At 41.2% G+C, this 72,089-nt stretch overlaps 2 protein-coding genes across 4 annotated transcripts in view; one reads left to right on the top strand and one right to left on the bottom strand.

The window, feature by feature from the left end:
- Positions 1-10,211, bottom strand: part of xk (X-linked Kx blood group (McLeod syndrome)) — a 10,391-nt gene extending 180 nt beyond the window's left edge. The window contains exons 1-3 of one of the 3 annotated variants that reach the window (XM_059968229.1): positions 9,846-10,211; positions 7,118-7,380; positions 1-2,799 (exon numbers count right to left, since the gene is read on the bottom strand). The exon at positions 1-2,799 is cut by the window's left edge and continues 180 nt beyond it. In XM_059968229.1, coding sequence (XP_059824212.1) covers positions 2,006-2,799; positions 7,118-7,380; positions 9,846-10,090 — 1,302 coding nt within the window. In that variant the 5' untranslated portion in view covers positions 10,091-10,211 and the 3' untranslated portion in view covers positions 1-2,005. Of the gene's footprint in view, positions 6,219-7,117; positions 7,381-9,845 lie in introns of all 3 variants that reach the window. The other 2 variants (XM_059968231.1, XM_059968230.1) reach the window with 2 other exon arrangements.
- Positions 10,212-27,453: 17,242 nt separating this feature from the next.
- Positions 27,454-70,806, top strand: LOC132393232 (gamma-aminobutyric acid receptor subunit rho-1-like). Its single transcript, XM_059968228.1, has 10 exons — positions 27,454-27,704; positions 29,837-29,943; positions 41,034-41,101; positions 41,361-41,584; positions 43,693-43,775; positions 49,113-49,253; positions 51,900-52,052; positions 60,158-60,354; positions 61,258-61,376; positions 70,511-70,806. The coding sequence occupies exons 1-10, from the start codon at positions 27,583-27,585 to the stop codon at positions 70,584-70,586; spliced, it is 1,290 nt and encodes a 429-aa protein (XP_059824211.1). The 5' UTR covers positions 27,454-27,582; the 3' UTR covers positions 70,587-70,806.
- The last annotated feature ends 1,283 nt before the right edge of the window (positions 70,807-72,089 follow it).

The raw sequence follows: 72,089 nt of genomic DNA, 5'->3' as shown, positions 1-72,089 counted from the left end.
TTTTCACAGATGTGTTGAAACCTTGCACTTCTGTACCTTAAGGTTGAAGTATTTAAGTTTGAATTTATTTCAAGTAATTTAGAATTATTTTTAAGGTAATATGTAATGAAGATAATGTGAAAATATTTTCAACCTTTTTTCTCATAATATTGATTCTGTTGTTTTACTCTAACTTGTTAATGCATTGGTTTTCATTGGTTTTCCCTTGTACTGGTGATATGTCAGGTCACTGCCCACTTGTCTGACTTGTGCAGCCCATTTCTGTAAACACAATCTAATGATATCTGGTATGTTCAACCCAACAAGATGTGAAGATCTGTTGAAACATAATCTGCTAGGCAATTAGTTTGGCACACTGATGCTGCTATCATGTCAGATGTTTTACATGTGTGCAGGTCATGGAGAGCCATCAAGTAACAGTCATATAACACACACACACAGTTCTTCCTGCACCATGTCTATGCCGACTATTAAGTATGTAGTCTGCAGTCTTCCAGGAGCTGGCCATTCAAGTGCTTGCTTAAACAGTTCTTAAAGGTGTTCCAGACTTCAAACATCTTTTGGGTGAAAAAGATCTTCCTCAGATCCCCTCTAACCCTCTTACCTCTTGCCTTAAACTAACACCCATCAATTTTGGGTATCTCTATTCTAGGAACTGTTTCTGTCTATTTAGCGGATCTACACTCATAATTTCCTCCACCAGGTCCTTCCTCAGCCTGCTTTGTTCTATGGAAACCTTGCCCAGTTTCTTAGTCATACCCATAACTGAAACACTTCTTCCTATGTAACATCCTAATGAATCTCCGGCGAACTGCTCCAATACAATCACATATGTAGGTGCTACTATTCACTGTATAGGCCTTAAGAGTCTTTCCGAACTGCATCACCTCACACACATCAGGATTAATTTCCAACTGCTTTCGCTCTGCCCAACAGATCGATATCATTCTGTAGTCTTGGACTATCCTTCTCAGTATGAATACTACAGACTTCCATGTCATCTGCAAACTTACAGATTATATGACCTATATATCCAAACTGGAATAGATATATGTATTCAAGTGAGAGTGTTGACTCAAATCAGATTTAGCTCTCATACACAAACTCATACACAGAGACAACAAACAGTTTTGATGTTACATTCTGAAGTTTGATTGCACTTTGATACAATTAATTACTTTTTGAAAATAAAATATAATAATTTACATATTATTGAATGCACTTATTGTTCTACTGGAAAGCATATACTGTAATTACAAAACCTCCCTTATTACTTAGGATTTATTTGAATATTCCTTGAAGAACTTTGGCATGGGGTCTCACATTTTAATGAGAACCTTAAACAACAGTCCAGAATAAAACTACTTTCTTCTACTTATTATTTTAACTAAGTAAAATAAAGGCTAAGAATTGTGTTGAAGATAGCAGAAAGACAATTATCAGAGGATATATAATTTTAAAGAGAATGTTTTCCAGAAATCAAGAAATATGTACTCAATACAATTGTCATAAATACTGTACACAATTAAAAGTCAGCATTTTCTAATACTGATACAAAGAGCAGAGAAATATTTTCTCATCTATTACTTTTGTCATTAGCAGTAGTTCCCTTTTTGTGAGCATCTTTAAAATGAAAGATTGATGTGGCATTATAAATATTTTGGCCTGCAGGATAGCACCAGAAGAACAAGTTATGGAAACCGAGGACACATTACAGGCAATTTCTACCTGTTCTACCAAATACGTCTGGGTGTAATAGACCCCAAGTAGGGCTTCAGGCTGGAAAGCTGGTTTTGAAAAGTTTTCCTTAATGTCTCACTGAAATGTATTTGCAGTTGAAACGTGGCAAAATGCTCACCTTTTACGGGAATTATAAAAAACAGATTCTGTCTCAGGCACATCTGTTATTTATATGTTTACTACGTCAAAACAAAATGGATACATATATATATATATATATATATACTAAAGAAATGGTCATCTCTTTTGCAGCTCAAGGTTTCATCTAACTCTGAGATTCACTAATAGGTTCGGGGCCCTGTTCATGATCATTGGCATTATTTGGCTCCAAGCCGGCCTTTTCTGTGGATCCAGAAGATTTGCAGCAGTCACTTCTCAAACAAGTAAAGTGAATACAAGCCAGTAATACTTTGGAAATACTGGAGGCAAAAAGTTTTTTACATGGGTGGCAGAATTGGTAAAATACAAGCATAAAAAATATTGCAATGCAGTAGCCTACTAACAACTGCATGACCAACAGAGGGGCACATATGTAGCTATAAATATCAGTTCTGTATATATACCACAGGAGAAGAAGAACAGAATTTTCAATGAATCGAAACATATAGTAGACAGCTTGTCCATACCAGTTCTGTGACTTATTGATTAAGTCTGCATCACTTAACTTGAGTTGAACTGCAGACCAACAAAACATATTAATGCCAGCATAAAGAAATGTAAGGCAACACAATACTATAGTTGTACCCACTCTGGTAAAAGTTTTTTCTATGTTCTCGGGGAAAGGGGACTTGCTCCTCCAGAACAATATCCACGGATAGAGGAAAAATGTGAAAAGGTTGAGGAGAACCACAGGAAGGATCCAGATCTGTAGGACAGAGCTGAAAAGTACCAAAACAACAACTCTGGTAGCAATCTCAAAGCTTCTCCACAAGAATATGCAAACATAGGCTGCAGGCTTCATATGCACCTCATATTCATCATACTTGATTTTGATAGCAAGGATATTGCACCGCAAGGCTCCATACACAATGGTGAGCAGAGAAATAACCATTAATACTCCTAAAAGTGAAAGAGGACACACAACATTGACATCATGCTAGCAGGCAGAGCACCAATTTACAAGGATTACAAGAATCAATTTTCAGGTAAATGTACGAAAGTCTTATCTGTCAAATTTCATAGAGTTCTTGAGGTAACAACAGTGTGCATTGATGCAAGAAATACAATGAATAATCTACATTTAAAAAAAAAAGGCACCAGATTAAAAAGGCATTCAGAGGTAAAATCGCATATTTTTTTTTCCACTGGAACGTTAGGCCTAACCATACTCAGTTTATTTCTGAGAATTTTGCACTGCATCTGTAGCTCTGATGGACAGTCATAAGAATCATCACAGAATTTCACCCACCAAAGAATTAAAACGTACAAGGAATAGACATAGGAGACGAGGAGTAGAATGATGACCCAATTTGTAACTTACCTTTGTTTGATTTGCTGGTTACACTTTAATTAGAACATGGAACAGTATGCACTGGACAGGCAATTTGGCCCACAGTGTTGTGCCGAACTTTTAACCTGCTCCAAGATCAATCTAATAACTAAATTTCAAAATAGCAGAACAAAATCATCATTAAGAATTCAAAGTTCTGCTTTAATATATATTTTTTAGTTTCTTCAAAGTGGCCCACAAAAGAACTGCTCCCAATAAAGGAGGCTACTAGGATCACGAATATAGAATTGTATGAGCCTTGAAGCACTACAGAGGAAACTATTTGTTCCAGCAAGGCTACATCATCCCTCTGCCAGACCAATCCAGTCAGTCCCATTCCCCAGCTCAGTCCCTATAACCTTCTTCTCCATTAAGTATTAATCAATTCTTTTCTGTGTCCATCGTCTGTTCAGGCAGTGAGTTCCAGATCATAGAGTCATACAGTCAGCACAGTAACAGGTCCTTTGTTCTGACTGCTCCATAGAGTCATACAGTCACAGAGTCATGTGGCGCAGCAGTCGGTCCTGACTGGTCCATGCTAATCAAGATTCACATCTAAGCTTGTTCTATTTGCCTGTTGTTTGGCCAAAATCCCTCTAAACATTTCCTCTCCACATATCTGTCCAAATATCTTTTAAATGCTGTTAATGCCTGTCTCATCCACATACAGACCACCCTCTGGGTGGAAACACCGCCTCTCAGGTTCCGATTAAATAAATTCCTTCTCACCTTAAACTGACAGCTTCTATTGTTTTGATTCTCCAAGCCTAAATAAAAGACTATGTGCATTCACTAAGCTCCTCATAGTTTTACTGTATGCACCTCTATGCGATCACCCTCATTCTCAAACACCCCAATGAAAAACGTCCCAACTTGCTCAACCTCTCTCTGTAATTCAGTTCATCAAGTTCAAACAACATCCTCATACATGTAAATCTCCTCAGCACTCTTGCCAGCTTAATGATATCTTTCCTGTAACATGGCAGCGAAAACTGAACACAGTATTCCAAATGTGGTCTCGCCAGCGTCTTGAACAACAGCAAAATATCATCTCAACAACTATAATGTATCATCCCACTATTTCATGACTCCCTGCAATGGGATAAAGCCTTCCCTCAAACCACCATGACTTTTTTTTTGTTAATTCTCTATTTCTGCCAATGAGAACATTTATATTTTTGTTCTATTTATTAGGAGTTTTCATGATTTTGAACACCACTATAAAATCACGTCACTATTTTTGTATACCTAGGAGAACAATCCCAGCCTCTCCACTATGAGCACGTGACTTACAGTATCATTCTTGGGACTATTCCACTGAACATTTTCTGTATCCTCTCCAGAGCCACTACTTCCTTCCTACTGCACAATGACCAGAACTGGCCAAATAAAACTCATGAAAAGCTGTTTACAATACCACTTTTTTCATTGCAACAATCCATTTGTTCTTGCTTTTCAAAAGCAATGTATTAATTTTGTTAAAAATGCAGCCTATTTTTAAGTGTCATGTTCCTGTCCTGGCTTCTCCTTATAATAAAATCATAATTTGCTCAGTGTCCATTTCTCAGTTCACTTACATCATCAATAATAGGTTGCCTGGCCCAGCAGGTCCTACCTGGCAAGTGTTGCTACCTGGCAAGCACCTTTTTCCATTGGGGAATATTACTACATCCCTATTGTGGTAGAATTCAGTTATTAGCATCTTCAATGATGGATTTTTCTCTGGGTTTCACTTCAGCATTCAGACTCAGGGCTGAAAGTACAAAGCATAGAGCATCCAGGGTGAAGACTACCATAAATTTGATGTGATTTACATACCTGAAGCAAGCTGCTGATGGGTGTGTGGGCCCTGTCAATCTATAAGTAATTGAAATTCAATAAACTACAGATGCTGGAAACCTGAAATAAAAACAGAAAATGCTGGAAGCAGTAAACAGGTCAGGAGAATCTGTGGAAAGAGAAACAGAGTTAACATTTGAGGTCAAAAATCCTTCATCAGAATTTGCTTTGATATTTCATGGAGTTCTGGTTTTTTGAGTTCCTGGTCCAGCTCAAATTACCCTACAGTAGAGGCTGAAACTCTGTCCAAACCTAACGGGACCCAGCTGCATATGCTGGCTTCAGGTTGGGCCCCATTGTGTATCCAAAAAAGTTCATTCTTAGAGCTTTCTTGGGTTGGGCTGGGTTATAATTTCAAGCCTAAACAGACCTCTATGCTGCAGGTTTTAATGACACAACAGGCTTCTGAAAGGACACATGCTTTGTGACTACTGCAGTTGTTGAGAGTAGCCTAAATAGTGAGACCGTGCAGGGATCCCAACTCTGAGCTACTCTGTAAAATTTGTCCGGTTTCAGTGTCTGAGCAGGTGGCTTGGAAAGTTAAATGAAAAAATGGCATGTCTTCATTCTCTGTCCTTGTTACCAGCTATATCAATTTAATGTCAATCATCTAAACATGCAATTGGTCATCTTGCTTTAGCTAATGCTTCTGAGACCGGAAAGTAAGAGTCACATATTATCTTCATAAGATACTTCGGAGTAACTATGTGAGTTGCATACTCTGTCCTTTACCTCCTCTCTTCGAACTGTCCTGGTGAAACCAGAATTCACTTACTCTTCTTCCAGTTTAGCATTTGCTGCTCACAATGTGGTCTCATCTCCAATGGGGAAGCCAAACGCTGACTGAGTGACAGATTAGTAACAAGAGGTCTTTGACCTCAAAAACTGACCCTGCTTCTCCCTCCATAGACCTAATGAATGGTTTGAGCATTTTCTGTTGCAGATTGGGTGACTTGTTTTTGTGCAATTTCTCTCATCTCCAACTTCTTCCCGTTCTGATGAAGTAACAAACCTGAAAAATAAACCCTGTTTCTTTCTCTGCAGATGCTCTTTCCTCAGCCGAGTAGATCCCGCATCTTCTGTTTTAATTTCAGATTTCCAGCATCTAAAATAATTTGCTTTTCCTGAAGTTATTGTTGCCTGTATTATCCTGGAGGAAATTAAAAGCAATCATTAGTAAAACATGGTCCAGACCAGAAGACCCAAAATGTGATTGTCTAAGACACAGGGTGGTCACAAAGTGTCATAATAATGGGTGCAATTGATATCTGTCTGTTATGTCCTTGTTATTGGGACATTGCACACTATTGAATAGGCCTCATATCATTAAAGGGCTTTCCTTCTCATAACCCATTACTGTGAGGCACCCAAAGGAACTGACACAAGTCTGGGTCTGGGTCATGTTGCAGGATTTATGAGGGGAGAGGGGGCAGGGAGTTGGAGTTGTTGGGTGTAGTATCAGTTGAGGATGGGATCAGGTAGAAGGTTTTGGCCTTATAACCAGGATAGGTGGAGCAGATAGGCTGGCTGTGTTGACTGGTAAGGCTTGGTGAGAGTTGGGTATGGAGATTGGGACAAAGGTTAGGCTGAGAAGTCAGTGGAAAAGGGTGAGGTCAGGCAGCTGGCCTGTGATCAGGGCAAGTCTACAGCAAGTTAATGATTAGGAGTTGGAACTTTGGGATTTGTGTCCCCAGGAAATTGGAGAGTCGCTGTATTTTTTTTTAAAAACATGTACATATTATTCCTTAAAGTTACAATGACTAAGAAAACCTATTTGAGGCAAGTTGACAGCCTTAGACTGAAACCTGCTCGTTGACACGTTATGAATACCTGTTTCTACCGGCAAAATTTGCAGCTTGACTAATTTCCAGTAGCTATGTTTAGTTTAGTGCTGAAACAGCTAATAGATGTTCGTTGTCTGTATTTGCATACCTTACCATGGAGCTCCCAACCCCACGCTTAATGATAGTAGTCCACAGCATTAAAAAGTTTGGTAACTCCCACCCTACCAAATAAAGTAATCTTTCAACTGGCCCAAATGATACCCACCTCTCCCAGGAGTTACTATCTGTTGCTTTATGCTAACATACAGCTGAAGAGTAAGTTGAGGTGCAGAGCCTATGAAAGCCTGTATCACTGATGTCCGGTTAAAGGCAGCTCTGTGTGTGAACAGTCTGCCTTCAGCTTGGCCCACTTCTTTCTCGATTTCTTCAGGAGAGCCATTTTTCTTCATCTGTTTCTTTTTGGTAATACTGACGTAAGATTCTTCGACTTTACCGACATTTAGGTAGATGCAAAAAGCTTCAAGACATCTGAAAAATATTAAACAGAAAGTACATTAGAACTTCATCAATTTTGAAAAACCTTAGAAAATCAAAGCCTGCTCTGTTTTCCACTGTCAGTGAAAGACCTCATGCAGCACAGCTGTTGAATAATTACTGTAATACCCTGTGTGGACTTAATTAGATGCTGACTAAATGATGCCAAAAGTGCAGATTCTCCAGTGGACTGTCACAGACCTGCCAATCATGCTGTTTTGTTAATGATCCAGAAATTTTAACAGCATTTAGCATCCTCCCATCTTCACAAATATTTCCCTCTAAAATATGTCTTACTTAATACTTATTTCTGCTACATCATAGTTGGTTTTTATCAGCTTATTCTATTCATATGTGCCATCTGTAAGCAGTGGAAGTTTAATACTATCAAAGTATTTTTCTTGCCTGTGAGATAAGAGATACTTCAGGTCAGATACAGATCTCTATACACCAGCCTCCGATTTGCTGGCTTATTGCAAATGCATTTCATCTGATGAGTGTGGGTGCATAGATTCACTCTATTATTATTATTTGTAGAAGACCTTTCCATTTTGGTGTGCTTCAATTACAATGAATCATTAGAATAATTTAAAATAGGAATATTGCTGACATGGTCCAAGTGACACTGATCGCGGCGTGATTGTTGGTGCCAGGTAGTGTGGTCTGAGTATCACACAAACTGCTGATCTCCTGGGCACTTTCACACACAGCTGTCTCTAAGGTTTACAGAATGTGGCGCAACCCCCCCCCCCAAATAAAACGTGAGTGGCAGTTATCTGGGCAAAGACGCCTTGTTAATGAGGGGTCAGAGGAGAATGGCCAGACTGGTTCAAGCTGACATGAAGGCCCTGTTTTACATCACTGGTATGCAAAGGAGCATCTCTCAATGAATGAGGAACCTTAAAATGGACCGGCTACAGCAGCAGAAGACCATGCTGGCTTCCACCCCTGTACCTAATAATATGCCTACTGTACATGTAATAATAGGTTTATTAACAGGCAATATGACCTATACATTTTCTGGTATTTTCGTGTTTAACCATTTTTTTCTGGTGAAGATGTGAACAAATGCCCCTTTATAATTAATATTTGTTTTTTTTTCTCTCAGAGCGGGAGGATAGGGTTTATAATTCTACAACGATCCACTTTTTCACCACTACTGTTACGGACAAATCCCACAATTTGCTCATTATTACTCGTACCCCGATTCAATGCCAGGCATTGAGGATAATGAAATATTGGAAAAGAACAATGTCAGTTTAACCCATTCCGCCAGAATTAAGCCAACACTGGCAGCTGAGGGCGAAGGAAATTGCTTGTCGGAACGCGCCGTGATGGCTGCCAACACAACGTGCGCATCTTGCGGACTGACACACAACAAAGACCAACTGTGGACGGCACAGAAATGATCAGTCATTTTGCATTACTGCCTAATATTGGCGCCAATCCCTTCATTATATTATATTTTCAGTGATCTGTTATAGAAACATATTTTTCTATTTAATAGTAGGCTTTCTTAAAAAAACATTCGGAATAAGGTTCTTTGTGTTGATAATGGTTGAACTGGATAATGGTTAATGGTCAGTTCTGAAAAGGATAAAGACATTGGTGTTGAAAAGTACGAGAACACCGTGACAAGTCTCTTAGCAGGCGGAAGAACGGAATTAATTCAGAATTTTAGCGGTAATGTTTTTAAAAAAAATCAAAGAAAATGCCGAATGTAATGTGTCGGTAAATGGTACGACAGTTTGAAACACCCTGCATGATAGATCACTGTTCTGCCTGCTGTGTGCCGTTCATTACTCGGGTTTAAATCGCTAGAATGAACAATAGCAAATGATTTAGTACATGGGCACTTCGTACTTCTGCTGTTAGTAATTTTTAACGCAACTTTTAATACACGCATTTAAAAATCTAGTTGTTAACCTTCCCCAATTTGTCTAAAGGTCGCTGAAATTTAAAGGGATTGAAGGCAGGGGCGACTCCAGAGCGTTCGATGACCCATCTCCCGCTCCCGCATCACCCCACCCCCGTAAAACAATTGCCATTCGTCCTGTTAGTTTTAAAAACAAGATTCAGGTGACCACTCTTTCCCATTGATGACCCTCCCCTGCGGTTTGCATGTGCTGCTGTTATGACGCGACGGAGGCAAATGCGTGGATTTGGTTAGTGAAGCCTAATCTCGTCACACAGTTTCGGATTAAACGCTAATTGCCCACCTATTCAGACATTTTCGGTCGATGATGTGAATTCTCTTCCCAATTAATTAACATTGATATTTATTAACATTGACACGGAGACGCTGGAATACAAGAAACTGGAACACTTGCCGGTCCCATAATGACACGGCATCCCGGCCCATCCCCAGTCACATCGCTGATACTGAGAGAGGCTACCGTCCCCGACAGCTGGCCAACGTCCGTAAATAAAACTGATAGCCAGCTGGTTGGAAGGCCTACCTGACGAAAGGTCCCAGTTGTAGCAGGTGAAGAAAGAGCACCAGCGGTCGATCCCTACTCACATCCCGATGGACGAAGGTTAGCGTGAACTGGACCAGGATCGATGGCACCAGGGCGAAGATAAGAGTGAGCCCCTGCCATATTCTGTCCCCGGCCGATCTGTAGGTGCTGCTCAGATACAAGGCTGCGACCATCTCAGCAGCGAAGAGAAACACCGACACGAAAATTCCGCCCGGGGGGTTCATCCTCAGAGCGTTCGTTCGAAAGAAATGGGGATCAAGGAAATGGTTTTAACCGCGGAAGAAGCAGAATGTCTCCATTGTCTCCAGTGCTGTTTGCCGCTGAACTGCTGCAGACAGAAGGTGATTCGACAACCTCATATTGATTGTGATGTTCCACTAGAGGGAGCTATGGAGCCTTCAGACTGTATTGGACTTGACTTCGCTATGCATTTCATTGTTATCAGTTAATAGATTAGCGATGACAATGATAAAGACCCGAAGATAATTATATATAAGAATATTTTAGTAAATCTAGAGTGCTGGCGAAAGACCAGTCTTGTTTATATTGTGCAAATTTCAATGCATTGCCTATGGGATTTGCAAGTCGTGCGTTACTCATATGTGAAAATATTCGGCATTTAACTATGACAGGAGTCGGCAGAATTTTTCTTTCTTGTGCAGTTACTTAAGGATATAAAGAATGGAACTCAAAGTATATGCACGTACTGCGTGCCATCTGGATTTGTATATTTCAGAGAGTCTGGTTTTCTAATGAAAGATAAAAACTCTTTGTTTTGCCTAATATAGCAATTTCCACAAATAACAAAAGCAGCCAAACAGTTTGGGTGTTCACTTCCACAATCTTACCTCCAGCATTCCTCGGTGACGTTTTTGGACCTACATTTTCATTTTATTTATTTCATCACAGTTACATCTTCCAAAGACAAAAAGACACTTGGATGCACTGCATGCTGCTGATTGATGTCATCCCTTTATACAGGGCTAGTACTGTGCTGGCGGCTCGTTTGCCAGGCATCTACAACCATAGGCCACGGTCGTCTCCAATTCAAGTTCAAGGCAATTAAAGCTAATTTTTTCAGTGTCAACTTTAATTTTTTGTTGTCATACCCTGCAAGCCTCTTTGCACCTACTAAGTTACACTAAATAAGATTGTAAAACAGGATGTTAACCCAGCACTGAGATTCAATGGCATATATGGTTCATGACCAAAACTGCCTTTAATTTTTGAAGCTATCATTTCTTTCTTTTTCCATTCTGATTTCAGCAATCACTGCTGAGGAAAAAAAAGTTCTGCTAAGTTGATAGGAGATTCTTATGGCACCTATTTAATGAATGAAAATTGGGATCACAAATCAACAATTTTAAGAATTCTACCTTTCCTTTCAAAGATATCTGAAAACTATTCAAAGCTATAATCGTGGTCAAATTAACTCAGCTGGCCACCTTTATGAAAAATCGGGCCTTTTTTGTGTTAACAAGGATGCTCAGAGGACGATGCACGAACAGAGGGTCAGCTCTGCTCATGCTTCCCGCAATGAACATTGCGGTGCAGGTGAAATCCACCCCTCCCCCTCCAGCTTCCATGGAGCTCAGAAGTGCAGGTAGTTCCCCCTTTACCTCCCTCAATCCACTTCATATCATTCCTGGGAGCTACGCTAAACCTTTTTCTACCTTCTCTCCCAAGTTACCTGAGGGCTCTTTCCAATGAGACAAGGAATTTTTCTACCTAAAATATGCATGATGCTGCTCAGGGTATCTTAGCTAGCTTCAACTCAAGGCACTTACTGAAATAACTCACAAATTCCAACTGCTCCTGCTTTATGTCCCACCAAAACTTTGGGCAATAAATGCTAGATTTGCCAGAAATGCCAAGCTTCCAAAAAAATGCATTAAGGACATCCACTTGTCAGGAATTTCAATTCCCACTTTCTACTCTTTGCTTGCTTACAGAACTGCATCAGTTCCCTAGTTACCCAAACAGTGAATATATCCTTATAATCCAGCACATGCTGTTTTTCCCAAGTCCGTGGTGCTTGCCACTAAATTAAATATTATTCTTCACAGGTAGGAGCCCACTGGACTTTGGTCAGTTGACTAGCTGGGCCGTGAGGTTACAGCCTTATGCTGCAGTTTAATGAGAATATTAAGCAATATGTAAACTGTGGATTGTTATTTAAAATTGCCTGAATATTTTCACATATGAGTAATGCCTGATGGAAAAAATGAAAGGAATCATCCTTTGCCAATGTTATATAGGAGATCCCCCCCCTTTACAAAGGTAGAGGGTTCCTGTGAAACCTTCTTAAGCTGAAATGGCGTAAAGAGAAGAACCATTAAGTTATATGGGAAAATTTATTGTAAAAGCAAAAATCCTCTTTGTAATGAGAAAACAGGTTACTAATATAGGTCTTTTGTAAAAGCGAAGTGGCGTAAAGCAAACATTGGTAAAGCATGTGAAACCTGTACATGGAAATAGGTTACTTCAGTAAAAGGTCAGAAGTGTTTTCTTGGTATTTTTTATATCCAGGGATATTAGAATATTTTTCCTACTTTATTTGTTGTTATAAACAAAAAACAACGTTGCTTCCATGCAATAAAATGTTGAAATTACTCAAATCTCTATTTCAAACAGTAATATTCAATACTTTAAACAAAATATCCAGAGACCAGATGCAAACAGAACTGTTATAAATATCTTGGAACCAGAAAATAGCAAAGAAAGCTGACCAGCAGTTATGAAATGCCACACATTGCTTGGGTGATTGACTGTGCTCAATGCACAGTATGGCTCTGTTTCAGTGAGGCTGCTATAAGGTTGACACTAGACTGCTAGTCTCCAGCACCTCAGTGAATTTCAAGTTCCCCCAGAGAGGCAACTAGACCATTCGTAGGTTTAAAGCTGCTTAAGTCTTCATAATATAATTTTGCTGATTGTTACTTTTGTTTCAGGTTCCATAAGATGCAGCATTGGTCCCTGTGTCTCGCTGTGCAAGTTATATCACTGGAGGGTCAGCAGAACCATTGAACGATTTTGTTTATTTTGTAGCACAATGCCCCTTGGTGAGTGAATATCAGTGGAATGTTACCTGAACATCTTTGGAACCTCAGGCCTTTTGCTGAGTGCTCTTCACCAGTCCTTTCCTTCCTCTCCTTCAGCTTTCCCTGCTCACCATCTTCCTTCCCATTCCCAAACATGCTGCATCCTAAGGCCAATAGTAACAAAAATTTCCCATGTCCAAGAGCTAAAGGCTGTGGCTGGGCAAAATTCTTGCTTCTGTCATGCTTTATTAACTTCAAAAGTGGCTGTAGGCTGCTGTGACAAACCTTTACCTTTACTTTTCAGTATTATCTCTTACCATTTATCATAATTTCATCTTGTAGGAACTAAATAAAAACAAATGGGGACAAATGAGATTATGACAAATAGAGATACAATTGGAAAATAAACGTCAAGGTAATTTTAAGGAAATCAAAGGAAAAAGTGAATAATATTGAAAAAATGAAGTATCAGTATAAAATAATTTGTTCAATATCAGGTAAAATTTTTAAGAGGAGAGTAATATCTGTTGGAGATAAATGGAAAATCCATATTGAAATCTGCATGTGAGAAGGTCATTGCAGAGGTTGGAAACACATGCAGTTCTGGGCATGGGCAGGGCTGGTGGGGGGAGAAGGACAGGAAGTTACAGAGTATTCATGTTCCATAGAATTTTACAGTAAAGAAGCAGGCTATTTGGTCTAAAATGAAAATAAAATTGCTGGAAGTGCTTAGCCATTTTGTCAGAATCGGTGAAGGCAGACATACCTAACCTGTCAGGTTAATAACTTCTCTTCAGAGCTCCAGCATCTATAACATTTTGCTTTTATTGGAAGGCTGGTTTACCTTACAACATTCATCAGCTGCACTGATTATCTTCATAAGGTTTGAAGAAGCAGATGAACTTTGAAATACTCACATTTAGAATGTGGTGGGGCTCTCTCCAGTCTTTTTTCTGCATAGAAATATACTAACTGAACAGCATTCCAGTAAAAAGCTTCAATAATATATTTGATGTTATATATTCAGCAACCTAACCAATGTGACAATATATTGCTGCCTGGGTGTATCCATTGTAAAGAACTTCCAGCTAGTTGGTGTGAAATGATGCAAACCATTCTGGATTCCTGTGAAACATGACAACTTCCGGTGTGAATACTTTTTATAGTCACTGTATTCTCTATTATTCATCTATAGCAGTATGTCAAAGTTTTAGATGACATGTTGAATTTATACAATTACGCAAACTTCTAAGGAAGTTTGTCTGATCTCCAAATGTAGTAAAATTTTCCTGGAACAACCCCATGTTCCATCATTCCCACAATATCCAAAACTCAATCACTCTTCTTCTTGAACAGAAAATGTACCTTTGTGTCTTTCTCAGGTAGAGGACTTCACAGATTCACTATTCTCCGAATGATGAAATGCCGTTTTTAGTTCCGTTCTGAATGGTGGATCTCTGTGGGTGAGTCTGTGAGCTCTGATTTCAGATAACCAGTCAGGTCCCTGAATCTACTCAGTCAACCTATTGGAATTCCACGGTGTCAAAGAGGATTGCCTCTCATTTAAATTGAAGATAATGTAAGGCCAGTCTGCTTACTCTAATCTGATAGGACAACACCTCATCCCATCCAATCATCCCCCGGTGCTTTTGGTGCGCCCCTTCTGTTCAAAATATATTCTTCCTTGGGTTCACCTTGGCTGAGAAGTTCCAATTATATTTCCAAATATGCTGATGATACCAAACTAGTTGACTATGGAACAGGATGCAAAGGGGATTCAAGGGGATATGGATAAGCTTAATGATTGCCCAGAGCACAGGAGATGAAACATAATGGAATGTGATTCTTAGATATTGAGAAAGTCAAGTGATATGAAGTTGGTGCAGGAAAATAAGAATGATCCATGATTTTATTGAATGATGAGGCAGGTATGCAAAGCCAAATTGTGGCTTGGCAGTCACTCTTCACAGAAGAACTGAGCTCATGCAGCTGCTCTCCTTAAATTCTGACAGAGGGATGTTTTTAATATTCTGAGAATTATGTGATTTATTTTGGACTTTATATTGGTGTCCTTCAGTTTTTGGCGTTTTCTTTCTCGTTGCCAGCTGGTGGGTGGGCGATATGTTACTTTTTGTGGAGTTGGGGTTTGATGTTCTAGTTAGCGTTTTCCAGTGTGGTTGATATGTTAGTTTTCTGTATGTGTGAGAAGGATTGGGGGTTCGATGTTATTGTTGCTTTTTCTGTGAGGGACAGAGTTGGGGGTTTTTGATGATATTGAATTAGATTTTGAAATATGCTTTGCAAATAATGTGCTGTTGTCTGTTTCCAACATTTTCTATTTTATGAGCCAGATTACTATGGTGTTTGGTGGACATATTAATAATGCAATACTTTATGTAACGAATGTTCTTGATTTCAATCTTCAAGGATAAGAACACGTCTACAAAGACTGTGCTCTTGGCCCCTCAGCTGCAGTGAGACACAGAAAGCATTGCAAGACATTTAAAAAGGACATAAAGAGGAAATCATGAAACCTTAGGTGTAAGGAATTGTAGAGGAGGTTTGGTCCAAATGCAAAGCAGTGGATACGATTTAGCGGTGAGCGGTAACCTTACTACTAAACTGTGAAATAACAAGATATGAGGGGGCACAAAACAAGAGAGAACAGATACCTAACACAACAAGGCAACAAGGTAGCTGAAGGCTGGGAACAAATGGTTGAGGCTGGCTGGTTTTTATGGGTGAACAAAGGTCTGTGGATGAGAGCTGGGTTTAAATAGGCTGCAGGTGATGTGTCGGAAGCGAGTTGCAGGTAACTCCTGTTACCTAGGTGGAGGCTGGGAGGTGCAGGCCGGTGCATGTCTGACAGGAACCTGCCCTCTCCCCCACAAATGGCACCCGACAGCCCTGGAGAATCTGGATGAGTCCGGCTGAACTCTTCGATGAGCGAAGGATCCGAGATGGAATGGAATAGCAACTAAGACTTCTCCTCTGGGCTGGACCCTTCCCAGTTGACCAGGTAATGCACACCCCACCCATGACAAAGTGAATCCACAACTGGCAAACCCTGCACACTGGACCACCTTCCACCATCCTTGGCTCTGGAGGTAACAGGTTCAGGTGTGTTGAGGGTCCATGGACAATGTGTAGGACGTGGAGGGTAGGTATGATCCTGAGGGATGGTGGCGGCTGGAGACGGTAAGTAACTGGGTTGATGCAATGGGTAACCTTAAAGGGACTAGTGAACTGGGGTAAGAGTTTGTGAGAGTTGGTGTGGAGTGGCAGAACTCAGTGAGTTCAGCCTGACAAGGTCCCCAGGCTGAAATTGTCTGGCTGGGTGCTAACAACCATTAGCCTGGTGCCAGTAGGTACAGTTGGCAGGTAGGATGGCCCTCCATGCCCTCTTTCAAGCATCCTGGCATAGGCAAACCAGAGGTCTGGTGGATGGGGCCTCCACCATTGACTTCTCCATGGGGTACCATGGGGTTCGGTAGCCATGAAGAACTTTAAAGGGTGATATATCCATGGCCGAGGAGGTGTGTAAACTGTGGGACAGCTCAGCTCAGAGCAGATACTTATTCCAAGGACTCGAGGTGGCGAAGCATTCAGAAGCTTCTCCATTTGCTGATTGGCTCTTTCTGATTGACCATTGGTATGCAGATGATAGCCAGAGGACAAACTCACTGAGGTGCGGAGGAGGGAGCAAAAGGCTCGCCAGAAGTTGGAGCTGAATTGTGGGCTTTGGTCTGACCCAATGTCCTGAGGGAAACCGTGGAGATGAATGACATGTTGACGTGTTTGACAATGTTAAACACTGTTAGGGGATGCCAATGAAGTAGGCCACCTTGGAGAACTGGTCTACCACTGTCATGATCACTGTGGCCCCATCTGAAAGTGGAAAACACTTGATGAAATCCATAGTGATGTGGAACCATGAGGCCTTGAGCGACTTGTAGGGGCTGCAGGAGCCCAGAGGGATGCTAGTTCGAGGAATTCGACTGGACACATTGAGGACAGGCAGCAACAAACTGATGTACATCTGCAATCGTGGTGGGCCAGCAGAACCAGCATTGCAGAAATTCCAGAGTCTACCGTGCATCTAGATGGCTGGAGAAAGGTGAGAATATGTTCACACAGTTATCAGACATGTTGGTTTTGAAATTCTTTAATACAATAAAATATGGGTTGAAGGGTGACTTCCTGTTTCCTGGAAATTAGTAGTTGTTGTCCCTATATTGAAACCTCCGAAGAATCAATCAGATCCTTCCAGTTATAAATCTAGTTCACTCACTGCACACATACGTATATAAGAATGGAATGAATGGTTATAGCAAGGCTTTCTTATTTTGTGGAAAGTCATAGAAAATTAGCTATACACTAATATGGACTTTGTAAAGAGAGAATGACCATGGATTTAGTGTTAAATTTGGAATCCGATATCTGTGAACCCGAAGTTAATCAAGATTCAGTGATACCAATATTCTTTGATGTAGAAAAAGCTTATGATATGTTATGGACACAGGGATTGATGTTTAAGCTTGAAAAGATGGGATTAGTTGGTAGAATGTTCAATGTGATTCAAGATTTTTTATGTGATAGAAAAATAGAAGTTAGGGGGGGGAACAGCATTCCCTAAGGAGTATGAGATAGATAACGGGAATCCTTAGGCGAGTCTGTGTAGCCCACTCCTTTTTAATATTATGATAAACGATATCATTTTCTTAAACGTTGGCATAGACATTTCCAAATCATTATATACGGATAATGGTGCAGTGTGGACGAGAGGCAGGAATATAAATGATATCGTTAGGAAAGTGCAGACAGCTATTAATGAAGTAGAGGAACAGGGATGTCGGTGGGGGGTTAAATTTTCAGTTGCAAGGACTTAAGTTATTTGTTTTTCTGAAAGAAAATCCATCCACAATTGATCTCAAGTTATATGGTACTGGTAAAGTTTCTAGATATGTGGATAGACACAAGGTCAACATGGAAGGTATATGTGAATAAAATTCTAGATAAGTCTATAACAGCCCTTAATGTGGTCAGGTATTTAGTTGGGTGTGATTGGGGTGCAGATACAATTGATTCTTACATATCTACACAGATAGATCAGTGACAGGTTGTACAAGTGTTTCTGTTTATGTTCCAAAGTTTCAGGTGACTATAAAGAAAAGATTATCAAAATATCAGTATTCACATCTGAAAAGTTTGCTATTATTTTAACCTTGGAATGGGTTGAAGAAGTATGCCCTGGTTTTGTACTTTGGTGCTCTCATTCGTTCTCAGTCTTAACATCTATTAAAACAGGTACTTCAAATCCCAGCCAAGAAATTATTTGAAATTACAGATATAAACATAGTGGTGCCTTTGCATAAAGAGGAGATGAAAACCATAATTACAAAGTGAATTCAATCATTTTGGCAACAAAGTTGGGATAAAGAAAGGATGGCATTTATATAAAATTCAGAGGATGGTAGGTATTGAACTGGGAGATGGGGATAAAAAAAGAAGTTATATTACACTTTTACATATTGGACATACCAGGCTAACTCCTTGTTCAGAATTACAATATGCACGATACTGGCATCTGCAGGGAGTGCACTTCTCAAGAAATGGTGCAGCATATATTTTGTTTGAAAGCCATTCCTATGAGGTGCAAAGGAAACATCTGATTGCTAAATTGAAATCTTTGGGACAAACACAGTTTAACACAGAAAGTTCGTTAGGATATCACTGCCATCGTAATGTACATAAGTGCGTATTTGACTATGAAAAGCACTGATGTTAGTCGAGTGTTTGTAGGTGTGTGGGTATTTAGTGGGCATAGTTCCTGCCTCTTTGCTCCACACTCCAACTCAGTAGGTGACAGTAAGTGCACCTTATGTTGGTCTGCCAACGGCCATTAAACATTGCAGGAAGGAGCTTGATAACTAGACAAAAAAGAAATCTCTTTTTCCTCAGGTTGGCAGACCATGACCAGTTGGGTACTGCAGTGAGGGGCACAATCTATGCAGCTGGTTGAAGTGGCCAAATACTGATGAATCAAAATTGGGAATTGGGTGGGATTGTGAGCAGGGAGGAGATTGTGAATATACTTCAAATGAGTTGGAGAGATTATGACAGATGGAAAGTCATGCCATTAATGCATAAAAAAGACAAAAGAGTGTTTAGGAACCCAAAGTTTAAAATGAGCAAGCGATTAGGAAGATGGTCCTTATTATGAGTTCTAAAATAAAGATGCTGTACTCTAATTATTTAGGGCCCTGGTGGGTTCAGCTTTTGTCTCCTTACTTGAAGAAAGGATGTACTCACATGGACCGGGTGCAAGAAAGATTTACTAGATACATTCCTGCAATAGTGGGTTTGGTGCAAAAGGAGAGATTCAGAGGTTTAGATGTGTACTGTCTTGAATTTAGACAGCGGGGAAGCTGCAAAAAGTGTCATCACATTAAAATTGATAGGGCAGGTGGAGGGAGGATGATTCTCCTGGACGTAGAACCTAGAAACAAAGCATAGCTTCAGAATAATATCTAACCCATTTAGAACCGAAATAAGGACAAATTACCCCAAAGGTGGTGAATCTCTGGAATTCTCTACCTCTAACGGTCTGTGATGCTCATTCAAAACCGAGGTTGATGGATTTCTGGATATTAAAGAAATCAAAGGATATTGCATCAGTGCAGAGAAGTGGAAGTACGATAATTTCTTTAAGAATGTCTTCAGATTCTGAATCTGAATTGTTTATTATCACTGACATGTTGTGAAATATGTTGTTTTGCAACAACAGTACAGTGCAATACATAAAAATTACAATAGGTTACAAAAAGAAATTGAAAATAAATAGTGCAAAAAGGAAGCAAAACAGTGAGGTAATGTTCATTGTTTCATGGACTGTTCAGAAATCTGATGGCAGATGGGATCTCCCTCAGTGTCACAAAAACAAAGGAGGAATGGAGACAGGCGCACCCCTATAGACATCAGTGGATCTGGGGTTGAGAGGGTGAACAGCTCTAAGTTCCTCGTATGCACATCACCAAGGATCTCATGTGGTCTGTACATACCGGCTGTGTGGTGAAAAAGGCATAACAGCGCCTTTTTCATCTCAGACGGGTGAAGAAGTTTGGCATCACCCCTCAAATTCTAAGAACTTTATAGGGGAACAATTGAGAGCATTCTGACTGGCTATACACTGCCTGGTATGGGATCTGTACCTCCCTTAATCGCAGGACTCTGCCGAGAGTGGTGTGGATGGCTCAACACATCGGCAGATGTGAACTTCCCACTATTCAGGGCATTTACGAAGACAGGTGTGTAAAACGGGCCTGAAGGATCATTGGAGACCTGAGTCACCCCAACCACAAACTGTTCCAGCTGCTACCATCCAGGAAACGGTACCACAGCATAAACATCAGGACCAACAGGCTCTGGGACAACTTCCACCAGGCCATCAGACTGATTAATTCATGTTGATATAATTGTATTTCAATGTTATATTGATTGTCCTATTGTACATTCTATTTATTATAAGTTACCATAAATTGCACAGTGCTCATTTAGATGGAGATGCAACCTAAAGATTTTTACTCCTGATGTGTATGAAGGATGTAAGTAATAAACTCAACCTAAGAAGCTGTTCCTAAAATGGTGACTTTACTTCTCCAGACTCTCTTACCTCCACCCTGAAGGCTGCACATCCTAAATGGTCAGGGTCCTTAATGATGGACACTTCCTTCTTAAGGCATCACTCTTTGAAGCTGTTCCCGGTGTGGTGAACTACATATACCTGTCTGGACACGCCCCCTGCTGACTGCTCCTGTGGCTCCTCCCACAGACCCCGGTATAAAGGCGATTGAGGCCTGAGCCCGGCCCCTCTGTCTCCAGGATGTAGTATGGTGGTCAACCACTGCTTGGTCCTTCTTCCAGTCAATAAAAGCCGATATCTCGCCTTTACGTCTCAGAGAGAGTTATTGATGGTGCATCACCTGGTGGTGAGGAGCCTAGTTCCCATGCTGGAGTTGGCTGAGTCTATAACCCTTTGCAGTATTTACCGATTCTGTGCACTGGAGCCCCCCATACCAGGCGGTGATGCAACCAATCAAAAGGCTCTTTACAGTATATCTGTAGAAATCTGCTAGTCTTTGGTGACTTATCAAATCTCCTCAAACAAATAATGTTAGAGTAGGTTCCAAAGGCTAGATTCTGATTTATTATGATGTTGGATGGTGAAGATGATCAGCTGAACCAGTCATCCTCCAAAAGCTACTTCATGTGCAACTTTGCACATGTGCATTTACTTCTCATGATGTCATATTAAATGTTCAGATTTGAAGATGCTGCAAGCATGCAGGTTTGTGGGCTACATAAATGTGTTAACACAAAGGTCTATTGTTTTTACACTTAGAGGTTATTCTGATAGTTCAAAATAGTTCTGAAGAGGACTCAGCCTGAATGATGTAAGTACGATTGTTTAAATATGGTTTGTGAAATTTACATTAATGCTGACATTTTAATCATTTGTATATGGGAAATTACAAAGCTCAGGTAGTTATGTTTGTAAATAAATGCCTGTGAAGCATTTAAAATGTCAACTATATTATGCCAAGGTACATACAAATCATTTCTCATCAAAGACATACCGGTATTTTATCACTGCTTATTTTTTTAAATGAATTCATGCCTTTTAAGAGATGTTTGGATAGGTACATGGAGCTTAGAAAAATAGAGGGCTATGGGTAAGCCTAGTAATTTCTAAGGTAGGGACATGTTCGGCACAACTTTGTGGGCCAAAGGGCCTGTATTGTGCTGTAGGTTTTCTATGTTTCTATATCAGAGAGATTACAAATGAACAGCACCCTGAATGAACCTGCTGTAAACCTCCTTCCAGGAAAAGTTTTAATTCACAGATGAGTGAATGCTCTGTAGATCTGGAAAATGTCAGGCTATCTACAGAGCCACTAATAAGGCTTAGGTGGGTAAATATGAGATTGTTAATATTTTTAATCCACATTTTAATTACTACTTACCAACATGGAAACAGCAAGCGTTATGAGTAACAGTGTGTGTTCCATCAGAAAATTAAAGGAGGACATACAATGGTGTGCTTAGATTTCAAGTGAAATCAGATTATATGGAAGCAGAAATCACAAGTAATTCTGTATAATGACCCAGCAAAACCTACACTAAATAGCTGTGCCCATGAAGGAATTCTTATTGATTGAGCCTTCTACAAAAACCTATGATATTCTAATTTGCTGAGAAGGAATTTTTGATGCATTGAAGAAAGGTCCTGAGTAATACCCTAAGTGATGTGCAGCTTGCAACTTAACAATTTGAAATTACTTGAAATAGAAAAGGTGCATAGAAAGTTAATTAATGCACCAAATTTGTTTAAAAACTGCATTCATGTCTATTATCAGGCACTTGCCTTTAACATGAAAGACAAATATTGGCTTTGCTGGAAAAAATAGGTAATTCTGGAAATAACTGAACTGAAATGTTAACCTGTTTCTCTTTTCATAATGGGTGCCCAAGATGCTGACATTTTACATTCCTGTTAAAATATAAACTCATATGATTCCATCGCATAAAGTCATACAGCATTTTAGGAGGCATCTTGTTCTAGATGCCTATTCCCAGTTCTTTGGCAAAACTATTCACTCTCCTTCTACCACTGCTGCCTTACAGACCTACATTTCTTTTTATTTAAAACACATCTGGATTTGTTTTTTAAATCTCCTTGGAATCAGATCACAAATCGTATAAACTCCTGTGCATACATCGCCCACTTATTACAACAAAAAGGAGGCCACTTGATCCATCGGGGCTTGCAGCAGAGCCTCATTTCCCTCCTTACGAAGATGCTACACAGAATTCTATTCTTTTTCATTTGCACCCATTAATTCCCCTGTGATTCCTTAGTCATTTACTTCACTCTAGATGGAATTTACAATGACCATTTCACTCATTAGTACACCTTTGAGGTGTAAGAACCACCTCGAATACCTGGTAATACCTCCAGTGACATGGAGAAGATGAAACAAAGGAAATTCTGGAGATGTTCGAAATACTGAGTGACACACACAAAATGCTGTTAGAATTCAGCAGGTCAGGCAGCATCTATGGAAAGGAATAGACAGTTGTTTCAGGCTGAGACCCTTCATCAGGACTGAAAAGGAAGGGGGAGGTACCAGAATAAGAAGATAGGGGGAGGGGAAGGAGTACAAGCTAAAAAGGTGATAGGTGAAGCCAGGTGGATGGGAGAGGAAGGAATGAAGTGAGGAACTGGGAGATATAGGTGGAAAGGGTAAAAAAAGAAGGGATCTGATAGGAGGGGAGAGTAGACCATGAGGGAAAGGAAAGGAATTGGGGCACGAGGGGTGGATGATAGACAGGAGAGGAGAAGAGTAGTGATAAGGAAGGAACAATAGTGAGAACTGGAAGAAGGGGAAGAGAGAGGGGGAAAATCAGAATCAGAACCAGGTTTATTGTCACTGGCATGTACCGTGAGATTTGTTAGCTTAGCAGCAGCAGTTCAATGCAATACTTAATATAGAAGGAAAATAAATATATACATAAATAAACAAATCACAGTATATGTATATTGAATAGATTAAAATCGTGCAAAAACAGATATAATATATATAAAAACAGTGAGGTAGTGTTCAAGGGCTCAATGTCCATTTAGGAATCAAATGGCAGAAGGGAAAAAGCTGTTCCTGAATCGCTGAGTGTGTGCCTTCAGGCTTCTGTACCTCCTACCTGATGGTAACAGTGAGAAAAGGGCATGCCCTGGGTGCTGGGGGACCTTAATAATGGATGCTGCCTTTCTGAGACACCGCTCCCTGAAGCTAGTATCCAAGATGGAGCCAACCAAATTTATGACCCTCTGCAGGCTCTTTTAGTCCTGTGCAGTAGCCCCGCCCCCATACCAGACAGTGATGCAGCCTGTAGTTTTTGAGTGTTTTTGTTGACATACCATATCTCTTCAAACTCCTAATGAAGTATAGCCACTGTCTTGCCTTCGTTATAGCTGCATTGATATATTGTGACCAGGTTAGATCCTCAGAGATCTTGACACCCAGGAACATGAAACTGCTCACTCTCTCCACTTCTGATCCCTCTTAAGAGGATTGGTATGAGTTCCTTCGTCTTACCCTTTCTGATGTCCACAATGAGCTCTTTCACCTTACTGACATTGAGTGTCAGCTTGTTGCTGCGACATCACTGTACTGGTTGGTATATCTTGCTCCTGTACGCCCTCTCGTCTCCATCTGAGATTCTACCAACAATGGTTGTATCATCAGCAAATTTATAGATGGTATTTGAGCTATGCTTAGCCACACAGTCATGGGTATAGAGAGAGAAGACCAGTGGGTTAAGCACACACCCCTGAGGTGCATCAGTGTTGATCATCAGCGAGGAGTAGATATTGGTCTTCTGGTTAGGAAGTTGAGGATCCAATTGCAGAGGGATGTACAGAGGCCCAGGTTGTGTAACTTGGGAATGATGGTGTTAAATGCTGAGCTATGGTCAATGAACAACATCCTGACTTTACCGGACTCTGAAATCACCAGACTTTAGAAATATCAATATTCATGCTATCAGGTTGGAGGCTACCCAGACGGAATGCCTTTTGGATTCTTCTGACTTCTCCAACAGGCACCTGCATAGGCCCCAGCTATGCCTGCATTTTCCTTGGCTACATGGACCAGTCCATGTTCCAAGCCTTCACTGGTTCACTGGTAATGCTCTTCATCTCTTTCTGTGTTACATTGATGACTGCATTGGTGCTGCTTTATGCACTCATGCTGAGCTTGTCAATTTCATCAACTTGTCTTCCAACTTCCACCTTACCCTTATGTTTACTTGGTCCATTTCTGACACCTCTCTTCTTTTTCTTGATCTCTCTGTCTCTATCTCTAGGGACAAACTGTTCATTGATATCTTTTGTAAAACTACTGACTCTCACAGCTGTCTATATGTGTGTTCCTCTTCCTACCATGTCACCTGTAAAAATGCCTTTCTCTTTTTTAACTTCCTTCATCTCCACCTCAGCTGTTGTCAAGATGAGTGTTTCCTTTCCAGGACATCAGAGATGTCCTCTTTCTTCAAAGAATAGGGGTTCTCTTCCTCCACCAATGATGTTGCCCTCACTGGCATCTCCTCCATTTCCCAGGCATCTACCCTCACCCCATCTTCCCGCTGCCTTAACAAGGATAGAGTTCCTCTTGTCCTTACCTACCACTGCATCCAGCACATCATTCTCTGAAACTTACACCATCATCAAAGGAATCATACCAGCAAAATCATTTTCACTCCCCCCACTCTCTGCTTTCCACAGGGCTTGCTCTCTCCACGATTCCCTTGTCAATTTATCTCTTGCCACTAATCTCACACCTGGTGCTTATCCCTGCAAGTGTAAGAAGTGCTACAACTGCCCATTCACTTCCTCTGCTCCTTCATTCAGGGCCTTAAATAGTCCTTCCAGGAAATCTGGTGGAGTCATCCACTGGACCTGGTGCTCCTGATGCGGTCCCCAGTGTAAAGGAATCTGATAGATTGGGCACCGGCTTTGTCGAGCACCTTCGCTCCATCTTCAGCAAGTAGAACTTCCCAGTGGCCATCCATTCTAATTCCAATTCCCACTCCCATTCCGACATGTTGCTTCATGGCCTCCTTTACTGCCAAGATGAGGCCAGTCTCAAATTGGAGCAGCAAAACCTCATATTCCATCTGGATAGCCCCCAACCTTATGGCATGAACATCAACTTCACTACCTTTTAGTAATTTTCCCCCTCTTCCTTCTCTCTTCTTCCACTCCCCACACTGGCTACTCTCTTAACCTCCTCTCCTCACCTGCCCCTAGTTCCCTTCTTCCCTTTCTCCCAAGGTCCATTCATCTCTCCTATCAGATTCCTTCTTCTTCAGCCCTTTAAATTTTCTACCTATCATCTCCCAGCTTCTCACTTCCAATCCCCTCCTCCACCCACCAGACTTCTAGCTTCTCCTCATTCCCCTGCCTCCACCTACTCATTTTGGCTTCTTCCCTTTTCCTTTCCGTCCTGATGGCAGGCCTTAGCCCGGACTGTTCATTGCTTATTTCTTTCCATAGATTCTGCCTGAGCTGTTGGGTGCCTCCAGCATTTTGCATATGTTACTCTGGATTTCCAGCATCTGCAGAATCTCTTGTGTGTACGAGGAAGACTATACAGTACTTCAAAGCACTTTGGAACACCAATGCACAAAAGGCGACATTTAATATTCCATCCTTTCTTTGAATAAATAATCCTATTTCTTTTTTTTATTTGCTTCCCTCTACTCCCACACAGCTGAGCATTAAAAATCTACTTCTGTCCAGCATTTATATTTTATTTTATTCAATGCATCTCTCACAGATCCCTTGCTGGTGTAGTCTTTTACCTCACCTTTTCATCTTACTGCTACCCTCTTGCTGTTCCACAAAGCTTGCCCCCTCTGACTCGGTTTTTATTCGGAGCAGTTTGTTCAGAACCTCCCTGTTTTCGAAAGTTTAAATGTGCTGAGCACTCCAGTGGGTGATTTTGTGGACAGAAGTGTTTACCCACAATAGTCAAGTGCGACTGCAGGATTCCACTTCCAATGAGCACTTATTCTGGACTGAGGAATATTTCCTCCTCACCAAGCCACTGCGTGATAAGCTGATTATTAATTCTCATTTTCAAAGGATTGGGAAGATCTGCAGAATTAAATCAGTTTGTCCCAATTCCCTGTCGCATGGTGAAAGTTCACCTTTAGATAATGATGCCAGGCTTCTAGTTAACACCCTCCCAATCATCATGAGTAAATAAATTTTCCCAATTCTGAAGATTTCAAGGTCTTCTACATCCATGATTATTAGGAGCAATTGCCTCATTCCAGTTTTAGTCTCAGAGATTAGTACTGCCATAAATTTATTTACGGATCAATGTCAACATGACGTTATTATGGACATAATAACACAATTTATATTGTTACATTTATAATTTTTTTCTGATAACAACACAAGAATATTTGATAAGATATATAAATACACTTGTCCAGTAAATATTAAAATGAACTCTTCCCAATGAAATACTTGACGGAATAGTGGTTTTCTAAATGGGGAGGATCCATTTGATGGTTCTAATCATATTTGCAAGATCTTTCGTGTCCAAATTTTCCCAGCTAGGAGCACAGTGAGCTTTTCTAGCGACTCCTCTTCAGCTTCATCAGATTTCACTGTTACTGGACTCTTTTCGGCATCGTATTTGGATGGCGATAAAGAGGATTAAAATGAATTAAGGTCATTCCACTCATTTTCTGAAATGCATTTTGCATGCATTCATTTTCAGGAATAGCAACAGAGTCGGATTTTAAAATGACTATCGTCAAACAAATATGGTAAGCCTGAATCGTAAAAAAGACTGATTCCAGCTGGGCATCAGAACAGGTTAATTCTACAAGGGTAATTGATTTATCTTGTATTTTAAGAATAAATTTCCCTGCCGGACTAAAAGCAGATTCAGAATTGAAGAATAGAAAGCAAGAAGGGGAAATGTGCCCCATATTAAGACCGACTGATACACTTCTGATGGATCTGTTGTGCAGTCTGTTTACATTGACATGACGCCTTGAGCTACCTTGGTTGTCTCTGAACAGAAACCTGTGCAGTAAAAGCTATGCTTATCTTTTGTGAGCTTATATTTTTCACTCTGCTGCCAGTTGCAATGGAGATTGGAAATGCCCGTCACACCAAGGAACAGCACCAGCAGCACACAGCTCAGGCAGTCGAGCGAGAAAGGTAAGTAGCCTCTTGTGAAAAGGAAATGTAGAAGTATTTGATTTCCCATTTTGGCTTTTTTTTTTAACATTAAAAAGGTTGTTATTCTTGGTTGCAATTATTTATTCAGTTTTGCCATTTGTTTTAGCAGAATGATTTGATTTTGTTTATTTTTGTCACAGTTGGTCTGCATATTCAGTTCTATGAAGACTGTCTTATGTAAACTGTTTACCTAGAAGCTCATTTCATTTACTTGGAATAGCAATTGAGGATAGCTTTCTGATGGGGTTGTTTTATTTTCTCTTATATAACTGTCTTCATCATTCTGAACAAATATCTTGAAGGATGCCTCTCCAGCATGGCACTGTACTACCTAACTCTGAACAATACGTGTCCATCATTAACTCTGAATCTTACCAATCTGGTCTCCATCCTGTTCACTGAAGTGTACCCCAGCTGAATTGCAGTGCTTTAGATCATCAATCTCATTGACCTTCAACTTGACTCAATGCCCACATATTCCATCGTTCATTCATGAGACAACTCTAAGGTAAATCTTCCAAAATAAAGATGGAAGAAACGTGTGCACAGTTTTCTTCAAGAACAGTCAACTCCATGGACTAGAAATAATGGAAAGACCATCAGTCCTTTATTTTATTACCTGTCATTAATACAATTGGCTCAGTCACTTCAGATCAAATGTAGAATTATTTTGCCAGAGTGGCTTAACCAGATATTCTAAACCACCCTCAGGTCCATGAGAGACAAGGGCATTGAAAAGCACAGAACGGCATAGTGTTGCATTAACTATGCAATAGATAACTACTAAACTTGAGTTTTGCCAAAGGGGTCTTATGGGAGCCTACAAAAATGTATGTCTTAATTACTTCATTGCAAGCTTCATGTTGAACACATATAGAACAGTACAGCACAGTACAGGCCCCTCAGCCTATAATGTTGTGCTGACCTACTATAAGATCAACTTAACTCTTCTCTCGCACATAACTCTCTCTAAAACTTCCAAATTCTTCCTATAATGAGCTGACCCAAACTGAACACAATACTTCAGGTGTAGTCTAACTTGAATTTTATAGAGCCGCAAAATTACCTCATGGCTCCTGACTAATGAAGCCCAACACTCCATACTTCTTCTCAACCACGCTTTCAACTTGCACAACAACTTTGAGGGATCAATGAATATGGACCCCAAGATCCTTCTGTTCCCCCTTACTATTAAGAATTGTACCATTAACCTTGTACTCTTCCTTTAACTTTGCCCTTCCAAAATGCATCACATCACACTTTTCTGGATTGAACTCCATCTGTTTATTCTCAACCCAGCTCTGCATCCTACAAAAACCTATGACAACCTTTCACACTATCCACGACACCATCAACCTCTATGTCACCTGCAATACCCTCAGATTTTAAATATAAATGGATAATTAAAAAGGTAAAACATAGAAACGCTTCTTTTTTTTGTCTCTTAACCCTTTTAATCAAATCTTTCTTTCTCCCAATTTCACATGTTTAACAATTCTGATTCACTTTCTGGTTTAGACTGGTATTTATTTGTCTCCTTAAAGATACCACAGTTGCTTGCTCTTTTCATTCAGGTCAGAGAATCACAGAGTTATATAACACATATGTAGACATTTTGCCCAACCTGTTGAATCTGACTAAGGTACGTCACTGAGTTAGCACTTACCTCTCATCTCCTTAACCTTCCTTATCCATGTACCTGTGTCAAATGCTAATATCATGTGAATGTTTCATTAAGTTCCATGAGTGACCCTTTCATAATGATATTTTGCTCCTCGGAGAGCTATCAGTGAGAAATGTTTGCATAAACAAACTGCCTTTGCTTCTGCATGTATGATAAGCTGAAGGAAAAGTCAGCAAGGGATCTCAGCAGATTAAAGGTTTCATTTTCACTTGTTTCATCCTATCCTGTCAGTCTCAGTTGTTAATATCACTTGCACACCCTGCAATCTTGCCCTTGTATTTGCAAGGATTATTTAAAATATTGGTGCTTTCTAATTATTTAAAAATCCATTTCTTTTATTATAATAACTGACATCCGATGCTTCTGAATAGAGTTTGTTTTATATTTTATTCATAACATTGTAAAAACTTGTTTCACTTTCCTTCAGTCGACCAGAAAGCAAGAGATCAGATTCAACCAAAAGTCACTTAACGAAATCTGAGCAACTCCTACGAATAGACGATCATGATTTTGCAATGAGACCCGGATTTGGAGGTAGGTTTATAAAAAAATAAATGAGACGAGGAAGTCTACAGATGCTGGAAATCCAAAGCAACAGATGCAAAGTGCTGGAGGAACTCAGCCAAACCAGGCAGCATCCACGGAAAAGAGAAAACAGCCAATGTTTTGATCCGGATGAAGAGTCTCGGCCCAAAATGTCAACTGCTCGCTCTTTTCCATAGATGCTGCCTGGCCTGCTGAGTTCCTCTGACATTTTGTGTGTGTTACTTGTAAACATGGTTTACAGAATGTCAGGAGTGGCCGATGTAAATGGTAATTGTGAACTTCCCAGACATGAGATGAAAATGACTGGATTTGGGAAAAATGGTTTATCATTAGAATACAATTTACTGAGCATTTGAAGGGTGGTTTAAACAAAAGAAACCTTTCGGTATTTGGACCCATTTGAGTCAGGTAGTTTTAAGTTCAAGTTCATTAAGACAATGGGAAAACATAAATCCAGGCCAAGTTCATTAAGACAATGGGAAAACATAAATCCAGGCCTTCCTTTCAGTCTGTTACAAAAGTGGCTATAAGCACGGGGAACTGTATTGCCTCCCTTCTTGTCTACCCTATATACCTCAGAATTTAGATACAGCACTGAGTCATGTCATCTGCAGAAATTCTCTGATGACTCAGCAATAGTTGGATGTATTAGGGGAAGATGGGAAGATGAATACAGGGCCCTGGTGGAGGACTCTGTCAAATGGTGCAAGCTGAATTACCTGCAGCTCAAGACAAAGGAGATGGTGTTGGGCTTTAGGAAGACTAGGCCTGCACAGCTCCCTGTTACAATTGATGGTGAGGACTTGGGTGTAGTGAGGTCCTACAAGTACCTGGGGGTGAATGTGGATGATAGACTTGAGTGAATCACCAGCACAAGAAGGGCCAAGGTCACCTCTACTTCCTGAGGAGACTGATGTCCTTTGGAATATTTAGGCCCCTCCTTTACATGTTCTACTAGTCTGTTGCCACCAGTACAATCTTCTATATGGTGGTGTGATGCAATGGCATCAACACAGGTGAAGCCAACAGGCTCAATAAACATATTAGAGAAGTTGTCTCTGTTATAGGAGTCAAACAGGACACACCAGAGGCTGTGGTAGAACAAAGGACCTTACGGAAAATCCTGGCAATTCTGGATGTTTCTCACCCTCTGCATGCCACCTTTGCTAAACAGAGGAGCACTTTCAGTACTAGACTAAGATAGACAATAGACAATAGGTGCAGAAGTAGACCATTCGGCCCTTCGAGCCTGCACCGCCATTCTGAGATCATGGCTGATCATCTACTATCAATACCCGGTTTCTGCCTTGTCCCCATATCCCTTGATTCCCCTATCCATAAGATACCTATCTAGCTCCTTCTTGAAAGCATCCAGAGATTTGGCCTCCACTGCCTTCCGAGGCAGTGCATTCCAGACCCCCACAACTCTCTGGGAGAAGAAGTTTTTCCTTAACTCTGTCCTAAATGACCTACCCCTTATTCTCAAACCATGCCCTCTGGTACTGGACTCTCCCAGTACCTGGAACATATTTCCTGCCTCTATCTTGTCCAATCCCTTAATAATCTTATATGTTGCAATCAGATCCCCTCTCAATCTCCTTAATTCCAGCATGTACAAGCCCAGTCTCTCTAACTTCTCTGCGTAAGACAGTCCGGACATCCCAGGAATTAACCTTGTGAATCTACGTTGCACTTCCTCTACAGCCAGGATGTCCTTCCTTAACCCTGGAGACCAAAACTGTACACAATACTCCAGGTGTGGGCTCAGTGCCCTGTACAAATGCAGAAGGATTTCCTTGCTCTTGTACTCAATTCCCTTTGTAATAAAGGCCAACATTCTATTAGCCTTCTTCACTGCCTGCTGCACTTGCTCATTCACCTTTAGTGAACAAGGACTCCTAGATCTCTTTGTATTTCTCCCTTATCTAACTCTATACCATTCAGATAATAATCTGCTTTCCTGTTCTTACTCCAAAAGTGGATAACTTCACATTTATTCACATTAAACGTCATCTGCCAAATATCTGCCCACTCACTCAGCCTATCCAAGTCACCCTGAATTCTCCTAACATCCTCATCATATGTCACACTGCCACCCAGCTTAGTATCATCAGCAAACTTGCTGATGTTATTCTCAATGCCTTCATCTAAATTGTTGATGTAAATCGTAAACAGCTGTGGTCTCAATACCGAGCCCTGTGGCACTCCACTAGTCACCACCTGCCATTCCGAGAAACACCCATTCACCGTTACCCTTTACTTTCTATCTGCCAACCAGTTTTCAATGTCAATATCTTCCCCCCAATGCCATGAGCTCTGATTTTACCCACCAATCTCCTATGTGGGACCATCAAATGCCTTCTGAAAATTGAGGTACACTACATCCACTGGATCTCCCTTGTCTAACTTCCTGGTTACATCCTCGAAAAACTCCAATAGATTAGTCAAGCATGATTTGCCCTTGGTAAATCCATGCTGGCTCGGCCCAATCCTATCACTGCTATCTAGCTATGCCACTATTTCATCTTTAATAATGGACTCTAGATAACTAGATAACTCCAAAGAGCACTATATGAGGTCATTTTTACTCTTGGCTATTAGGCTCTATAATAAGTCAACCTATAGCCAGGGAAGTGATGACCTCCCTCCTGTTAGACTGTTTGAGAACCATAGAACCATAGAAGATTACAGCACAGAAACAGGCCTTTTGCCCCTTCTTGGCTGTGCCAAACCATTTTTCTGCCTAGTCCCACTGACCTGCACCTGGCCCATATCCCTCCATGCACCTCTCATCCATGTACCTGTCCAAGTTTTTCTTAAATGTTAAAAGTGAGCCCGCATTTAGCACTTCATCTGGCAGCTCATTACACACCCCCACCACTCTGTGTGAAGAACCCCCCCCCCCAATGTTCCCTTTAAACATTTCCCCCTTCATCCTTAACCCATGTCCTCTGTTTTTTTTCTCCCCTAGCCTCAGTGGAAAAAGCCTGCTTGCATTCACTCAATCTATACCCATCATAATTTTATATACTTTTATCAAATCTCCCCTCATTCTTCTACACTCCAGGAAATAAAGTCATAACCTATTCAACCTTTCTCTGTAACTCAGTTTCTCAAGTCCCGGCCACATCCTTGTAAACCTTCTCTGCACTCTTTCAACCTTATTAATACCCTTCTTGTAATTTGGTGACCAAAACTGCACACAGTACTCCAAATCTGGCCTCACCAATGCCTTATAAAACTCACCATAACGTTCCAACTCTTATACTCAATACTTTGATTTATAAAGGCCAATGTACCAAAAGCTCTATTTACTACCCATCTACCTGTGACACCACTTTTAGGGAATTTTGTATTCCTAGATCCCTCTGTTTTACTGCACTCCTCAGTGCCCTACCATTTACCTTGTATGTTCTACCTTGTTTTTTCCTTGCGAAGTGCAATACCTGACACTTATCTGTATTAAACTCCATCTGCCATTTTTCAGCCCACTTTTCCAGCTGGTCCAGATCCCTCTGCAAGCTTTGAAAACCTTCCTCACTGTCCACTACACCTCCAATCTTTGTATCATCAGCAAATTTGCTGATCCAATTTACTACATTATCATCCAAATCATTGATATAGATGACAAGTAACAATGGACCCAACACTGATCCCTGTGGCACACCAATATTCACAGCAGGTTACTTATTAGATTAGATTGTGAGGACATTCAGTCCTCGTTTATTGTCATTTAGAAATTAAGAAATGCATTAAGAAATGATTCAATGTTCTTCCAGTATGATATCACAAAAACACAAGACAGACCAAGACTAACTTACAAAAACCACATAATTATAACATATAGTTACAACAGTGCAAAGCAATGTCATAATTTGATAAGGGCAGACCATGGACACAGTAAAAGAAAGTCTCAAAGTCATCGATAGCCCATCATCTCACGTAGATGGTAGAAGGAAGAAAAACTCTTCCTGCCGTGAACCTCCAGCGCCGCAAAGCTTCCCGATACAGCCTCTGGAAGTATCCGACCACAGCCAACTCTGAGTCCATCCGAAAAACTTCGAGCCTCCAACCAGCCCTCTGACACCGAGCACCATCTCTGCCCTCAGCCCCGGCCACCAAGCAACAGGCAAAGCCGAGGATTTGGGGCCTTCCTTTCTGGAGATTTCTCGATTGCATAGTAGCAGCGGCAGAGAAATAGGCATGTCAGAAGTTTCACCAGATGTTCCTTCGTGCTTCTCACGTCCGTCCCCATCAAATCAGGATTGTACATGGCCCCTACTTACAGATAACAGATATTCATTCCTGGAGTGGCTGCATGCACTGCTGTCGTGCCGCCATTTTCTCATAATAATATTTTTTTATTCCTTCTTACTTCTCTTATAATATTTGTATATCTATGTACTTGTAATGCTACTGTGACTCTGTAATTTCCTTTGGGATCAATAAAGTATCTATCTATCTAAGGAAGTACAGCACTGTTGGAAATGCTGTCTTTTAGATGAAATATTTAACAGTGATCCTGTTTGTTATTTTGCATGGATTCCATATAACTATGCTGTATAAACAATAAACAATAGAATTATGACTGGTTTCCTTTAAGGAATACTGGTCATTTCATGTTATTTTATATGAAAGCATGGATGCAATAGACTGCTGTTTCCTATACTTTAACAGAGTTTACACTTCAAAAAGCACATTAAAATATTTTTCTTTGTAGAATTATAGAACAGAAAAGATTTTTAAAGAATATTTATATGAGCTTTTCAATGCTATTATGTTATATTGTATAATCCAATTCATGGTCTCTGATACTAAATGCAAATACCATCAGCTTGAACTTGTAGGGGCTTCAGAGGTCTGCTTCTCAAACTTTTTAAATGTACTCAATGCCGGAGTTCAAAGAGCTCAAAGAATGGACAAAATGGGTTGAGTAGGCAAACTCATAGACTTACAGACTTGGAAGCTATACTAATGAAGAAAGTTAGAGTTTTAGTAAAACTCTTATTGAGGTAAGTGATGATTACCATTCTGTATGCTTTGCCTCAAAGTACATTTGCTTGAGCACTTGACAAAATGGACAAACTTTTCAACTTCATAGGTTTCTAAACTAATTGGCATTGTGCAAAGTTTGAAAGGGTTATCTTCATTATAAACAAATGCAAAATGGCATTAGCAGTGGTGGCAAAGCTTTTCATTTGGCATCAGTGCATTCATTCCCATCCAACTTCAGAGCAAAATGTGACAGTCAGTTAGAGGAGAAAATTTCAAGGAAATTTTCATGGGCCATTAGCATGAGGATGAAGTTCTTTGGATAGTCAAAGAAGAGTCTTTTGAGGATGAACTTCAAGGAAAGCTGGGAAGAGTTGCATGACCATATGACTAGCTCATGTGATAGACGACTGATCTTTTTAAGTATCTGTCCCACCATAAGTTGCCTATTAACCATAAGACTATGAAACTCTGTAGATCAGCAGCATGGTGCATCATGCTCATGCAATGCCATCTACATGTAATTTTTTTTCTATTGCATGTTAGTATAATGCTACTTGTATATTTTTCTAATATACAAGGAATAGTTGTTTTGGCTCAAGATCCTCCATTAGGGAGGTATAGGATTGATATCGGAGTAATATTTAGGTAAGGCTTCAAGAAATTCAAGCATCAATATTTACTGAGGAGAAGGACATGGAGGATAGGGAGATCAGTCTGGATAGTATAATTTGCTTGGGCTTTTTGAGATAAAGGAGCAAGTGTTGGGACTCTTATAAAACATTAAGAAACATAGATCCCCAGGACCTCATGGGATAAATCTCAGGTTTTTTAAGAGAGGTAAGAAATGAGATTGCTGGGGCCTTGATTAATATCTTCATGTCCTCTCCAGCCTAAGGTAAGATCCTTTAGGACTGGTGAGTAACAAATGTTGATCCATTATTCAAGAAGGGAAATAGTGATAATCCTGGAAACTATAGACCAAAGAAACTCTTGTCAGTGGTGGGGATGTCATTGGAAAGCACTGGTAGGGACAGGATTTGTGAGCAATTGGGAAATCATTGCCTAATTAGGGACTGTCAACATGACCTTGTACAGGGATTCAGTTCTTTGAGGAGGTGTCAAAAGTCACATTTTAAAGTCTCCCTAGCAGGGACCTCTGCTCTTTGTGATATACATAAATGATCTGGATGAAAGTGTAAATACCTGGGTTTGTAAATTTGCAGATTATACAAAGATTGGTGGTGTTGTGGGTAGTATAGAAGACTGCCAAAGGATACTGCAGGATTAAAATCAGTTTCAAATATGGGTGGACAAATGGCAGATGGCCAAGTGTGAAGTGTTCTACTTTGGGCAACCAAACGTGAAGAAACGATACAATGTCGATGGCAAGACCCTTAACAGATCTTGGGGTCCAAGTGCATACTGCCTGAAAGTGGCTATAGTGGTTGGAGTGGTAAAGAAGGGATATGGCATGCTTGCCTTTATTGGTCAACAAGCTGGACTCAAGAGAAAGAAATTTTAGGTTGCAACTTTGTAACACTGTAGTTAGGGCCAATCTGGATTGGTGCTGTTACGTACCCCGTAACTGGGAGTCAGACCAGCAGAGAAAGAAGAATCCGTTGGAGTCTGGTGGTACCAAACTAAAGGTGTTTATTAGTAAACTACACAATACAATATCAAAAATGCAAATATACATATAAAACAAGTTAGCAGTAATAAACCTAAAAGTGTAGGAATAATAGTAATAATCAATAATAAACAAGCTCTATTGATGTCTAGGGGTAAATGAATTGTCAGAGGAAAGTCTAGAGTTCAGTTCATAAATGCTGATATAGTTATGGTTGTTGTATTGAAATTGTTGGAGAGAGAGAGCGAGCGAGCGAGATGTAACAGCAACTGCTGCAGCAGGCAAACCTTTTGTGGCTTTCTTAATCCGTCGTGTCGTTGTGGCCATTCAGTTATGACCTCTCTGGTCTTCAGCTAGACCATTCTTCTGTGGTGGACTCATCACTCTGGCATGAGTGGACACACACACACAAGTCCCCACCTTTCCTTGCTGTAACACTGTGAGTTTAACTGACTGATCTCCTGGTTCGGTCTCCGAAGCCCCCACCTTTCTGTGGGTTCCCAACACTCAGTCAGAATCCACTGGTGTGTCTGAAGGGTGTCTCTCCAGACCTGTCTTTTTATCCCCACTCACGGGGTCTCAGCTATCCATCAACTCTGAATGACCGTGTCCATCAAATCAGGCCACTCCTGCTGTCTCCTTAGGAATATTAACGAGCAAAGTAAAGTCCTTGTAGTGGAAGGTAAATAATCCAGGAAGAGTCATAATACAGTAAATCAACAGTCTCCCTCCCCCTCTTATCTGTAGCAGATGTCCTTGCCTGGGCTTTATCTCTCTCTCTCAGTAGCAGCATAGCAACAGCAATAGTTCGTAGTTCTCAGGAGGGGGGGTTGGGAATGGTTAACTCTGCACCCCATTGACCATCAGGTCTGTTCATCACTCATAACAGTGCATTCAATTCTATCCACTCCATAATAGGAAGGGTGTCGAAACATTGGAGAGGGTGCAGAAGAGTTTCACCCTAATGCTTCCTTGAATTAGACAGAATTTACTATAAAGAGAGTTTGGACAAACATGGATTGTTTACTTTTTGGAGTGGTAGAAGCTGAGGGGAGATCTGATAAAGATTTATAAGATTGAAAGGCAGACAGTATCTTTTTCCACAGTACTAAAATGTTTAATACTAAAGGGCCTGCAATTAAGATGGGGGTGGTGTAAGTTCAAAGGAGATGTGGGTGAAGTTGTTTATGCAGAGAGTGGTGGCTGCCTGCTGGAATGTGCAGGCTGGTGGAGGCAAATGAGATAGTGCTGTTCAAGAGACTCTGAGTTAGGCAGATGAATAGGCAGGAAATGAAGATACATTGAACATTGTATAGGCAGAGGGATTAGCTTAGTTGGTGGCTTGATTACTAATTGAATTAATTCAGCATAACACTGTGGGCTGAAGGGTCTGTTGCTATGTGTACTGTTCTAAGTTCTACCTTCTAACTTACATTAGTTAGAACCGCGGCCCTTTTACTACTAGCTTAAGATTGAATCACAGAGGATTTTCTCTTCTGAATGCTGGTACGTTGGCTACAGAAATCATGAACATCAGTTTGCATGAGGCATGATTGATATCCTCAAATCAAATAGGAGAAAACTCCTTAGGGGAGAAAGAAGGTTTCTCTTCTTAGCAATGGCCAAGGACTCTTGGCCAACAGATTCTTAGGTATGATGCTGAAGAAGGACCTGATAATCTAATAGAGCAAGGATGGTCATATGGCCATCTGATTGAAAGGGTACCTGGCTGAGCACAGAAAACCGGTTCTGATCAACTGATTGGGGTCTTCACTAATATCTTTAACCTCTCACTTCGGTAGTCTGAGGCACCTGTAAGATCATAAGATATAGGAACAAAAGTAGGCCATTCAGCCTATCGAGTCTGCTCTGCCATTCAATTATGGGCTGGTCAAATTCTTCCAGTTATCCCCACTCCCCTGCCTTCTCCCCATACTGTTTAATGTGCTGGCTAATCAAAGACCTATTTATCTCTGCCTTAAATGAACCCAATGACTTGGCCTCCACAGCTGCTCATGGCAACAATTTCCACAGATTTACCACCCTCTAACTGAAGTAATTTTTCCTTATCTCTGTTTTAAATAGACGTCCTTCAATCTTGAAGTTGTCCCTTTTTGTCCTAGACTCCCCTACCATGGGAAATAACTTTGCAATATCTAGTCTGTTCAGGCCTTTTAACATTTGGTATGTTTCTATGAGATCCCTCCTCATTCTCCTGAACTCCAGGGGATACAGCCCAAGAGCTGCCAGACCTTCCTCATACGGTAACCCTTTCATTCCTGGAATCATCCTTGTGAATGAAACACCCACCTGTTTCAAGCAGGCTCCAATTATATGGGTGCTCAAGAGCAACATTGTAACCTGCCTCAATGACTATCATCCATTAGCACTTACATTTACTGTGATAAACTGCTTTGAGATGTAGATGTTGAAACATATCATCGCCTGCTTGAGGAGCGAGTTGGATCTGATCCAATTTGCAAACAGGTCTACAGAAGATGCCATTTCTTTGGCTTTTCACTCAACCCTGGAACATCTGCACATTGAAGATCTGGACATCAGGTTTCTCTTCATTGATACAGCTCTGTGTTCAACACTAACATCCTCTCAAAACTAATCAATAAGCTTCAAGAACTAGGCCTCGATACTTCCTGGTGCAACTCAATTTCTTCACTTTCAGAACCCAGTCAGTTTAGATTGGCAACATCTCCTCCACAATCACCATGAGCACAGGTGCTCAACAAGACTGTATGCTTAACCTTCTGTTCTGCTTGCTTTATACTTATGATTGTGAGGCTAAATACAGCTCCAGTGCCATATTCAATTTTGCTGATGACACCACTGAGGTTATCTGAATCAAAGGTGGTGACGAATCAGTATTTAAAAGGGAAATTGAAAATCTGGCTGAATGGTGCCACAAAAACAACCTCTCACTCAGTGTCAGCAAGAACAAAGAGCCAATTATTGACTACGGGAGGAAGAAACCAGAGGTCCATCAGCCACTCCTCATCTGGAGATCAGAGATGGAGAGAGTTGACAACTGTAAGTTCCCCAATGTTATCCCTTCAGAGGATCTGACTGGGGTCCAGCACAAAAATGGAACAACAGTGTCCCTACTTTGTTATAAGTTTGAGAAGATTCAGCATGTCATCTAAAACTTTGACAAATTTCTATATATACATGATAGAGAGTATACTGACTGGTTGTATCATGCCTATGCATGGAAACACCAATGCCCTTGAACAGAAAAGATGACAAAAGATAATACATACAGCTCACTCCATCACATGTAAAGCCCTCCCCACCTATGAACACATCTACAAGGAGCACGGTTGCAGGAAAGCAGAATCCATCCACGAGAACCCACCACCATCTAGGTCATGTTCCTGCCTCACAGCTGTCAACAGGATGGGTGTACAGGAACCTCAGGGCTCACCCCACCAGGTTCAGTAAAAAGTTATTATCCCTCAACCATCAGGCTCTTGAACCAAAGGCAATAACTTCACTCAAACCAACACTGAAGTTTTCCCATTACCTATGGACTCACCTTCAAGGACACTTCATCTCATGTTCTCAATACTTATTGCTTACATATTTTCTTTGTGTTATTCTTTTGTCAGGATGTTGTCTTTTGCACATTGGTTTTTGCCCATCTTGTTATGTGTATTTTTCATTGATTCTATTGTTTCTTTGTATTTACTGAGAATGCTTGCAAGAAAATAAATCTCAGGGGGTATACCGTGACATATATGTACTTTGATATTAAATTTACTTTGTACTTTGATAATACAGGCAACTGCTTTGCAGAATCATGTGAAATTCTTAACAGACGGACTCCTCTCAGAGATCAAGAACTGAATGATTATGAGGAGGAATAGGCAGCAAATTTAGTTACAGAATTCGATATTCAAATCTTCTACAGATCTATTTTCTGCAAATGGTCAACAAGCTCTCCAGTACTGCTTAGGACAACTAGATTCAAATCAGCATCATCCTCTTTCATCTGGTTGAACTTGATTTTCCTTTGAACAAAATTTCCTTCCACACATTTCTTCCAAATTAAAAAAAAAACTGTTGTTCTGGCAACCCAATTGTTCCTAGTAATGTATGCCTTTCCCTAGATTGTCTGGGCCATACTTCTTGCCTGCTGTATTTATATCTCGTTCTTTATCTCATTTTCTATTACACAAGCACCAGAGTTAGTTCCAGTTATTACATTTGTTCAAAATTGAAAAGTTCATCAAATTATTCTTCTTTATATCGATGCTCTCTGACATATTGTATTTTTTACCATTTATATTTTTATTTCAGATTTCATGCACCTGTATTTGTTTTATGTTAAGATATCCAAAACACACACTGTAGGTCAAAAACTGTTTTTGGAACATGGGGAATTAAAATATTTTTAAAAAAGTTAAAATACAACTTATTTGTTTTTAATTGTTTTGTTTTTAAGGACCAGCAGTAAGAGTTGGTATAGATGTCCAGATTGAAAGCATTGACAGCATTTCTGAAGTTGATATGGTAAGCCTAAGGTTCAGTTATTTACAATAAAACAATAGTACATAAATACATAGGACAGCACAATGAACTTCTCTTTTCTTGTACAATTTGCATTTGATTTAGACTGATGGATATAAGGAAAAGGTGATTGTTAAAAAAAGATATTGATAATCATGTTTCTCTGCTGATTATCCCCATCTCCATTAGATGGATCAAGCATTAGCAGTAATAATCTTTATTTCTTACAGTCTTTATTCACATATTTGGTTCTTATCCTCAGGACTTTACAATGACTTTATACCTGAGACATTACTGGAAAGATAGCAGACTTGCTTTTCCGAGTTCCAACAACAAAAGTATGACATTTGATGGAAGATTAGTCAAGAAAATTTGGGTTCCAGATGTATTTTTTGTTCATTCTAAGAGATCTTTCATACATGACACCACCATGGAGAATATCATGCTCAGGGTATATCCAGATGGCCACATACTCTACAGTCTAAGGTAAAATATTAATTCAAAATTTGCTTGTTGTTTTCAGGACTGATTTGTCATATTAAGATTGAGTATGTTTTTCTTCTACAAATGTCTTCCAAGTGGTTTACCCTTTGATGTTGAGAACAGAAACCCTGTCTTCTGTTAATCACTAGTCTCATAGTACAAATGTTTGTATTTTATCCCAGATAACATTCCCACTACACAAATTATACTACTATTATAAAGCATTACATGAACCCTCTTATTTCCACAGTCTTTCAAATTTCAGTAGTAATTTTATAACTTCTTTTAACTTGCTCTTTCATTATAGTGCTTCAAATCAGTCCTTAAAATAATTGCAGATTAGGTTAAAAGTAAGGAATTGCACCATTTCCAAATTTAGAAAATGCTAAACGTCCAACTTTTGATTCAGAGAAAAATTGTGGAATAGCATTGGTCCAAAGTGCAGGCACACCTGTGTTTTATTTTAATGACCCGCAGAAAGAGTTGAGATAGATGTCCAGATTGAAAGCAAGAATCAGACTTTGCAACCAAAGCCCTATCTCTTCATTTGACTAGTTTCCAGCTAAAAGGAAAACTTTCCCACTGAACTTGATCTTTCATGCATTTGATAAGGGATTGCCTTTAATAGCATATAAAGTCCGGCAATACTGCACGGATGAAATTCTGGTGGAGATGGAGAATGAACCAATGGTCCACAATAACACAATGAAGATATGTGGACAATGCTGAAAGTTGAATTCTCCAGTGATGCAAAGATATTGAATAACATCTAGAGATAAAACATTTGTAAGAGAAATAGAAGAGTGATATTTTAATGTTTCCTGCTATCGTTGCCACCCCTTGTCACCTGCCAAGCTTAGTACCAATCTACGGCAGGGACCCATACACCGTCTTTGAGATACATTTGGATCTTTTGTGAAATAGTATTCAGAATTGTTAGAAAAACTTGCTTGGTTTTAATAGCCTCGGCAGCAGTTTGGCTTGGCATTTGTTAAGGAGATGATTGGTTAGTATGTACAAACGTTTGTACTATTTGTCATGAATATCTCTTGTCATACTTCACTGAATATAGTAAAGCTTTTGTTCTGAGAAAATAATAAAATTCTACTATTCCAAACAATCTGATTCAATATGAAAAACAAAATATATAGAAACATTTGAATGATACAAAATTTTAAATTATCTTGGTTGATTCTACTTTGTGTGACAGAAATGATTACAACAGCACTCAAGATGCATTATTCCATCCAGGGCTTACTGACACTGGCTTATTCACATTGAAATTAGTAACATTGTTGAAATATACAGAATACATGAGGAATTTGCCGGGCAAGTACTGAGAAGGAGGTTCTGCTTGTGGAGAAATCCAGAAGCTGGTTCCATTTTTTTCATAATATGATGTCACCCACTTAAATTAGAGATGATGGTAATGCATCATTGGACATCTCTACCACGGGGAACTCTAGAGGCTGGGGCTTTTAAATTTATTCAGGGCAGAGAGAGATGGATTTTTAGCTTATAGGGGAGTCAGGGATGATTCGGAACAGACAGAAAGGTTGAGCTGAAACCAGGAGCAGATCAGTCATGATCTTATTGATCGATGGTACGGCATGGCTGTAGTGTGCACTCTCTACTAGATGCACTGCAGCAACTTTAAAAGGCTTCATTGAAGTTAACTCTCAAAATGCCCAGACTCTACTACTCACAAGAATTAGACAGAAAATGGTCTAGGGACATCATAACCTACAACTTTCCTTTCAAGTCAAACACCATTTAATTTTATTAATTATTCACTGATACTGGACTGAACTCCAGACAAAGGAGCATTACAATTTCAACGCACAGAAGGCAGCATTTCAAGAGACCACACACCACCACCACATTCACAGGGACAATCTGTGATGAGCATTAAATACCATAGATAACACTTAACAAATTGGCTATATTGACAGTGAAGGGCAAAACTGGATAGATCTGTCAGGGCTAATTAATCTTGAACTTTACTGTCAAATATAGCATGCATATCTCAGATAGCTATAAGTCTGCTTTTCAAATTGTTTTGATGTTTATGAAATAGAAGTCTTATTTATTATGATGAATATTTTCTATAGGACAACTGTCACTGCCACGTGTTCAATGGATTTTAGCAACTTTCCTCTTGATATTCAGAACTGCTCACTTGAGCTTGAAAGCTGTAAGTAACTTTCATTCAGCTAACTTTGACTAGCATTGCTAATTCCTTCAAAACATTTAGATCAGTCCCAAAATATAGGTTTTGTTTCTAGTTTGATGCAGCCGCTATAGACAGAAATATGTGTTCTTTCCTTTACTGCATTTTATACTTTTACTCCCAAACAAATCCTGGAAAAGTCAAAAGATACCAACTTAAGTAGTTTGATTTTTAAAATTAATTCTTTTAAAGGGAGTCAGTGTGATATAAATCATATCAAAATGCATGGCTCTTTGCTGTTTCTCTGTGTGTGCATTTATTTTCAATGGAGAGATAACAGAAAACGAATTAGAGAAAACTCTAAATTTGAAGCAAGAGCTAAATAAACATCTTCAAGAGCTTTCATTGTATGATGAATTTTCAAAAAATATATTTATCTTAGCATTATTGTGGTATCATTAAATTTGAGGCAACTTTTCTCTCCTTTAAAAAAATTGACTCATTCATTACTTGTGGTCTGTAAGGAATAGCAGGTACATTGCTTCCATATACATCTCTTATATCTAAATATCCAAGTTCGAGAATGAAATCTGCTTACATTTGTAACCCCCTGGGTCGCCTCAGGCTCGCTCAGCTCGTTCTCGTCTAGGGGGAGCAGCCTTCGGCCCCGCCAAACTGGGTAATCTGCTGGTGTGGATGCTGTGTGATGTCCCCGCCTCGCCCAAAAACAGACAGTACACCATATGCAATTAAATGAGTACAATTTATAAAGGTTACTATAACTAAGTGATTAATAACGATACAGTATATATGAAGAAAAAAATAAAGAAAAGGCGCCAAACTTATCAAAGTCCAAACCACTTCGTGCACAACCGTTGGAGCTCAATTACTGAAGTCTTCTGGCCTCCATTTGATCCCCTCCGAACTCCTCGACTCGCAGCTTAGGACCATCTGAAGTGGTCAACCAAGCACATCTAGCTTCATCTCCTCTCCTCGGAGTACCTCCTGGCCTCGGACCCCCGCTCGGGGTCCGTTCCTCGCCCAGTTTACAGCATCGCGTCCTCTCTCTCTCAACCCCTCGCGCCGATCTCCCCAAAAGCCCGCCAACAATAGCTTACAGACTCAGAAGAAAGAACAACATTAATCCCAATTGGTTTACAAAGGAATACAATTCTCGTTATCAGTAAATTTTAACCTAAACAAGCTTCCAGCACTCTCTCGCTTTTAACAAAACAAAGAAGCCATTTTGATTACATACACAGTAACAAAGAAAAAAGAAGAAACCCCCTTTACACTCTCCCCCCACCAAATAAAAGTCATGTCCTCATGACTATTAACTAACTCGCCACCTTTCCTGCCAACACACCGTAACCCAAGCACAAGCAGTGACATCTCCTCCCCACACAGTAAACTTCACTCCCTGTTCCTCAGGCACTACATAGGCAAGCTATCTGGGAGTTCCCTAACCCTTCTGAGACCTCCGTACCCCCTCACCTAAACCCTTCAGGCTAGGACACAACTGGGGATACCTGGGGCCTGCTACCAACTCCTCTCTCAACCTCTCACTCATGCCCCCCCACTGCACACAGCTAACCCTGCCCACTACACCTGACTCAGTGGGAGAAGGGCCAAAGGTCTCTTCCTCAATTGAGGGAAAGTCAGCAAAAGGCAGCATGTACCACATATCCAGCACATTATCCATTGAATCTGTATTCTTCCTCATTTCTGTGATTGGTAGCTGCTGTTTGATCTTCTCCAAACGGAAACACGTGGCCTGCACTGCTCCTGCAGACTCTTCAGCCTCCTGCTCAGTATTCACTGCACTTCTCTCCAGCTTTTTCTTCCTCATGACTTCTTCCAGATCAACTTTCTCCAGTCTCTCTGTCTTCATTTCAAATTTGATTCTGTAGAGACAGTCACTCATGAGCTGCGACCTTCGCCAGCCCTGGCATGTGTCCAGAAAACACTTTAACTTTGTAGTTCTCAGCCGCTCCTGCAACAACAACACTTCATATTCTCCTGAGGCAAATCCAAATACCAGGAGATCTTCCACATCTGCCAAAACTCCAAATGCCTCCACATCCCCTATGGTCTTCCACATGTCCCGCAGGAAGGTTGCAAGGGCTCCAGATATGCCCTGTGGCATCTTTTCGGACCCGAAGACTCCTAGGGAATTTATAACGGCTGTCTTCTCCTTGTTGGCCCCACTCATCGGGATCTGGCAACATCCACTCCTCAGATCCAGCACCTTAAACCACTTCACACCACTCAGACAGGCCATCGCCTCTTCGGCCCTCAGGGCCGTATTCTGGTCACTGACAGTGCGCCTCTTCAGCACAATATAATCCACACACACGCTGCCTACGTCTTCCACGGCTTCAGGGGCCAGTCGCTGCAACCTCTCTCTCTCCGAGGTGTCTTCAGCAGTCAACTCCCCTCTCTCGTGGTATTTCGCAGCGTCCACTAAGAGGGTCTCACCCTCAGATACTTCCCCCAGGCTGTACCACCACTGGCTCTTGTTTGAATTTGGTATCGGCCCAATGCTGCTACACACGTCCGCACAGACAGCTCGAAACTCTGGGTGCATCGACAATGCCTCCAAACAGCTCTCACCCGCCTCCTCTGGGCAGGTCCCCAAGCGCACCAGCAGGATATTAGTTCTCTCCAGAACCGAAACGCTGCCCGTCTCAACATTGTCTGGACACATCAGCATTAACGATTCACGAACCTCAGTCACCTCCACATTTGCCTCTAAGAACTCAATTTTCACTGACCAACAACCGTCGTCTGGATAATTACTGGCACTGGTACCCCAAATCTCAAGTGTCCTCAATGTCAAGGGTAAATGCTTCCAATAACGGTTATAAAACAAACTGTACAGCAACTTAACTGGTGCCCTGGTGCTGAGGATGGCTTTAACTTGACTTCCATCCATCCGTGACAACACCTGTGCGCATGGCCCCTCTAAGCCTTCAGGAATAGGGTCTGTTCCTTTTGGGAGTTCCTTGGTACATTGCTGGGAACGTGCTCCCCCAGAGACCCCAAGCCGTTCCCCCACTGGGCCTCCTCTAAGTTTCCCGACACCTCTCAGATCAATGGAATAACTGATCCCCCTGACAGATCCCCTTGGCACTGCAAGCAATTTATCTGCCCTCCTAGCCAAAAGGGATACCCTAAAAACTTTCCACCAATCTCCTGCCACGGATATGATAAGCCCCGCAGCTGTGGCATTTGACTTCCAGTCGAACTACATGTATTTTCCCACACTTTCCCGAAACTGGCAGCTGTCACGTCGAGGTAATTGCGCCCGACAGTTCTAACAACGTCACCAGCCCGCCTACTCAAACTTTCAACCAGTCCCTGTCGCTTTCCCTCAGCCAAGCACTGCCACTCACCCAACAACTGAGAGGCCTGTTCCACCCACACCTCCGCCCCTTTAGGGCTGGACGTTATTCCAACAACCGGGCGGAGCTCACCACTGCTGAAACATCCCAACCTATCACTCCTCACTCTCCAAGCAGTACGGACAGCCCATGGTCCCACCACCTTTTCGTCAACGCTAGTCGGAACTCGAACAACGCCCTCTGGGGCACCAACAGCCACCCCACCCAAAACACACGCAGTGATAACCAACAATCGCACACCCGCAAAGGCACACCAGCTCTTCGCCGCAGACACAATTTAAAGAGGGTGATCACACAGCTTCCACAGAAATCAATCCCGGACGAGCACCCCACAATGTAACCCCCTGGGTTGCCTCAGGCTCGCTCAGCTCGTTCTCGTCTAGGGGGAGCAGCCTTCGGCCCCGCCAAACTGGGTAATCAGCTGGTGTGGATGCTGTGTGATGTCCCCGCCTCGCCCAAAAACAGACAGTACACCATATGCAATTAAATGAGTACAATTTATAAAGGTTACTATAACTAAGTGATTAATAACGATACAGTATATATGAAGAAAAAAATAAAGAAAAGGCGCCAAACTTATCAAAGTCCAAACCACTTCGTGCACAACCGTTGGAGCTCAATTACTGAAGTCTTCTGGCCTCCATTCGATCCCCTCCGAACTCCTCGACTCGCAGCTTAGGACCATCTGAAGTGGTCAACCAAGCACATCTAGCTTCATCTCCTCTCCTCGGAGTACCTCCTGGCCTCGGACCCCCGCTCGGGGTCCGTTCCTCGCCCAGTTTACAGCATCGCGTCCTCTCTCTCTCAACCCCTCGCGCCGATCTCCCCAAAAGCCCGCCAACAATAGCTTACAGACTCAGAAGAAAGAACAACATTAATCCCAATTGGTTTACAAAGGAATACAATTCTCGTTATCAGTAAATTTTAACCTAAACAAGCTTGCAGCACTCTCTCGCAACAAAGAAGTATTCCTGCTTTTAACACAACAAAGAAGCCATTTTGATTACATACACAGTAACGAAGAAAAAAGAAGAAACCTCCTTTACACATTGATTTTTCCTTCTGTTGTGCAAGGCCTCTCTTTGGTTTCCTACCCTGAAAAACCCAGTTAATTTGAGAAACTTAGTGAAGGCATTTACTGTGATCCAAAGTCTGCTACTCTGCAGACCAGCATGCCGTTACACTAAGACCATATACCAGCTGACACTAAAATTCTAATTAAACTTAGAAAATCAGGACTCCTACAAAACCAGTGAATAATAAGCATAAAAAAGTAATGCCCTACTTGTAGTGAGCTAACCGATCTCAACTGTGAAGATGGGGATGCTTTGAATGTTTTAGGAAACACTGTGATACCACAAAAGCTGCCATTAATCCCACTGTCCAAAATATTCCAGATATAAAATTTGTCAGCCCAAGGAAGGAACATTATTTCATTTGGGTCTGGCATTCTCAAATATATCTGTAATTATTTTCTATAACCAAATATTTTTATTTTGGTGTCCTTTCTAAAATCACTTGCATAAAGGAATATTTTAGCTTTAACAAATATCTGTTACAAAGTTTATGTTAAATAAAATGATCTTTTTGCCTAATTATGTTTGTATTGGTTATGATATTTTATGAAAGTGGTTTAAAACAAAAACAGTAAACACATTCTGGAATAGTCAGTTTTTGTCAGGTTCACAAATTGTTTGAATTTCAAGGGAAAGATCTAGAGAAATATATGAAAAAAATACAACATCTACCCTGAAAGTTTCTATGAAAATCTAATGAATGCCCTTCATATTAGATCAAACTTTGCTAATCATGTACAAATGGTAATCCAACCTGTACCTCCATGCATTGTTGTCTTGATTGTTGGGGATTGATGAAAAAGGCAAAATTATTCTCAGGCACAGGGTGTAACCTTCTTAGTGAATTGTGGTTTGATCACATTTGTTTGTTTTTCCTGCAGATGCCTACAATGAAAAAGATCTACTGCTTCACTGGAAGAATGAAAACGAACCACTTAAAACAGATGAGCAGATTTTACTTGCTCAGTTTTTCATTGAAGAATTCCGTGCTTCGAGTGGACTTGCTTTTTATAGCAGTACTGGCAAGTTTCTGTCATTATTATAAATTTTTTTTTATTCAGAATCTACATCACATCCATCATAACATCTTCAGTTTCATAACCCCATCTGTTTCATACTCTTGCTCTGGTAACTTTGCACTCTAGTCATTCTTCTCTCTGTACTCCTCCCCATCACTCTGTTTATCATTCTCAACTTCTGACAAGGAAGACAACACAAAACAGTCATTCTTTGGGGAGAGAAAATCTGCAGATGCTGGAAGTCCGAGCAACACACACAAAATGCAGGAGGAACTCAGCAGGCCAGGCAGCATCTATGGAAAAAAGTACAGTCAACATTTCAGTTCCTGCCAAAAGGTTTTGGCCTGAGACATCTACTGTATATTTTTCTATAGATGCTGCCTGGCCTGCTGAGTTCTTCCAGCATTTTGTATGTGTTGCATTGATTGGGGAGTATAATTAACATTTGCTATGTGTTAATGGTGCATAATAATAACTGTTATGAGACTTCTACAGCTGTTTTTAAAGTTAGGGTTATTGAAAATGCAACTGGCTAATAGAGAAAGAAAAAGGTTGCTCATAAACCAGGTCCTTGTTCACAGAATGACATAAAAAATAGGTTTTGAAAAGACTATGATCAAGGAAATCAATGAGCTAGCAGTATGAAGTTAATGTAACCACAAGAATCTAGGCAATGGAATAGTATAACATAAGAAGTTCAATGAAACAGTGCAATTTGGTGCAGGAAGCCAGTAAATCAGTAGAGTTCATCACAAGACAGAGCCACCAGTGGACTTTGGCAACGAGCTGACAAAGCAGCAGAAATTTAAATTCATCAAAACTTCTGTTTAGCATTTAAAGCAAACACCAGTAAATTGGAAAGCTATTAAGAACATAGCAAATAGGAGCAGAGAATTCTAAAGGTTCAGTGCCTCCGAGAAGAGAAATTCCATTTGAACTCAATTCTAAATGATTGACTCCTTAGCCTGAGATAATGCCTCATGGTTCTTGATCAGTTTCACTGCAACTTCCAGCCCAAATGCAACTGCCTAAGAGAGAAACACCCCAAGGATTTGCAGGAATACTGCCCACCACTTCAGTCTAACTTCATAATTAAATTAATAGCTTGACTGTGGTGTATAAAACCAGGGATAAAGATTTAGGTTAATTAGTAGGAAGCTTGGGCTAACTGCAAGGGAGTTCTTGTGCTCTGTTCCTCTCGTTATTGTGGAAGGAAGATTACTTATTGCTAATTAGGAGATTATAAACTGAGTAGAATTTAAATGAAGAGATTTTGGCTAACTGAAAAATTTGCTGGGATAGTCACACTAGTCTCATTCATTTGTGTTTTAAACAAATTTTACAATGTAATAAAAACCTTTCACCATAATACTTTAGAATAGGGGCTTAAGAATTCTGTTTGCCTCCCAGAACAATAACTTATCCACTTTTCATTGCCCTGAGTTAAAGCAATGAGCAATTAATTTATAAAACTGCCCATTTGTTATGGCCCTTTGTAACAATATTTTCTCTTCCACTTTGTTAATCTCTTTAAAGTCTGTTATAGTTCCCTTTCTAAACACGCAGTATGTTATGGCCTTTAAACTGGCTTCATTATTTACCTTATCTACCACTTATAAGAACTGTAATATTTATCACATATCTTAATTTATGCCTTTTGCATCATCTGCATACTTTTGATAAATGGTAACTGATCACATAAAATTTCCTTCATGGTTTTTCCTACAATAGATTTTAGACAAACAATTAACAGATTCTTGAATGTGTTTGTCATTCCTGTTTTGACTTGGCTTTAAAAATTAATTGATAGAGGTTCAAATTGTATTATGAATAAAGTTAGTAATACCTCATCATTATCGGTGTAATTACAACAGAACCGGAAATATTCTGTAAACCTATGTTTAAAAAAAATGACTGACTGGCAAATATGTAAGTGATTACAGGAGAAGTCATTAATTTATTTTAATTTTATTGTATACTTTTGCTTTCTTTTCTTTTTCAATCTTTTTATTGAGTTTCATATATATAAAGAGAAACATAACATAATATAAATAGGTTATAAATGCATTAGATTTAAAGTTAAATTTATAATAGGATGATAATATCTTATTAAATATCAACCAAAGAAAAAACTTATAATAAACAATCAAAACTATTTTGATTGAACATGAAAAAGAATAAAAATAATCATCAAAAGAAAAAAAAAAGTAAAAATGTATGAAGAAATGTAAATTAAAAAAAAATAAACCTAAACTAACATGGGCAATAATACCAGTTTATATAAGTATGATAGTGTCAAAAACTCTGGAACTCCATACCAGAACAAGAATAAAAAGAGAAAAGGTCTGGAAGAGACCAAATTAATTCATATGAAAGTGTCGAATAAACGGTCCCCAAGTTTCTTCAAATTTAATTGATGAATCGAAAATAGTACTACTTTTGCTGTTTGAAACAAATAAAATTGTTGATTTATTTTATAAGACTAACAATGATCATCATCTTTTACAGAGGTGTTTCTAGTAATTGTGCAGTATTAGTTTCTCGTAAACAATCAAACCTTTAAACTTACTTTAATAAATTACTGCAGGAATATTATACAGGAATGTGTATGAGAGGAAAACTTTACCATAATTTATTTTTTTTCCTCAGGTTGGTACAACAGATTGTTTATTACTTTCATCCTAAGGAGGCACATATTCTTTTTTCTTTTACAAACCTACTTTCCAACCATGCTAATGGTCATGCTATCTTGGGTTTCCTTCTGGATTGACAGAAGAGCAGTCCCAGCTCGTGTTTCATTAGGTAACTTATTTTGTTTTCTTTATTATTCTTGTCTTTAGAAAGATAAAAGATATCAACGTGGTCAATGTCAGCATGGCGAATAGGCAAAAAGTGCAAGAACTTATCTCAAAGAATTACAAGGAGCCTTCCCACAATACTGGCTGTGATTTTCCCATTTATCCCATCAAGCATATTTTAAATTTCTAATGCCAGTGGGTTCTAAATTATAACCAATTGTGTGATGGATGCCGACATTCATTAGAAATAGCACTGAGACTGATATCTGCAGTCAAACTGATTGCAAGTAATTGGACTTCACTTCTTATCCTGTTTCCTGATTCTTATTGCATAAGTGAAAATCTGAAAATTAGTTGGAGATGAGGATGGGAGAGGGATCTTGCGACAAGGATAAGGTCTTAGAAATGATACAAATGTTTGGGATTAAGTAAAATCAGAAAGTTGAATGCATGACTCAATGATTGTATGAGAGAAATGAGCTTCAATTTGTAGGACACAGGCAACTGTACAGGCGAGATAAGAAGCCCTTTTGTTGAAATGGGCCTTGCTTGGGTTGAGCTGGGGTCAGTGTTGAATTGAAAACAAAATAATGGAAGAGATGTGGGGGAGTTATTGAGATAGCACTTTTAGAAAGTTAAAGTGAGAGAGCAAAGCAATAGTGCAAAGCGGAAAAATAGTATGTGTGGTGAACTACATATACCTGTCTGGACACGCCCCCTCCTGACTGCTCCTGTGGCTCCTCCCATAGAGGCGATAGAGTATATACTCCCATAGAGTATAAAGGCGATTGAGGCCTGAGCCCGGCCTCTCAGTCTCCAGGATGTAGTATGGTGGTCAACTACTGCTTGTTCTTTCTTCCAGTCAATAAAAGCCGATATCTCGACTTCACATCTCAGAGAGAGTTATTGATGGTGCATCAGTATGATAACTAGAATCATTAAGGAAGGGACTGTATTAACAAACTTCAGAGTACATCTCCAATCAAGAAAAATAGTAAAAAGGCAGAACTGAAAATTCCTCAAATAAAGATGTGAGACTAGAAAATGAAAATCTACATTTGATATATAGGGGAGCCGACATGGCTAGCTTAGATCTGGTATTGTGTAATCAGTAAGGGCGTTGGGTGGGGGGGGGGAACAAATCCTTTAGGAGGCAATGAACATAATGACAGATTTATTTAAAAATTGAAACTGATTCAAGCTGAAACTAAGCAAACTTTTGGCAGAAAACAAGCAACATTTTAAAAAGAACTAATATAAAGCTTAAAGCTATCCAAAAGGGAGGGTAGAGCGTGAAGGGAATCTGGTAAGAAACACATAAGCAGACTGTAAGAGCTTCTAGAGATAAGTGACTATGGGTTCATCACAGACTGAAATTCCATGGGAGGTGTATTGGGAAAAAGGAAATGGTAGAGAGGTTAAATAAATATTTTGTATCTATCTAGAGATGACTCCTTTAAACTCCCAGATAAACTGACAAGGTACAGATGGAGAGTAAGTGAAGAGCATTTAAATAAAAGAAAACATTTGAGAAATTAATGTGACTAAAGAGCAATTGACTTCCAGTTCCTGAGGATCTGAAGGAGGTGGTTGTTTCAATAGTAGATGCACTACCTGTCATCTTCCAAAATCCAAAAAAATTCTGGAATAGTTCACATAGATTATAAAGTAGCATAAGTAACTCCACTATTTCAAGGAGAGAGAGAGAAGGAAGGCATAAGAACTTGATAAAAATATTAGTATCTATTATTAGGGAAGTGATTATAGGACACTTAGAAAATAATAATAGGAATGAGCAGAGCTAATATGTAATCATGAAGAACATCTGCATCTTCTCTATTTTTCCCGTACATCTGTGCTCACTCCATCTTCCCGTCATTGTAATAGTGATAGATTCCACCTTGTCCTTTCCTCCCAACCCATCAGCCTCCACATCCAACACATTATCCTCCGCAACTTTCGCCATCTCCAAATGAACCCTACCCCTAAGCATATCTTTACTTCCCCACCCCCGACTCCACTTTCCACAGGGATCACTCCCTCCGCAATTCTCTTGTCTATTCGTCTCTCCCCACTAATCTCCCTCCAGGGACTTAACCCGGCAAGCGGTCCAAGCACTACACCTGCCCATACACCTCCTTTCTCACCTCCATTCAGGGCCCCAAATAGTCCTTCCAAATGAGGCAGCACTCCACCTGCAAATTTGCTGGGGGCGTCTATTGTGTGCGGTGTTCCCAATGTGGCCTCCTCTACGTTGGTGAGATCTGCCATAAATTGGGGGCCGCTTCAAGTACCTCTGCTCCATCTGCCTCAAGAAGGACTTGCTGTTGGACAAACATTTTAATTCCCATTCCAATTACAGTTGCAATGTGTCCACTTGTTGATCCATGGCTTCCTCTTGTGCCAAGATGAGGCCACTCTCAGAGTGGAGGAGCAATAGTTTATATTCCATCTGGGTACCCTCCAACCTGATGGCATGAATGCTGATTTCTCCTTCTGGTGCACAAATTCCACTCACCTGATGTACACCAGATGGTGTACACGCCAAGGTTTTGAAAGAGGCAGCTGAAGAGATTGTGGAGGCATTAGTACTGATACTTCAAGAATAACTAAATTCTGGAATGGTTCTAGTTCCAGATGACTGCAACATTCCAAATATCACTCACTCCTCGAGAAGGGAGAGAGGCAGAAGAAAGGAAACTAGAAGCCTGTTAGTCTGACAGTGTTTGGGAGTATGTTGGAATCGATTACTAAGGATGAGGTCTCAGGATACTTGGAAGCACCTGATAAAGTAGGCTGTAGTCAGCATGGTTTTCTCAAGGGAAAATCCTGCCTGATAAATCTGTTGGAATTCTTTGAAGAAATAACCATCAGGATAGACAAAGAAGAATCAGATGATGTTGTGTACTTGGATTTTTAGAAGGCCTTTGACAAGGTGCCACACATGAGGCTGCCTAACAAGCTACAATTCCATGGTATTACAGGAAAGATTCTGGCATGGATTAAATAGTGGCTGATTGACAGTATGCAAAGAGTGGGAATAAAGAGGGCCTTTTCTAGTTGGCAGCCAGTGACTAGTGGTGTTAGACAGGGGTTTGCGTTGGGACAGATTCTTTTTATGTTATATGTTAATGATTTGGATGATGGAACTGATGACTTTGTTGTAAAGTTTGCCGACGATATGAAGATAAGTGGAGGGGCAGGTGTTTTGGAGAAAGTAGAGAGGCTACAAAAGGACATAGACAGAGTTGGAGAATGGGCAAAGAAATGGCAGATGGAATACAGTGTCAAGTCATGCACTTTGTTAGAAGAAATTAAAGAGTTGACTATTTTCTAACTGGAGAGAAAATACAAAAAATGAGGCACAAAGGTACTTGGGTGTCTTTGTTCAGGATTCTCTCAAGGTTAATTTGCAGGTTGAGTCTGTGGTGAGGAAGGCAAATGCAATGTTAGCATTCATTTCAAGAGGATTCAAATATAAAAGCAAGGATGTAATGTTGAGACTTTATAAAGCACGAGTAAGGTCTCATTTTGAATATTGTGAGCAGTTTTGGGCCTCTTATCTTGGGAAGGATATGCTGGAACTGGAGAGGGTTCAAAGGAGGTTCACAAAAATGATTCCAGGATTGAATGGCTTGTCATATGAAGAGTGTTTGAGGGCTCTGGGCTTGTATTGACTGGAACTCAGAAGAATGAGTGGAGACCTCATTGAAACTTACTGAACGGTGAAAGGCTTCAATAGGTTGGATGTGGGGAGAATGCTTACTGTGATGGGAGAGTCTAAGACCAGAGGACATAGCCTCAGAATAGAGGGGTAGCCTTTTAGAATGGAGATGAGGAGGAATTTCTTTAGCCGGAGTGGTGAAGCTGTGGAATTCTTTGCCATAGGAAGCTGTGGAGGCCAAGTCTTTATGTACATATATTTAAGACAGAGATTGATAGATACTTGATTGGCTAGGGCATGAAGGGATACGGGGAGAAGGCAGGAGTTTGGGGCTGAGAGTAAAATTGGAACAGCCATGATGAAATGGTGCAGCAGACTCAATGGGCCAAATGGCCTAATTCTGCTTCTATATCTTATGGTCTTATGGCTTGAAATATCAACTGTTTGCTCTTTTCCATTGAAGCCATCTAACCTACTGAGTTCCTCCAACATTTTTGTGTATGAAAGAGGAAACCATGTTTAAAAAAATGATTAGTTTTTGAGATTGTTCTAGCATAATAGGGAAGGTTGAGCCAGTTGGTATGGTGTGATATGCATGGACTTTAGGAAGGCCATTAATAAGGTACCATACAAGAGATTTTTATCAAAATTTGAGTGCATTTTTTTGGGTCATACATTAACATGGATTGGGAGAAAGTTAACGGATAGAAAACAGAGAGTGGAATAAACTGGTATTTTCTGGGTTTGAGATGTTGTGAGATGCCCTAGTGTTTGGTGCTGAGGCCTCAAATGTTAACCATCTATACTAATGATTTGCATGAAGAGATCAAGTGTAACATATCCAAGTTCAACTATGAGACAAAGACAGGTGGTAGTGTGGGTGGTGAGGAGTTGCTGACAGACTTCGGGAGGATAAACAGGTTGAAAGAATGGGTAAGAATGTGACTTGCATTTCATAATGTTCTTAAGCATTAAATGTTTGGGTTGAGGATTGGTGAGGAATCAGAAAAATATGTATTACTGAATAAGAGAAGAATGAAGCTGCTCTCATTTAGCAAATATACTTTGACAAAATAATAGTCCTGAATAAAATTCAGCTTTAAACCCCTTTTGTTATGTATAGTTTGAGAATTAATGAAATTAAAGTTAAGTTCCAGATTTGTATTCAATGACAAGTCTGATGTTTGAACTGAAGTTTCATAAAACTTCATTATAAGTGAGTGTGAAGGTGTCCCAATGCTAGTCTGCTGGGTCCTGATCCTTTCCTTCCTCATTAAAAGTATTGTTTTAAAGGAGTACGATATTTTCTGTTACTACCTTTCACTAAGCTTACTATATAAAATTATTACTATGTATCTCTCCAGCTCTAAAGAAATTATCATCCCAAAATGTATTTATAATTTTGATATAACTAGATTAGAAAAGGGATTGTGCTGTGTTTTTATGAAAAATGTTGCTTATGGTTGAATGACACCAGTGTTACAAAAATGTTTTCATTATATTTGTGCTGTTACTGCAACTTATTCCCTGAAATTCTTATGCATACTTTACTACTTGGCTCTGTCCCAAGTCACAGATCAAGTTAAGAAAGTTCAACGCATTTTGCCAGAAATTTGCTTGTGCATATATAGAGTGCACCTGTATATTTAGATGTCCCATGTCCAAAGTTCGAAGTTTAAAAGTTCAAAGTACATTTACAGGTCCACAATCCCTTATCCAAAATTCTGAAATCCAAAAAGCTCTGAAAACCAAAGCTTTTCTCGCCATCAACTGAAGTCACTCAGGTGCGACGTGGCAGCGCTAGCAGAGGCCGCTCAGCGCTCATACTGGTTACACGTGCATTTGCTTTTTGCTGATATTTTGTGTTCACTGTTGACTTTGTGTTTAATTTCACTGTGAAAATGACAAAAAGAGCTGCAGATACCCCTATGGGTAACAATGAGAAAAAGAGAAGGAAACATCCATCATTATCAATAACGCAGAAAGTGGAGTTATTGCAGAAGTTTGATCGAAGTGTGTCTGTGCGATGTCTTACTGAAGAATATGGTGTCAGAACTACCACTGTATATGATTCAAAGAAACAGACAGACAAGTTACTAAAGTTTTATAGTGACAGTGACGTTCTACATTTATTCCAATAAGTCACTTACCATGTGTTTGATTTGGTTCATTTGAAGCCATATATTTTTATGTTTTATTGAATGTTTTTGTTGGAAAAATAAAAAAAAATTCTTGTTATTATTCCCTAAACAATATAGTATAACAACTATTGACATAGCATTTACATTGTATTAGGTATTATAAGTAATCTAGAGATAATTTAAAGTATACGGGAGCATGTGCGTAGGTCTGGAGCTCCACCAGGTCCTAAAGTCCATCCACATTGGGACAGGTTAAATAAGCGACTTGAGCATATGTGGATTTTGGTATCTGCAGGGGGTCCTGGAATCAATAAGGAGAGATTCTGAAATCAGAAAAATTCTGAATTCTGAAATGCAACTGGCCCCAAGGATTTTGGATAAGGGATTGCGGACCAGTATTATCGAAGTATGTTTAGAGTATACAACCTTGAGATTTACCTTCTTGCAGACAGCCACAAAACGAAACAAACATAGAACCCTTTTAAAGAAAACTCCACACAACAAGACCATCGGACATGTGAAAGAAAAGAACAAATCGTGCAAACAGCAAAAAGCAAACAGACATCACACAAAACATTCGACATCAAACCATAGAGTCCCCAAGAGTGAGTCCACAGCCACGAGCCGCCAGGGTGAGTAAAGGTAGTTCAGGAGCCAATGGCACCAAGTCAGTCAGATCAGTGCTGTGTCGATGATACAACAATCACAGATCCAGTTCCGCCCTGAAGCACCACAATCAAATCACACAAGTAGTAAAGCAAATTCAGTGCAGAGGACATCAAACATCAAATGACAGCCGAAATGGAATCCATAGTGGAGAGTAACGAACCACCGAGGTGATTGAACCTTGCTGCGTGCGGCCTGAGACCCCTGCATCTTCCGCCGGCAGCAGAGACAGGGAGACCAATCAAATGCAGGCAGATGGCACTGAACACCTGTTCATTTACTGCTCTCCTCCACGCCAATTTTAATCTTGGTTGCTGCTTTAATCGGTACCAAGTAATGCAGCTGACCACAGGTTCATGGTCCACCATTAGGAATTGACCATTAGAAATTGACTCAGCATATAACCCCCAGTAATGGCTATAGCTGCACTCCACACTAAATCACCCAGGAGAACACGGAAGCACTTGATCGTTCAGTTGTCCCATAAATACATTCTAAAGAGGGACAGTAAAGGCTGCGATCTATCAAAGTTCAAAACAAGAAGATGAAGTATATTTCAAAAAAGAAGAAGAAATAACTGAACTGAGCTGAAACTGAATATTCTAGGACTGTTTTTGTTGACTTTGTGGTTTGATGTTTGATATTCTGGTGTTTTTTTTGCTGTTTGCATGATTTGATTTTTTTTCCCTGTTGGGGGTTTGATGTTTCTCTCAGAATGGGTTCCATTTTTTTCTTTGTTTCATGGCTGTCTGTGGGAAGACATATCTCAGGGTTATACACCTCTTACGTACTTTGATAATAAATATACTTTGAGTATCCAGTAGATGGTAAGCTGTTTGTGAGATGTTACCACTGGTCACTGGACATTCACTAGATATGCTGATTTCTAGAGCTGATAGGTTGTTAGTGTTTTTCTTTGAACTAAGATCATCACCCTATTTAATCAAAGTGCTGTCAATCTCAATGACACGTGATTTTTCAGGCTTTCACATTTCCAACTGCTCCATGCACCATCTGAAATGGTTTTCCTAATTGCAAACTCCTGCATTGAATAATAATGGAAAAACAGCAGCAGAGGTAAAAGATTTTTAGAATAAGTTATCAAAATTAAGTAAAAATGTGCATATTCCACTCTCTCTACTCTGTATGCACTGCAGGAAATTTAGACATAACTTTGCAATAAAGAACATTGTTGCAGAAACCAATAAATGTCATGGTATAGGTGGCTTTGGGGAACTTCCATGCAATTGCACCCAAACTAAATGATATTATTATTTATATTAGTACATTAGCCAGAACTGTCTACAATTTTAACTGATTCAATACACTTTTGAAAGGGCTCTTCAGAATTACTATACTCTGTGCGGATTCCATAAATATGCTTAGATTTTTATGTGTATATTCTGGCTGATCACACAAGATTCAACGCCATCTTAATTGTGGCTGTGTTTTAACTGGCACTATCATAAACTGTTTGATCAAAAAAGGGCAAAATCCAAAAAGAACTGGAGATTCAGGCAGTTGGTGGATTCTCCGCACACTCCCTTCTCCTGATTCAACCCAGGGTTTAGACGCAAGTTTGTTTAATCAATATCGGCTTTGTCCTATTAATAATCTTTGTATCTTCTTCATTTAAAGGAATTACAATTATTCTGACAATGTCGACAATTATAACTGGAGTGAATGCTTCGATGCCTCGAGTATCCTATGTTAAAGCTGTGGATATCTATCTCTGGGTCAGCTTTCTTTTTGTTTTCCTTTCTATAATTGAATATGCAGCTGTAAATTATATAACCACCGTTGAAGAAAGGATGAAAATGAAACAGAGAGAGAAGGTAAGATATTTGACCTTAATTTGAAAATAGTGTATGCAACATAGATGGAGAAAGTACTTTAAATGTAAATTTCATTAATTGTATTTAGATATACAATCCAGTATATGCATCCCATTGTGTGGTGATTTTGACAAAGTGAATTAGGATTGTTTTCCCAGTGGCAATACATTTGGAAGAAACAGCAATAAGTAAATGGAGTTCTGCAGCATCTATTTTACTATATTATCTTTCAAATCAATTCTATAAATTCCATCAGTCTTATCCTCAGTTCATTAATTTTCATTTAAATAGGAAACACCATTACTAATTGTCTTACACATAGGGGATCTTTTTAAAAAAATAATGCAAATAAAACAAATGCATGATTTTTTTTCTTCTTCAACAACAAGTTTTATATGTCTGGCTTAGTATTTGCTACAGTCAGAAATACACATTGCTGTTAATGAATATATCATTTAAAGTCACCACCAAGTGCATAATTTTATAAGGTTGCAAAATTAATCAATTAAAGTTAACCAGTAGCACGGAAGAACAGGAAAGAAAATTAGTAAGAAAGGGGCCATAAAATGATTTTGAGTTAAATGAAGTTAGTGTGAAGAAAAGAAGAAGAATCAATATAGATCTCTGGAGTCGGAATAAACAAGTTGGAACCTGGAATTGGGGGCAGAAAGAGAGATGAGACCTTTCATTTTGTAAGCTGAAGAGGGAGGTGGCTAAACAAGTAGTAAAGAGTTTGAAGTTGAAATTGTATTTTCTGATTCTATCTGTTTTGTGGCAAAGCTGATAGTAGAGGAAAGTGAATCTAAAGCAGATTGGTCATGGGGAGGATATCTGAATCTGGCTGAAATCTACCCATGGAGTGGAATCATAACTCACTTAGAAAAGCAATTTTGATTTTTAAAGGTCAACTATCACTGCAACAAGATCTCTCTTCAGGGGTTCCTTCATGCATTATCCTGGGCCCAGTCATTGATTGCTGCTTCAAAAAAACATCTTAAGGACAGAAGAGAGAATGTTCACAGGTGATTTTATGATGCTCAATACCTTTTGTACCTCCATTACTGAATCAACCACCTTCAACCTCTCAGGGCTGTAATTAACCTAAAATTTAACTACATCAGCTGCATAAATTGCTTAGCTAAAATGGCAGGGTATCCTGGGGAGAGTAGCTTACATCACTCAGAAGTCGAGAGTGTGATAAAATTCTCTCCACTTGTCCGAATGAATGCAGTTTGACAACGAGAGGTAGCTAACTAAGCTGCTAATTCACAGCACCAGTAACCCAGAATTCAAGTCTGACCTTGGGTAGAGACCTGCACCTCAATTCCATGTTCTCTTTAAGATGAGTAAGTCCTGTTTCCAACACAACCTGTAATCCCACATAGCTGAGAAACTTATTGTGTAATTATGTGACATTAAAAATAACAGAATTAAAATTTGTTGATGGTACTAATAGGAATAACATGCAATAGTAGTCCAGAAAATTTGCTTATCTAGCATTTATCAAGGTTCCAAGCTTGTCAGATTTTATAATGGTAAAACACCATTATAACATGCAATAACACTATTTAGGAAAGAACAATTCACTTGACTGGCAGCCAACTACCACCATAAACATTCACTCATCCATGACAGGCCTGTACTGTTCACTATCTACAAGAAGCAACTAGTCACCAAATCTACACCAAAGCACATCCCAAATTCCTTAGCGCTATCATCAGGAAAGACATAGTAAGCGGACTTGGAAACACCATGTTCTACAGGTGTCTCTTCAAACTTCTTGGAAATGTGTTGCTGTTGTTTTGTCATCATTGGGTCTAAACTTCCTATCCAAGGGCATGTTCACAATGAAAACTGTAACTGATATCATCACCTTCTTGAAGGTGATTAGGTATGGGTAACAGTGCCAGTCCTGACAGCAATGCCCAGATCCTGTCAACAAGAAACTAAGTTCCCTGCTGGAATTGATCTAAACGATGACCATCAACCAGATGCAAAGGGCAGAAATGATAAACAATAAGGATAGAGAAATATAAATAGCAAAATGCCAGATTATCTGAGTTTTATTATAGCAGCACACAAGAAGATCAGCACTATCCACAGAAAGAGCAGGTCTCTTGACTGGCAGTCATCTATCATCCACAACGCCAAAAGAGGGCTGTGTTTTCACTGTCTACAAAAATCCACTCATCAAATGTGAAAATGAAATGCAGATAATAGTGAAACACAAAAAAAAGATTTAAGATAAAATTATTAAAATATTAAGAGTATATTCGCCATCCACTGGGCAAAAAAAACAGAAGAGTCACTGGTACGTGGGTCAAAAAAAGAACAGCTGCGGAAATACTGATAATCATAACAGAAGATAAAAGTTGAAAGAAGATTGTTAATCACATGCAAAGGATATTAACTAGTCAAATGCATACAGATATCGGTTGGAAACTGATGTCATTTCTAGCACTATTCTTCTAAAATTGAAGTAGAAATCTATGAAGAAGATGAAGATAATTCACTCCTATTAATTTCTGTTCCTGGTCAAGAAGTGAGCATTGATTTTTCGATCCATCCATGGACCAGAATGCAGGAACATGAAACCAGTTATCTGAATGGCTAACCACTCCTTCCAGAGATGCTCTGGGGGAGCAGTATAATGGTAATTATAAAAGAAATTGTGTTTGATACTGGCAATTGTCATATTACAAAATGGCACCAGCGACCATTGGTGTCGTTTTACAGACAGCTCACAAACTACTAGATGCTCGAGTAATTATGCTTCTTCTGAACTGAGATTGCTGAAGTCTGCAGCCCATAATTTCCCTTTTAAGGATGTTCTATTGAACCGACTGAATGATCTGGCGCTGTTGCGATCCCCGGAGGATTTGGTTATTTGATTAAAGTTATTGATGAGAACAGCAAATGAATAGATGTTCAGCATCATCTGCCTGGATCTGACCAGTCTCCCTCTCTTCCTGCTACTACCACCAGGTGAGAGGTGCAGGATTCTTGGGTCCCTCACCGCCAGGTTTGGGAGCAGTCGTTGCCCTGGAGCCATTGGGCTCCTGGACAGGCTTCACTTCCCTCAGTACTGCAGCTCTGGAACACTTTTGAGGACTCCACACTTCATGTTCTGTGTGTTTTTGTTCAATTTTTTTTTAACTATTTGTGCAATTTGATCAAGGCATCAAGGCTATGGGCAAAGGATGAACCAGTGTCCAGGTCTCAACTCTGTGAGGTTTTCTCACTTCAGCACTGAAATGACTCTGCTGCTGTGATCACTGGTACTCACCTCGGCGCTGAGCTGGTTCCCTAGCTACGGCCTGCAGCCATCGAGCTCCGAGACTGGCTTCACTCACCTCGGCACTGAACTGGTTCCCTAGCTACGGCCTGCAGCCATCGAGCTCCGAGACTGGCTTCACTCACCTCGGCACTGAACTGGTTCCCTAGCTACGGCCTGCAGCCATCGAGCTCCGAGACTGGCTTCACTCACCTCGGCACTGAACTGGTTCCCTAGCTACGGCCTGCAGCCATCGAGCTCCGAGACTGGCTTCGCTCACCTCGGCACTGAACTGGTTCCCTAGCTACGGCCTGCAGCCATCGAGCTCCGAGACTGGCTTCGCTCACCTCGGCGCTGAGCTGGTTCCCTAGCTACGGCCTGCAGCCATCGAGCTCCGAGACTGGCTTCACTCACCTCGGCGCTGAGCTGGTTCCCTAGCTACGGCCTGCAGCCATCGAGCTCCGAGACTGGCTTTGCTCACCTCGGCACTGAGCTGGTTCCCTAGCTACGGCCTGCAGCCATCGAGCTCCGAGACTGGCTTTGCTCACCTCGGCACTGAACTGGTTCCCTAGCTACGGCCTGCAGCCATCGAGCTCCGAGACTGGCTTCGCTCACCTCGGCACTGAGCTGGTTCCCTAGCTACGGCCTGCAGCCATCGAGCTCCGAGACTGGCTTCGCTCACCTCAGTGCGAACTGATTCCCTAGCTACGGCCTGCAGCCATCGAGCTCCGAGACTGGCTTCGCTCACCTCGGCACTGAACTGGTTCCCTAGCTACGGCCTGCAGCCATCGAGCTCCGAGACTGGCTTCGCTCACCTCGGCGCTGAGCTGGTTCCCTAGCTACGGCCTGCAGCCATCGAGCTCCGAGACTGGCTTCGCTCACCTCGGCACTGAACTGGTTCCCTAGCTACGGCCTGCAGCCATCGAGCTCCGAGACTGGCTTCACTCACCTCGGCGCTGAGCTGGTTCCCTAGCTACGGCCTGCAGCCATCGAGCTCCGAGACTGGCTTCGCTCACCTCGGCGCTGAGCTGGTTCCCTAGCTACGGCCTGCAGCCATCGAGCTCCGAGACTGGCTTCGCTCACCTCGGCGCTGAGCTGGTTCCCTAGCTACGGCCTGCAGCCATCGAGCTCCGAGACTGGCTTCGCTCACCTCGGCACTGAACTGGTTCCCTAGCTACGGCCTGCAGCCATCGAGCTCCGAGACTGGCTTCGCTCACCTCGGCGCTGAGCTGGTTCCCTAGCTACGGCCTGCAGCCATCGAGCTCCGAGACTGGCTTCGCTCACCTCGGCACTGAACTGGTTCCCTAGCTACGGCCTGCAGCCATCGAGCTCCGAGACTGGCTTCGCTCACCTCGGCACTGAACTGGTTCCCTAGCTACGGCCTGCAGCCATCGAGCTCCGAGACTGGCTTCGCTCACCTCAGCACTGAGCTGGTTCCCTAGCTACGGCCTGCAGCCATCGAGCTCCGAGACTGGCTTCACTCACCTCAGCACTGAGCTGGTTCCCTAGCTACGGCCTGCAGCCATCGAGCTCCGAGACTGGCTTCGCTCACCTCGGCACTGAACTGGTTCCCTAGCTACGGCCTGCAGCCATCGAGCTCCGAGACTGGCTTCGCTCACCTCGGCACTGAACTGGTTCCCTAGCTACGGCCTGCAGCCATCGAGCTCCGAGACTGGCTTCGCTCACCACGGCGCTGAGCTGGTTCCCTAGCTACGGCCTGCAGCCATCGAGCTCCGAGACTGGCTTCGCTCACCTCGGCACTGAACTGGTTCCCTAGCTACGGCCTGCAGCCATCGAGCTCCGAGACTGGCTTCGCTCACCTCAGCACTGAACTAGTTCCCTAGCTATGGCCTGCAGCCATCGAGCTCCGAGACTGGCTTTGCTCACCTCAGTGCACCATCAATAACTCTCTCTGAGACGTAAGGCGAGATATTGGCTTTTATTGACTGGAAGAAGGAACAAGCAGTGAGTGACCACCATACTACATCCTGGAGACTGAGAGGCCGGGCTCAGGCCTCAATTGCCTTTATACCGGGGTCTGTGGGAGGAGCCACAGGGGCAGTCAGCAGGGGGCATGTCCAGACAGGTATATGTAGTTCACCACATTCACCCCCCCCCTTTGTTTTAAAAGAGAGTCCCCATGTGGTGAAGTTTCTTACAGGTTAAGTCTATCAGGTGGTCGAATCAGTCGCTGCGATCTATGTAGCACCGGCTGTGATTGCACAGGTGCTGGTGGTGATTGCACCAGAGACGGAGGTTGTTCTGGTTCCAGCCTAATTGGAGGTGTCAGCCCACGAGGCATCAGTGATCCCTCACGTGTGTGCGAGGCGCCTGGTATATATGCGTACAAGACGCCCGGTATAGGAGTGTCATGAGGAGTCTGTGTAGGGCTTGGTGTGCGCGGTGTCACCTCGGGTACAGGGTTCATAGTTACCGTGGAGTGTTTGGGGTAGTGGTCTGCTGCTCCTGTGGGCGCCAGGTCGCAGATGGAGACCGTGTCCTCCCGCCCATCAGGTAAGACCACGTAGGCATACTGGGGGTTCACATGTAGAAGGTGAACCCTCTCGACCAGCGGGGAGTATTTATTACTTCTCACATGTTTCCGGAGCAGCACTGGCCCTGGGGACGTCAGCCAAGCTGGTAGGATGGTCCCAGTGGCAGACTTCCTGGGAAAAGAGAATAGGCGCTGCTGAGGGGTGGCATTGGTGGATGTATATAACAGGGAGCGGATAGAGTGGAGTGCCTCAGGAAGGACCTCCTGCCATTGAGAGACCGGCAACCCTTTAGACTTAAGGGCTAAAAGTGTGGCCTTCCACACTGTGGCATTCTCCCTCTCTACCTGTCCATTTCCCCGGGGATTATAACTCGTGGTCCGACTAGTTGCAATGCCCCCTGATTGAGGGTAGCAGCAAGCGCGAAATTGGAGGCGTCACTCTCTACTTGGAAGGGAATGGTCTCGTCCACTGCATGCATCGTTGCTTTGGCAATGTCCCCTTTAATGCAGCTGAAGGCCGCGCAGGCCTTGGCAGAGAGGGGAAAAGTGGTAGACCTGATCGGGGGCGGGCCTTGTCTGCGTAATGGGGGACCCATTGGGCGTAATAGGAAAAGAAGCCCAGGCACCATCTGAGGGCTTTGAGAGTGGTGGGAAGAGGGAGTTCTAACAGGGGGCTCATACAGTCAGGATCAGGGCCAATAACCCCGTTTTCCACGACATACCCAAGGATAGCGAGTCAGGTGGTTCCGAACACACACTTGTCCCTATTATAAGTAAGGTTCAGGGCTTCGGCCACTTGGGAAAATCGTTAGAGGTTGGTGTTGTGATCCGGCCAGTCATGACCGCAGTTGGTGATGTTATCCAGATATGGGAATGTGGCCTTAAGTTGGCACTGGTCCATCATCCGGTCCATTTCCCTCTGGAAGACCGAGACACCATTTGTGACACCGAAGGGGACGCACAGGAAGTGATAGAGCCTGCCGCCCGCCTCAAAGGCAGTGTAGGGGCTGTCCTCTGGGCGGATGGGGAGCTGGTGATAAGCCAATTTCAGATCTATTGTCGAGTACACCTTGTACTGAGATATCTGGTTGACCATATCCGCGATGCGGGTTAGGGGGTACGCGTCAAGCTGCGTGAACCCATTGATGGTTTCACTAAAGTCCACAACCATCCTATTTTTCTGCCTGGTCCGAACAACAACCACCTGGGACCTCCAAGGGCTTGAGCTTGGCTCAATGATCCCGTCCCCAAGCAGTCGCTGCACCTCTGACTGAATGAAGGCCCTGTTCCTCGCGCTGTACCTCCTGCTTTTAGTTGCCACAGGTTTACAGTCGGGGGTCAGGTTGGCGAACAGCGGTGGGGGAGGGATCTTGAGGGTGGAGAGGCTGCAAGTGGTGTTGGTAGTGCAGCTGTCGGCATGGTGCTGGGTGGGACGTGTGGTTCGGTGTGTGTGTGTGTGTGGTCAGTAGTGGGGTATGTGGAGTAGACCCACCAAACTGAGGAATCCTGACAGTGAGTGATCGGAGAGGCCCGTCATATACCATAGTCACACTTTCGAGGTGGCCCTGGAAGTCCAGCCCCAATAGCACAGGTGCGCACAGTTGAGGCATGACCAGTAGCGCAAAGTTCCGATATTCTGTGCCCTGCACCACCAATGTCGCTACACAACCCACCCGGATGTCTGTGGAATACGGCCCAGAAGCCAAGGTGACCCTCTGGCTTACCGGCTGTGTCACAAGTATGCAGCGTTGCTCTGTGTCTGGTTCAATAAAATTCTCAGTGCTGCCTGTGTCGAACAGGCAGCTAGTCCTGTGCCCCTCCACCAGGACGTCCATCATTGACCTTGCAAGCTGGTGTGGGGTGCTTTGGCCAGAGTTGAATTGCCGTCTTGGTGCCCGGTAAGCACCTGTGGGTAGGGGGCGGGGCATGTTGACGCCGACAAAGATGGCCGCCCACATCTGGGCATGCAAGATGGCGGCCCCCAAGCCTCACACGTAGCGCTGCCCGACCCCGCTCGTGGTTCAGACTTACAGACCTTGGCGAAATGGTCCTTCTTCCCGCAGCTGGAGCAGGTTGCTTCTCGGGCCAGGCAGCGTTTTCGAGGGTGCTTTTCGAGTCCGCAGAAGTAACACTGCGCGGGCTTTTGACTGGCTGCAGCTGTGGTTGGGTTCGGGGAGTTCGTGGAATCGCGACTGGCAGTGGTGTTGGTGAATTTGCTTGCGGGAACCGGCGGCGGTGGGGTCTGAGGTGTCCACGGAACCGGCGGGGGATCGTGCAGCTGGACAGCGTCAGCGTTGTGCAGAGCAGCCTCCAGTGTGTCGGCCATCTCGATCGTCAAGCGTAAGGTAAGATCGGCATTTTCCAGCAGCCGCTGACGCACATACACTAACCTGATTCCTGTAACAAAGGCGTCTCGTACCAAGAGTTCTGCATGCTGTTCCGCCGTGAGAGTTTTGCAATCACAAGTTCAGACGAGTGTCTGTAGGGCTCAGAGAAACTGGGCGCTCGATTCTCCAGGCCGCTGTCATCGCATAGCTAAGCGATGTCTTGCGTAGACGGTGTTCACCGGCCGCAGATACTGTCTTTTGAAGGCATCCAGTGCCCCTTCGTAGGCCGACAGGCCCCTGATAAGTGAGTAAACTTTCGGGGTGACCCTCAAGAGGAGAATTTGGTGCATAACAGCGGGTTCAGTTGCACTAATCTCCTCCAAGTATGATTGGAAGCATGCAAGCCAGAGTTCAAAGGCAAGAGCTGCCTCAGGGTCTTGGGGATCCAAATCCAATCTTTCCGGACGTAAAACGCTTTCCATGTTTTAAAACTTCCAGTCAATAAAATTGATGCACCATCAATAACTCTCTCTGAGACGTAAAGGCGAGATATCAGCTTTTATTGACTGGAAGAAGGAACAAGCAGTGGTTGACCACCATACCACATCCTGGAGACTGAGAGGCCGGGCTCAGGCCCCAATCGCCTTTATACAGGGGTCTGTGGGAGGAGCCACAGGAGCAGTCAGCAGGGGCGTGTCCAGACAGGTATATATAGTTCACCACACCTAGCTACGGCCTGCAGCCATCGAGCTCTGAGTCCGGCTTTGCTCACCTCAGCGCGAACTGGTTCCCTAGCTACGGCCTGCAGCCATCGAGCTCCCAGACCGGCTTTGCTCACCTCAGTGCAAACTGGTTCCCGGGCTACGGCCTACAGCTATCGAGCTCCCAGACCGGCTTCGCTCACCTCAGCGTTGCGCTGGTTCCCGGGCTACGGCCTGCAGTCATTGAGCTCTGAGTCCGGCTTTGCTCACCTCAGCGTGAACTGGTTCCCGGGCTACGGCCTACAGCCATCGAGCTCCCAGACCGGCTTCGCTCACCTCAGCGCTGCGCTGGTTCCCGGGCTACGGCCTACAGCCATCGAGTTCCCAGACCGGCTTCGCTCACCTCAGCGCGAACTGGTTCCCGGGCTGTGGACTCTGTGGTTAATGTACTGTGTGTTATTTGTTTACTTTTTTATCGTTTGCATGATTTGTTCTTCTTTTCCGCACATTGGGTGTTTGGTGGTCTTTGTTGTGTGGGTTTTTTTCTTTGTTTTGTGGCTGCCTGGAAGATGACTAATCTCAATGTTGTATACAGTATACATACTTTGATAATAAATGTACTTTGAAATAAGTAAATATCTAAGGGATATATAAAGTTAAACAATGGCCTTCTTTACAAAATATACAAATATATAAGTATATAAATATTTCTAAGGCATCTGTGAGCCTTTTAAATTGCTATTGGAGGCAAACATTTTAAATAATGATGGAGCAGTGTGGACCTTAATATTTTCCCTTGATGACTGATGCATCAGAGGTATTTATGCATGAAATAGTTGACAAGGATGCTTCTTTATTATAGCTCCAGCTGATAGAGGTGGTATGGAACAGTTGCGTTTTAGGACACAATATGACAAGTTGGATGGATTATGAGCTTTATACAAATTAACACTGTCTGCAGCACTGCATGTTCCAACACAATGATATTCATCCTGAAAGATGCAATTCAATGTTTTGAGGTGAAAGTCGTAAATGACTCAAAAGGACAGAGTGGTTATTGAACAGATAACAAAAATCTCATGTTTGCCAGCAAGAGAACCAGAACTTGTGCCAGTATGGCAGTTCATGCTCTATCCATGAGACTCACTTGAAAATGTTTCACAGAGAAAAAAGCCCCACTTTGAGCTTTGCCAACTGTCACAATTGCCATGCTTCTTTTTGTCTTATCTCCATAAGCTAATATTAAATGAACATATAAATTTAAAGCTCATAAAGCATTTTCAATAATTAAAAACCTTAAGTCTAACAGAAATAATTGAAGAAAATGTATCTTTCCTCATGCAATTTTTCTTTCTTGCAGTGTTAAAATCACCATACAAATGAAGGCACTAAGAAATGCAGCACCATGTCTAAGCCAATGCAAAACTGGACATTAAAATCCCAGAGCTAGATTTGGTGCATTTTGGCAAGTGGTAGCCTTGAATTTGTTAGCATTCATTAGGATATGTGGCAGCAGTTCCGTGAGTAAATGCCAACAAAATCTAGACCTTTATGTTTAATCAATCTATTAGAGTTGGCCCTAATTATCTGTCGCCATTTAAACAATCCCTTTGAGATCTGATCAACAATATACAGAAATATGGTTCTACCAACATCTGTTAGCTAACCAGGATCAGTTCTCAAGAAATTTCATTACATCACTGGCCAGAATCCTTTTGAATGGACTTCAAACATAAGCAGAATTATATTTCTCTATTATATGGAAAGTAGGAAGGAAGTGGATTTTAAATAAAGCTGGAAAAAACGATTTTATTGAAGTGAATTTATAGATTTGAAGATTTTTGATAAATTTAAGTGTGCTAAATAGATTTACAATACAGAAAAGGATTACTGAAGTCAAATAATTAAGCTTCCACAGTTGTCTCGGTTCTTTGTGATTCATGAAGGGATTATTATTTTTCAGTTTTCAGATTCCTTTAGGTTGAATCAGACGCAGATCATGGCTTTTGACGGTTGCTACCATGATAGTCAGCTGGATCTGTCCCACTACGCTGATGCTCACTTAAATGTCCCAAACACTGAAGGCAGTGAACGTGCGTCCAGCACAAATCCAGGTGGTCAACAAATAAGAAGAACTAAGTCTACAAAGGGGAACATTACTGCAATTATTATAAGGAACAATCATGCTATTGACACTTACTCAAGGGTTTTATTTCCTGCAGCATTTCTTCTTTTTAATTTCATTTACTGGTGTTTATTTTCATGAAATTTAATCAGACCCAATCATTTATTATTTTTGGATTGCAGAGGTCTAGAAGTGCAATACCCATTTAAGGCTGCTCCAAAATTTCTTGATCATATAATGCTATATTGAACTAATGATAGGTACATCATACAGGAAACAGTGCTTCACTTTATAATATTTTCTGGCCCGTTCTGAGAAAATACTGTAGTTTTTAGGAGGCTGCCGTGTTACAAACTTTTTATAAGCTTTCATTCTTAAAAGGATCTGAATCTATTATAGAACTTGATGGAAAATCACATGTAGACAAGTGCATGACAGCACGGAGGACAAAACATACAAATTAACTTTCATTTGTATTTAAATCAAATACAGTTGATTTTACTGATATAGTTATATTGGAAAAAAGAACAGAATGTCAGCTTGAACTAAATTCTGTATTGTATTGTATATAATATATAATATTCAAATTTCCTGGAGACTTTCTTAAATTAAAGGATAAATTTCAAAGCATAAAATACTTTATTGTATTTCTTACTAAAGGTTAGCTGATTATTCTTACAAAGGTTTTAGTTAAATATTTGCATTTACAGAACTTCTTAAGTCCTCTGTACCAACCAAAGCATTTTACAAAGTTCAAAATAAAATTTATTATCAGAGTACATACATGGCGCCACATACTACCCTGAGACTCTGT

This window comes from Hypanus sabinus, chromosome 4 (assembly GCF_030144855.1).
Source record: "Hypanus sabinus isolate sHypSab1 chromosome 4, sHypSab1.hap1, whole genome shotgun sequence".
Classification (NCBI taxonomy): domain Eukaryota; kingdom Metazoa; phylum Chordata; class Chondrichthyes; order Myliobatiformes; family Dasyatidae; genus Hypanus; species Hypanus sabinus.
The sequence above is the reverse complement of the archived record's forward strand: the minus strand, read 5'-3'. Positions and strand labels throughout refer to the sequence as shown.

Excerpts from the sequence above, each read along its gene's own strand:
- LOC132393232 (XM_059968228.1), top strand. The coding sequence starts at position 27,583 with ATGCTTATCTTTTGTGAGCTTATATTTTTCACTCTGCTGCCAGTTGCA. Across the intron at positions 41,102-41,360 it reads GCATTTCTGAAGTTGATATG|GACTTTACAATGACTTTATA; the intron begins GTAAGCCTAAGG and ends TCTTATCCTCAG. Across the intron at positions 60,355-61,257 it reads AAATGAAACAGAGAGAGAAG|GTCAACTATCACTGCAACAA; the intron begins GTAAGATATTTG and ends TGATTTTTAAAG.